The sequence below is a fragment of the Triturus cristatus genome, chromosome 10 (assembly GCF_964204655.1).
Source record: "Triturus cristatus chromosome 10, aTriCri1.1, whole genome shotgun sequence".
Lineage (NCBI taxonomy): Eukaryota > Metazoa > Chordata > Amphibia > Caudata > Salamandridae > Triturus > Triturus cristatus.
In genome coordinates, this window is record NC_140593.1 from 941,329,392 (window position 1) to 941,401,480 (window position 72,089).

A 72,089-nucleotide genomic window follows, 5' to 3' on the forward strand; every position below is an offset into this window, starting at 1 on the left:
TGCACTACGTAATACCCCCCACTGAACCATACAGACACTCAGACACTCATACTGATACTCAAAAAACCAACTAATAACCTATATAGACACTCATGTTGCTGCTCACCAACCCATGCAGCCACTTATACACAAAGTGAAAGACTGATACAGGTATTTACACATTTAAACATTACTCACTTAGCCATGTATTCAATAAGATACACTTAATCAGTCAGTAATACAATCAATTTTTCAAAAACAAATCATCCATTTAGACACTTATATACTCATTTATTCTTCCATCGACCTTTAGATATATAAAACATATTTAATTTTCAGAAAAACACACATTCACTTGATGATGTCATCAGTGATGTCATCAGTGATGTCATTTGAGATGTCATCAGTGATGTCATGAGTGATGTCACTGACCATGTCATGAGTGATGTAATATGTGACGTCATCAGCAGTGCATTGCGGGGGCGTGCGAGTTATAGTTAGCTTAACTAACTATAACGGGGAAATTTCATTGGTTTTTTACGAGTGAAATGTCCAGCTAACTATAACGTGTGTGAAACCTATGGTTTTTTCACTGAATTTGCAAGGTTTTTTAAATGCTAATTCCTAACTATAACGTGTGTGAAACCTATGGTTTTTTCAGTGAATATATATATACATACACATATAAACATAGATAATCTGCATATCTATATAAATACAAATATAAATGTATGCATACATATACATATACATATATGCATACATATGCATGTTATGTATATGAAAGTTTGAAAAACACTAATACAAGCAAAGCTAAAAAGCCACCTAATTACAAACATAAATGCTTTATATTAAACGAGGGTGAGACCTATTGCATTTTCAATGCTTGTTTACTTTGGTTCCACCAAGAAGGCATTCAGCTGTGTCACACATTTGCCATAAATTCTGAATGTTAGCACTCTAGTTGCTCATTAGATCACTGTGGTAAAGCTACTGCTCACCAGGGAAGTCTGCTGCTGGTATTCAAAGTGCATGTTTCAGTCTGCATGTCAGAATTTTTTTATGAAATAGAAGAGGATTTGAGAAGTCAAAATGTGCCCTAATTTTTCTTTCAGCAGCACTAATCATAATTTCTATGGCAAAATGAACCCCCTCAATTTGCTCCTTTGCAAATTAAATGTTTTAAGTGTTACCACTTTATTCCAATCAAGATGGCTTCAGGTGTGCCATACTTTTGTCATAAGTAAGACTGTTAGCGCTCTAGTTGTTCTTTAGAACACTCTGGGACATTCTGTCATTGGGCTATACTTGGGCTACATCTGGGTGATATGTGTGCTACATTTGGGCTCTTTTGTCTCTGGTGGCCATCTTGGGAGACTTATTTGTGATGAAGTTTCCTGATTTCCACATTTACTACAGTCTCCTCAGTAGGAAATACTTTCAGTTTTTTACTTTGATTCCATCATGAAGGCATTCAGATATGTCACACATTTGCCATAAATTCGGAATGTTAGCACTCTAGTTGCTTATTAGATCACTGTAGTAAAGCTACTGCTCACCAGGGAAGTCTGCTGCTGGTATTGAAAGTGCATGTTTCAGTCTGCATGTCAGAATTTTTTATTGAAATAGAAGAGGATTTGAAAAGTCACTCAAACTGTGCCCTAATTTTTCTTTTTTCAGCACTAATCATAATTTCTATGGCAAAATGAACCCCCTCATTGTGTTCCTTTTAAATTAAACTACTCACTCTCTACTACTCACTCTCTACTACTCTCTACTACTCACTCTCTACTACTCACTCTCTACTAGTCTCTCAACTACTTCCTCTCTACTACTCACTCTCTACTACTCACTCTCTACTACTCACTCTCTACTACTCACTCTCTACTACTCGCTCTCTACTACTCACTCTCTACTAGTCCCTCTCTACTACTCACTCTACTACCCTCTACTACTCTCTACCATTCACTCCCTACTACTCTACTACTCACTCTCTACTACCCTCTACTACACTCTCTCTACTACTCACTCTCTACTACTCACTCTACTACTCACTCTCTAGTACTCTCTCTACCACTCACTCTCCACTCTCTACTACTCACTCTCTACTACTCACTCTCTACTACTCTCTACTACTCACTCTACAACTCACTCACTACTACTCTACTACTCTCTACTACTCTCTCTACTACTCACTCTCTACTACTCTCTCTACTACTCACTCTCTACTACTCTCTAATGCTCACTTTACTACTCACTCTCTACTACTCTACTACTCTCTACTACTCTCTCTACTACTCACACTCTACTACTCTCTACTACTCACTCTCTACTACTTGCTCTCTACTACTCACTCTCTACAACTCTCTACTACTCACTCTCTACTACTCCCTACTACTCTCTCTCTACTACTCCCTACTACTCTCTCTCTACTACTCACTCTCTACTACTCACGCTCTACTACTCTCTAATACTCACTCTCTAATGCTCTCTACTACTCACTTTCTACTACTCTCTCTCTACTACTCACTCTCTACTACTCTCTCTCTACTACTCTCTCTACTACTCTCTACTGCTCTCTACTACTCACTCTACTACTCACTCTACTACTCACTACTACTCATTCTCTACTACTCTCTCTGCTACTCTCTACTACTCACTCTCTAGTACTCTCTACTACTCTCTCTCTGCTACTCACGCTCTACTACTCACTCTCTACTACTCTCTACTACTCACTCTCTAGTACTCACTCTACTCACTCTACTACTCTCTACAACTCACTCTCTGCTACTCTCTCTACTACTCACTACTACTCACTACTACTCACTCTCTACTCTCTACTCTATTACTCATCCTCTACTCTCTACCTCTCTCTCTACTACTGTCTACTACTCTGTATCTCTCTACCTCTACCTCTCTACCTCTCTACCTCTACACCTCTACACCTCTATCTCTCTCTACACGCACACATATGCACATATATATATGCATATCCATTTATATACATGTATGTGTATATATATTTACATACATATATAAACATATATATAATCTGCATATCTATATAAATACAAATATAAATGCATGCATACATATACATATACATATATGCATGTTATGTATATGGAAGTTTGAAAAACACTAATACAAGCAAAGCTAAAAAGCCACCTAATTACAAACAGAATTGCTTTAACTTAAACGAGGGCGAGACCTATTGCATTTTCAATGCTTGTTTACTTTGGTTCCATCAAGAAGGCATTCAGATGTGTCACACATTTGCCATAAATTCTGAATGTTAGCACTCTAGTTGCTCATTAGATCACTGTAGTAAAGCTACTGCTCACCAGGGAAGTCTGCTGTTGGTATTCAAAGTGCATGTCATAATTTTTCTTTCTGCAGCACTAATCATAATGTCTATGGCAAAATGAACCCCCTCATTTTGTTCCTTTGCAAATTAAATGTTTCACGTATTACCACTTTATTCCAATCAAGATGGCTTCAGGTGTGCCATACTTTTGTCATAAGTAAGACTGTTAGTGCTCTAGTTGCTCTTGAGAACACTCTGGGACATTCTGTCATTGGGCTATACTTGGGCTACATCTGGGTGATATTTGTGCTACATTTGGGCTACTTTGTCTCTGGTGGCCATCTTGGGAAACTTATTTGTTATATGAAGTTTCCTAATTTCCTCATTTACTACAGTCTCCTCAGTAGGAAATACTTTCTGTTTTTTACTTTGATTCCATCAAGAAGGCATTCAGATGTGTCACACATTTGCTATAAATTCGGAATGTTAGCACTCTAGTTGCTCATTACATCACTGTCGTAAAGCTACTGCTAACCAGGGAAGTCTGCTGCTGGTATTGAAAGTGCATGTTTCAGTCTGCATGTCAGAATTTTTTAATGACATAGAAGAGGATTTGAGAAGTCACTCAAAATGTGCCCTAATTTTTCTTTCTGCAGCACTAATCATACTTTCTATGGCAAAATGAACCCCCTCATTTTTTTCCTTTTTAAATTAAATGTTTTAAGAGTTACCACTTTATTCCAATCAAGATGGCTTCAGGTGTGCCATACGTTTGTCATAAGTTGGACTGTTAGCGCTCTAGTTGTTGTTTAGAACACTCTGGGAAGCTGCAGTAGAACATAAAGAAATCAACTGACAGTCTCTGCCCTTGTTGGATGTACATGTTTTACTGAGAATGTCACCCCAACAATGCCTCATTGTGGGATAATGTGGAGCTATGGTATAAATTGGTGAAACAAACTTAGGACTTATGTTACTACCGTGATCAGGAACTGTGAAAGTTCGAAACGCATAGGTTGGGAAAAGGAAAAGGTAATTAAAACTGAGTTGAGAAATCGAAGAGGAGTGTGGCGTATTTTTCTTCAGGTATTTGATAAAATTGCGAGGTTGTCCTTACCTCGCCGTCGGCACCAGCTACTAAGAGCTCCTCCCGCAGGGACGATTTGCTGTATTTATATATATATATATATATATATATATATATATATATGATTCCTACTCCTCAGAAACCAAGGATAGACGACGCCGTGTTGTGACAAAATTAGACTTTATTTGTCAGTTGCTTGGACGCGTTTCACCTGTACCAGCAGGCTTGTTCACCAGTAAAGTTTTTTGACAAATCTTTCACCATTTTAAATAACCGTGCATGTGACCTAGTCATGTGTTAAACTACACAAATAGTACTCTAGAAAACAGACTTGTAGTTATATATCTGCTTATAGATTCTAAATGCTGTTCCTTTTGGATTTCTCTAAGCACAGCATATCATTATTTTAAACCGGTTTAATATAAATCTTGTCATTTCAAGAGGAAATTTATACATTTTACTTTGTCGTTGTAATTATACATAAAAATATTTTTTTCCATATATAAATACGTTACAAATTTATTTTTTTTTCAATAATCTCGCATTTGTTTATGGTAGGGCATGATCATAATAGCATCTCCTACCTTAATACTTCATATACTTAGACAGATATTCTTTGATATTAGCTGCCCAAGTGGGCTTTCAAATTCTTTCTTGACACAATTGATTTATAACACAACTGATTTAAATTTATAATATTATGCCCAAGTGGGCACCACCTGTTACAATCAGTTTTATTGCGTAGTTGACAAGAAAAGTGCTAAAAAAAAAAGTGCTCTGAAAAAAAAATCGTACTTTAAAAACTAGAGAGAAGGAGATGTTATCAGCAGTAAATTTCGACACTTATATATACCACACAACAATTTCATAAATGAGTATACAGGTCTACATATTGAGACCTGAAGGACTTCTTGTATCTAGTTCCAATATATAACAAGATTCAAGTTTCCTCAATTTTTTCTCTCTATCGCTCCCTCTGATATTGGGCGCAATGGCATCTATGACATAGTAGGTTAGACTCTGCGCATTTTTGTTATGGAATGTTTCGAAATGGCGTGCTACTGGATACGATCTATCACTGTTCTTTATCGCTCTTAGGTGCTGAAGAATAAGTTTGTGTACAGGTAGAATAGTGCTGCCCACGTATTGCAAGTTACATGCACGTTTCAACACGTACACAGCATATTCCGTCTTGCAGGTATACTGCCCTTTGATTTTTTTTTCTCTTTTAGATAACCCTGGTGTATAGGTCATCATGTTCTTCCCATGAGTACAGGCCTTACATTTCATACATCTAATGAAACCATCTTTGCGTTTCAACCATGTTAAATTCGTCCCTGATCGATCTGCTTTGGGAATCGTATTGCTGACCAACATTTGTTTAAAAGATCTTGCCCTGCGAAATGTTATTAGTGGTCTTCTGGGTACTAATTTCCCAAGTATGGGATCATTTTGTATCAAATGCCAGTGTTTAGAGAGTATATTTCTAACTGGCCCATACTATCAATTGTAAGATGTTATTAATCTACATGTGTTCCCATTCAAATCTTCAATTGTTTGTTTTGCATCATTCACTGTAAACAAGACTTCTTCCCTTGTTTTTTTCTTTACTCTTTATATTGATGTTTGTACACAGTTCTCAGCGTAACCTCTTGCCCTAAAGTGTGTTTTCAGTTGTCTTAACTCATTATCGAAAACTTCGGGTTCACTACAGTTTCTGAAGGTTCTAAGGCATTCGCCATAGGGAATGCTTCTAACAAGGTTATCTGGATGAAAACTAGCTGTATGAAGCAGTGTATTCCCCGCTGTAGGTTTTCTAAATAGTTTTGTTTGTAATTTTGAATTATTTACATAGATAGTTAAATCAAGAAAATTTACTGTTGTGTCACTAATAGTACTTGTAAATTTTAAGTTTAAACTGGTGACTTGAAGCTTGCTGATAAACTCTTTTGCTGATGTTGCCGAGCCTTTCCATACGATGAATAAATCATCTATGAATCGGCTCCAGTGTAAGATGTTATTCTGCCATTCATTATGGTACTGCTTCTGGACCACCTGCTCCTCCCACCTGCCCATATGTAGATTTGCATAGGTGGGGGCAAAGCAGGTGCCCATCACGTTACCGCAGACCTGGTGAAACAATTCATCATTAATAATAAAGTAGTTCTTTTTTAGATAGGTTAATGTCATAGATAACAGCATCTGGGTATGAGACCACGGGGCTTATTTACAAGCCTCTTGCGCCGCCAGTGCGTCACTTTTTCCCATATTAAAAGTGACGCAGCAGTGGCGCAAGAGGCTTGTAAATAAGGCCCCACATTTTTATCGATCTATTTCCTAAAAAATGTTTTATTGCATTAAGACCATCTTCATGTCTTATGTTTGTGTATAACGTTGTGACGTCTATTGTGACCAGAAAAAGATCTTGCTCCCAAGGTAAGTCATAGATTGTTTTCAAAAAAGCCCCCACATCCTGAATATATGATGGCAGCCTTTGTACTAAAGGATTCAAGAAAGAATCAATACATTTGGAGGTATTTTCTAGCCCGCTGCCTATTGCCGATATTATTGGGCGGCCAGGTGGATTTACAATGTCTTTATGCACCTTAGGTATTAGATAAAAAACAGGTGTTACTGGATTATTAATCTTTAAGAACATTAGTTCGTCATGTGTGATCAGGCATTGGTTGTACCACTCCTGTAATTGATCATTATACAGGTAGTGACTTTTAAACATAGTTTCCATGGGTATTCTGACATAACTTGTCCTATTATTTAGTTGTTTGTAGGCTTCATCTAAGTATTTTTGTTTATCCCACAATACTACGTTCCCGCCTTTGTCTGCACTGCGTACTATACAGTTTTTATTCGCTTTCAATTTTGCAATGAGAGCTGCATGTTCTTTTTGCTGCTTTCACACGATTTTATTTTTCACACTTGTGCATTTTTCAAGGTTCTTCAAATCATTCATAACAAGATCATTAAATACATCAATAGAGTCTCTCGTGGTCATCGGAACAAATCTTGAACTAGGTCTAAAGTTTATTGATTCACTTCCCCCAATGTCAAGTCCTTCTTCTGTGGCTATCTCCATTGCTTGAATGGTTGTATGTTCTGTGTTTGTCTCATCAGTTACATTTATTGCAGTTGCCATTTGTCTCATTTCTACTAAAAGCTCCATGTCATTAACTTGAAGATTGTTCAGTAGATTTTCCTCTATCATTGGACTGATAATTCCTGATGCGACACGTCGTCTTATATATTTGTAGATGTCCACTCTGGTTTGAACATAATTGAACTCTTCTGTAGGACAATACGACAAACCTAAGTTCAAGATACTTTCTTCCTTGTCAGATAATGGGACATTGGTTAAGTTGATAATTGAAGTCTTATTTTCCTCTTACATCCTTCAATTGTTTGGTCTTGGCTTTTCCTTCTTAATTCCCGTTGTTTTGCGCCTTTGCGCCTCTGCTGCCTCTGCCTTTTCCTCTTGGTGGTTTTGCGTAGCTTGTTGGAATTCTGGGCCGAATCTCCGTTCCTCCTGTAAAAAAAAAAAACTCATCGATTACTGAGGGCACTCTGTTTGCTGCTATTCCACTTGGCCCTTCATCCGCTGATGTTTCTATTTCAGAACTCTGTACACTGCTTAGGCCTGACTGAATTTCAGTTGCCAATTTTTCACTGGTGTTCATTTTTTGTCTTCTCATGTTCTCAAACTTTTTCGCGAATGTATAAATTTGTCCGCGTTCATAGTCTCCTTTATCGCGGAGACATTTTGTGCTTTGCGTTCTTAGATCGATACTACTAGTTTTTTCGGTCGATCCATCATCTCTTTCTTACATTTTTCATTGGGGCCTTGATCAAGTTCTTTGTCAAGCATCTCAATGTTAGAAATGGGGGTCTCTGGTTGGCAGTGGATGGCCACTGTCCAAGCAGGGACCCTTCTTTCTAAGTCAGAGTGAAGGGCTGCACCCCCTTGACATCCCCAGCTCCACGCTATGGTAACGTAGCACGAGCAGTTAGGCTAATCTCAGAGGCAGTGTGTAAAGCGTTGATGATCATGCACAGTAAATACAGTGAGGAACACTACAAAGGGACACAACACAGGTAGTTATCAAAGAAAATAGTTATATTTATAGCAACTTATCACAAGACCAAATAACGAGGAAATCACAATACTGTACAAAAATAGTTCTCTCTGGATGCTGCAAAAATTGTTCCAATGGGTAAGGTAAAGTTCAGTTCAGGACAGTGGTCTCTGCGACCCCTCTACTCTGAGATGTTGGCAAATAATCCACAAGAAAGGTCACTCCGGCGGGTTAGCAATGTGTTTCCTCACGCTCTGGTCACGGCTGCTTGCTAACATGGGTTAGCGACGATTTTCCGGACGATTTTCCGGATTTTCCGGACGCTCAGCAGCTGTAGCGATGATTTTTGGGCCGCAAATGTGCGGGGCAATGATCAGGCCAGCGGGCCCTCAGCGGCAGTGATGCGATGATTTTCTTTATGCTCTGTAGTTGTAGCGATGATTTTCGGGCTGCAAACGTGCGGGGCGATGATCAGGCCAGCGAGCCTTCAGCAGCAGCGATGCGATTATTTTTTTTATGCTCTGTAGGTGTAGCAATGATTTTCTTCACGCTCCTCGGCTGCGGTGGCTCGCTAACAGGCCTTAGCAACGAAAATGAAGTCTACTGGTCCTGAGACTTCAGTCAGGACGCTAGTTCTCTCCCTAGCCCTTGGGTGATTGCAGGGTCAAGATTAAAAAGTTCTCTTACAGCTCCTTTTCCCTCCTTTTTCCAGTCCAATGAAAAATACTGCAGGCCAATCCAGGGAACAGCACACAACACCAGGACAGTCCTCTCCTGCAGCTTTCTTCAGTTCCACGGACAGAGGTTGGTCTTGAAATCCAGGGGCAATACAAATTGTAGGGGTTTCAGCCCAGATATTTATACCCCAAAAGTCTTTGTTCTCAGAAGCTACAAGTCACTGAACCCATCCAGAACCAGTTCTGCCCAGCCCTGGAGCACTTTGTTTACCAGGCTGCATCCTTCCTTTCAGGAAGAGGGGGTCTGCCCTCAGACGCACAGTGGGAGGTGGAGCCAGCATTCACCTTGCCAGGCACAGCCCTATTTAAGTGCAGGAGCTACCCTACCCCTCACTCCAAGGCAGATGTCGCTATTCAACCTAGGTCTGACTCAGCCTGCCCTGTCCCTCCAAAACCAGACAGCCAATACACATAACAGCAGAGCACACTGGAAGGCTTAGGCAAGAAAGTACCTACATTCTAAAAGTGGTATTTTCAAACACAGAATATAAAAATAACCTTCACTAAAAGATGCATTTTAATATTCTGAGCTCAGGCATACTAAATTCATTTTTCTACCATGTTCTATGGGTCAGTTAGGACTATAGAATGTAATAGCCAAAACCTCCCATTCTGGCCTATGGAGAACAGGTAGCCTTACAGTAGTGAAAAACAAAATTGGGTGTAATTCACTACCAGGACATGCTACACACATCAGAGCATGTCCTACCTTACACATACAATGCACCCTACCATAGGGGTGGCTTACATGATGCCAAGGGAAGGTTCAGGGGCTGGGAAGTGGGCGCACTTCACAGCCAAGATGGCAGTTCTAGACACACTTTACAAGCTGCTTCTGTGGGTGGCGGAAATCAGCGCTGCAGGCCCACCAGCAGCATTTGGGTTACCAGCCCTGGGCACACACAGGTCACATTACTAGGGACTAACAGGTAGACCAAATAAGCCAATCAGGGATACACCAATTCATATGTCATCTTTATACAGGGAGCATCCGCGCTGCGGCACTGAATGGCAGTGGCGCAGCGCCCAGAGCATCTATCACCAGAAAAACAGAGGAGGCACAGTGAATAAATGGAAGGGAGACTCACGCCAATGGTGCCAGGTCTAACACGCGTCCCCCCCAGCTGAAATGTGGGGAGAACTACCCATCCCCTGGGAAGTTCTCGTCACTAAGGCAGAAAAGCCTGGACAGACCGTCAGCATTGGCGTGCTCGGTCCCAGGGCGGTGTTCCACCGTAAACTCCATCCCCTGTAGGGAAATGGACCACCTTAACAACTTGGGATTCTCACCCCTCATTTGCATTAACCATCTGAGGGGTCTGTGGTCTGTCTGAACCCAGAAGTGAGTCCCAAACAAGTATGGTCTTTGCTTCTTCAATGCCCAGAATCTTGGGCTGTAGGGGTGCCACCTGGCCACTCCCCACTTGGTGTCCTAGGTACACCACCGAACCCTGCCCAATCTGGCACTTACTGGCCTTGATTGTGAGGCCTGCTTTGCGCAGCGCCATCAACACTTCCCAGAGGTGGCGCAAGTGGTCCTCCCAGGAGGAACTGAATACTGCAATGTCGTCCAGGTAGGTGGCACTGAAATCCTCCAGTCCAGCCAACACCTGGTTGACCAACCTCTGAAAGGTGGCATCACACGGAACTGGTAGTGCCCATCAGGGGTGGAGAATGCTGACCTCTCCTTTGCCCCATCAGTTAGGGCGATCTGCCAGTACCCAGACATTAGATCAAATGTGCTGAGGGACCGGGCAGCCCCTAGCCGATCAATGAGCTCATCTGCTCTGGGGATGGGGTGCGCGTCGGTCCTCGTGACTGAATTGAGACCTCGGTAGTCCACACAGAACCTTAGTTCAAGGGCCTCACCAGGCGCGTCAGCCTTCGGTACCAAGACCACTGGGCTGGACCAAGGGCTGCTAGAGGATTCAATCACCCCTAGGGCAAACATTTTGGAGACCTCCTCCTTAATGCAGGCCCTTTCCCTGTCAGATACCCGGTAAGCCTTATGCTTAACAGGGGGGCTGTCCCCGGTGTCTACGTCATGGACACACCAGTCAGTGACACCAGGCACTAGGGAAAACACATCTGAGAATTGCCCCAACAGCTGGTGACAATCTCTTTGCTGCTCAGGGGCCAGTGTGGTGGAGAGGACCACACCCTCCACTGACCCGTCCTTCTCTTCTGTGCACAGGAGGTAAGGAAGGGGCTCACTCTCCTCCTCCATTCCAGCATCTGTGGCAAGCAACATGCCCACTTCAGACCTCGCAAAGTGGGGCGTCAGGCGGTTCACATGCAGGACCCGCTGGGGGTTCCTGGGTGACTGAAAGTCCACCAAGTAGGTAACTTGACTTTTGCGCTCCACCACCTCAAAAGGATCGGTCCACTTATCTTGGAGCACGCAGGGCTCTACTGGGGCTAGTACCCAAACCTTCTGGCCAGGTTGAAACTCGACCAGAGTGGCGTTCTGGTCATGCCAACGTTTCATCTCCTCCTGGCTGGCTTCCAGATTTGCCTCAGCAATCTTTCTGAAACACCGAGTCTGGTTGCTTAAGGCCAAGATGTAGCTAAATACATCTTGGGGAGGTTTCCTGGGAGATTGCTCCCAGCCTTCCCTGACCAGACTCAGAGGCCCTCTGACCGGGTGACCGTAGAGCAGTTCAAAGGGGCTGAACCCTAAGGACTTCTGGGGCACCTCACGGTAGGCGAACAACAGGCATGGCAAGAGGACATCCCACTTACACCTCAGGGGCTCCTCTAGGCCCATAATCATACCTTTCAAGGTCCGGTTGAACCTTTCAACCAGACCACTTCCTTGGGGGTGATAAGGAGTGGTGAAATTATAAGTTACCCCACACTCATCCCACAGAGACTTCATGTACTGGGAGATGAAGTTGGTACCCCTGTCAGACACCACCTCTCTGGGGAACCCCATACGGGAGAAGATCCCCATCAGTGGACGTCCCACCACGGGGGCCGTCACTGTCCTGAGCGGGATGGCTTCAGGGTACCGGGTGGCATGGTCCACCAAGACCAGGATGTACCTGTTGCCCATGTCTGTCTTGGAGTCCAGAGGCCCCACAATGTCAATTCCCACTTGCTCGAATGGTGTACTCACAACCGGAAAGGGCTGGAGTGGGGCCTTGATCTTCCCCGCACTCTTCCCACTTGCCTGGCAAGTCTCACAGGTCCTGCAATAAGTATCTGTACTTTTGCGCATCTGGGGCCAATAACAGTGGGTGACCATCCTCTCAAAGGTCTTGGTCTGCCCCAGATGTCCTGCCAACGGAATGTCATGAGCCAACCCCAGTAGGAAGGCTCTGAAGCACTCGGGTACCACCGGCACATGGGCCAACCCTGGCACAGCAGCCTTAGGCTCACTATACAGGAGACTGTTCTCCCAATAGATCAGATGCGAACCAGACATATCACATGCTGCCTGGGCTGCAGCCTGACACCACATACCCTCAAGAGAAGGGCAAACTTTCTGCTGCTCACAAAAGTCCTCCATGGTGGGCCCCCCTTCCTGCTGCCAATGGGTCAGCTCATGCAGGTCCCCCAGATCGGTGCTTTGCTCCCCGATAGGCTCCAGGGCATCCCCCTGAAGGGCTGCTCCTTCCTGGGCCATGGGAACTAAGGGGGCTGGTTTCCCACGCCCCCTGCTCCTTCTCTCTAAGGCAGGGATTTGGGCCATACTCCCAGGCTCCAGACCTCTCTCAACACCCTCTTTGGCTGCCATGGACCGAGTGGTGGCACACGCCCATTCAGGCAGACCCAGCATTTCCAAGTGAGAACTCCTCTCCACCATAACCCATGGGGAGTTCTCCAAATCGTTTCCCAACAGACAGTCTACAGGCATGGCGGGCCTCACAGCTACTTGAAGAGTTCCTGAGACCCCCCCCACTCAAAGGGAACCTGAGCGACCTCACATTGGCTCTCTGAGTTGTCAGCTGACACTACTGGGCAGAATGCATGGGGAATGATCTGCTCTTGGGACACCAACCGGGAGCTGACAGCAGTTATACTGGCTGCTGTGTCCCTGAGAGCCTCCACTTTATGGCCATTGATGGTCACCCACTGCCTGTATTTTTGTGTGTTGTCAGGCAGTGCAGTTTTAGAGACCATTTTACAGTCTCCTAGGGAGACAAGGGTTAACTGTACAGGGTCCCACCCCTCTTGGGCATCCATCTCCTCTCCTTCCAATGCTACACTAGCCATCTGGCGGGGGGGCGCCTATGGGGGTGCGGCAGTAGCCCTCTGAGGGCACTGGGGATCAAAAGACTGATGGCCCACTTGGCCACAGTGATAACAGGTAGGGAGCCCCTCAGACCAGGCCTACCTGACTGGGGCATTGGCTTCCTTTCTTGGGGAGGCTGGGACACCACTGTTTGGTTCCCTTGGGGATTACTTGGGGGCCCTCGGTGAAACTCCCTTGGTTGACCCCGGTCCCCCCCACTTCTCTGCTGGGGACCCTGCCTACCCCTGGCAATGTCTCCCATCAGACCCTTGTGGACCCTGGTGCTGACCCAGCGGTCCGCCTCCTCAGCAAGCTTCCTAGGTTTAGTCAGCCTGCAATCAATGAGGTGTTGGCGTAGCTCAGGAAAACAGTTTTCAGACAGATGGTCCCATGCAATCAAATCATACAGTTGCTCAAAAGTTTCTACTTTGCTACTTTTTACCCAGTGTTCCATTGCACTGAAAAAAAAGACACATATTCCACCCATGTGGTACCTTCCAACTTCTTACAGGACCTAAACCTTTGTCTATACATCTCAGGGGTCAACCCATAGCGGACAAAAGCACGTTCTAAACAAGAGCGTGTCACTTGAATTGCACTCCAATTAAGAAATTAATCATGCGATTTTTAAGGACATATTCCCAAGAGACCCGGGATCCTACAATTTTATGTTTCCTGATGTTTAACAAATGAATTTTTCACAGATACTGAGATATACCATGATTGTTATTTACCATGTTTGTTACTCACTCTCTTTGGTTTCACCATATATGTGTCCTGTTACCTTTATACATCACATGCATTTACAGATTTTCGTTGCTTTTGTTACACACTTTTTAGCGCTTCAGCACATGGACGCTCCTGGTTATCTTTATTACAGTTCTATTGTACTATGCCTTTACGTTACCAACATTCTGGCATGCTGACACCTTCATACATACTTCTCTTATGTTCTCACGGTCACCTTTTTGACACATATTTTTTTCCCAGGCTACACTCTATCCGTCTGTTCACCAATCCATTTGTTTTTCTTTGAACTACGATTTTACTTACTCTGTAGTTCCCTGAATAAAGTTTTTTTTTTTACTTTATAGACCGTCAAGAGATACACACGTACAATCACCGACACATCGCATCCGACTCGTATTCTCACCCGTGATTGGTTTTTACAGTTCTATGACGTACCTATCCTTTCCCTTTCTCACAAGTATTGACGTTACATTTACTAGCTTAAATCTCATACGACTGGTTGATAGGCTTTGAGCCATTCTCATTCGCCGCGATGTTCACGTGACACTCTTCAAATACTACGCGCGCTAAACATTCGACATACCCGCTGAAACGCCGATACTTTGTAGGTTCACAGCCTTGATTGATTTGAATTCTCTACATCACGTAAGTGTTCTGTACAAGATTAGGTACCTTCATGTACTCGCGGACTTGCAAATTTGTTTGCATGTACACTCCGCATACCTATGCTCTCCTGATTTTCTTTTTAACCCCGTACTTGGCTCTCATCACACACTTCACTCTTCACATCTCACGCATATGTTTACTCGCTATCACTTTCCACGGTCCTTTCTGATTCTTTGATATATTCTTAGAGCGTATACCTTCGACGTTTCTTTACATGCATTTACGTAACCAAACCTTAACAGCCTTTCGGCAGTTTCTTTATATTTCTATTTGCATGTATTCACCCTTCACCGTATCTTATCTACTTTTTAGCATCCTCTCTCATATTGTTTGTTACTTTCTGTTACTGTTAAACACTCATCTAACAGGACCTATTTCTCATTTAACAGTTTCATTTAACAGCACTATGGTTATACTATTTTATTCATTCTTATGACACCCAGATTCACATAGACACTTTTTCAACTCATTGATTTGATGTTTTTCTTGCATTATTTTTTCGATTTATGACATATGAATGTATTGATTAAAGCTGCTTCCTTGTATCCTCCCATTATAGTGCCGCCCCTGACGAAGGGCCACACTGGCCCGAAATGCATTGGGCTACATCGAGTTATGAACTCTAATATACTCGTTTGTGATGCTTGAATTTTGTGAAAATTATTCTTTTCAAAGGATTTACTCAAATTATTCACAGGAATAAACCAAACACTATGGAATTTACCCTCGCATGATTAATTTCTTCATTGGAGTGCAATTCAAGTGACACGCTCTTGGTTAGAACGTGCTTTTGTCTGATTTCCATCCCTACTCAGGGGGATCTACTCGTCTGCACCCATACCCCGTCTTACTGGATTACCTTGTTTGAACCACAGAGTGCGCTTTCTCTCTCTTAACCAAGTCAACCCATAGCGACTCATCAGTGCTTCCTTCATGTGTTCATAAACCATTTTACTTTCTGGGGGCAGATCCAACAAGGTGTCTCTCCCCTCACTCACAAACCGTCCCCACAACCCCGCTCCCCAATCCTTCTCAGGGACCCGGTGGGATACCATAGCTATTTCATAAGCGGCAAACCATTGCCCAATATCCTCACTCTTGTGGAAATCCTTAATAACCTCTTTGGGAATGTATACTCTGTTCTCTGTCTGTACTACCGGTATGCTGCCACCAGAGGGACTGGAGGTCTCTCCACTCTTTGCCTTAATCTCCAGCTCCCTCAATGCTCTTCCATGCTCAAGCTTCATTCTCATCATTTCAAATTCTAGCTTCTTGATCTCAAGGTCTCTCTCCTTCTGACCGTCTAGTTGTATTTTAGCCATTTCCCTATTATGGCGTCTCTCTCTTTCCCTGTCCTGCATCTCCTCTGGGGACAGACCCCTCACCGACACACTTGTGCCCGGGCTGGAAAGCGCTTTACTACCTACTGCATCAATCACTTCATCCACATTTTCCCCCTCCACCACAGGCTCTCCCACATTCCTAGGGGCATGCCTGGTTGCTAGCCAGGCCTTCAGTGCCTTGCAGAATTCTTCTATCCTGGTGAACCCTGGGGTAGGGACTGTAAATTTCTCACAAAAATGTTTTAGCTCCTTGGATGTGTAGGTATCTATCTTCTCCTCTTCCCAGGAAAACTCTTCTGGGTCAACAACTCTGGGCTTGGCCATTGTGACAACAACTAACACTCTTAATCAAAAACTAGACTTTAAAAAAAAAATCAAAAAAATCCTCAAATACGTATGTGGCACGTTATGGTCTGCACTCACTAGTAGTGTACACTATAATTACTGTATGCGGTCACCAACGCAAGTCCAGATCCCCACCACTGACCACCAATGTTAGAAATGGGGGTCTCTGGTTGGCAGTGGATGGCCACTGTCCATGCAGGGACCCTTCTTTCTAAGTCAGAGTGAAGGGCTGCACCCCTTGACAACCCCTGCTCCACCCTTTGGTAACGTAGCACGAGCAGTTAGGCTAATCTCAGAGGCAGTGTGTAAAGCGTTGATGATCATACACAGTAAATACAGTGAAGAACACTACAAAGGGACACAACACAGGTAGTTATCAAAGAAAATAGTTATATTTATAGAGACTTATCACAAGACCAAATAACGAGGAAATCACAATACTGTACAAAAATAGTTCTCTCTGGATACTGCAAAAATAGTTCCAATGGGTTAGGTAAAGTTCAGTTCAGGACAGTGATCTCTGCTACCCCTTTACTCACAGTTCTGAGATGTTGGCAAATAATCCACAAGAAAGGTCGCTCCGGCGTGTTAGCGATGTTTTTCCTCACGCTCTGGTCACGGCCGCTCGCTAACGGGGCTTAGCGATGATTTTCCGTATGCTCAGCAGCTGTAGCGATGATTTTCGGGCCGCAAACATGCGTGGCGATGATCAGGCCAGCGGGCCCTCAGCGGCAGTGATGCAACGATTTGCTTTACGCTCAGCAGCTGTAGCGATGATTTTCTGGCCGCAAATGTGTGGGGCGATGATCAGGCCAGCGGGCCCTCAGCGGCAGCGATGCAACAATTTTCTTCACGCTCAGCAGCTGTAGAGATGATTTTCTGGCCGCAAACGTGCGGGCGATGATGTTCTGCTTGGGTTTTCGGATCAGATAGAACTCGCTCATCAGAGCCTCACTAACCCAGCCAGAACATTACCCCCTCCCTAGAACCTATTTACAATCCTACAACCACATATATCTATCACCTAAGGACAGGGGATTCCTACTATGCATACCAAGATCTCACAATCGGCGGCCTCGCGATCCCATACGGATCCAGACCTTTCTGTCCATACGACAGTATCACAAGTGGCGGCCTCGCGGTCCCATACGAACCCAGACCTCTCTGCCCATACGACAGTATCACAAGTGGCGGCCTCGCGGTCCCATACGAACCCAGACCTCTCTACCCAGACGGCAGTCTCAGCACAATTGGCGGCCTCGCGATCCCCTACGAATCCAGACCTCTCTACCTAGACGGCAGTCTTATACGACAGTTCATCCTATGATCACCATAACATACAAAAAGGGAATCAGTCTCACTATTCATCAGATCACACAAGGATTGCCAGTTCGGGCATAGCCTGTTCTCAGGTTTGAGGGGCTCCTCTTTCCCTTATTCAGTTATCACTTACCTGATCAGGGTTAACATCTGTTCATGTAGCCGCAGCTGACTAGAAGAATAGGCTACCCTCTTATACAAGAACACACAGCATATGTTGGTTCACTACAAACTGGATACTTTATTACTCATTGCACATACAATCACATAACATTACGATATAACACATAACCTGCAAAGAAAAGTGAAAGATTAAGTTGTACACTCTAATAAGAAAGGGTCGACATCACCTTAGTAGTATGTAGCCTGCACTCAGTGGTCATCTAGGCTCCCTTCTCGTCTGTGCCTCGGCTCGCCTGGAATCACCCTTCTCCGAGTCACTGGGACCTCTTCCTTATCGGCTACTCTCTCCTCTCTGGTTATTCTGTTAGAAAAGCATCTATCTCTCAGTTCTTCTCCGCCCTCAAGATGGCGTCTGTCTTCCCTGGAATAAGTAGTAGCTTTACTGCTAACGGCTAGATGCCGCCTACGGACTGAACATGTAACTGCCTCAGACTTTCACTAATATAGAGGTGCATTTCCTCATGGAAAATTCCGGCCCGTAACCTGCCGCCCACCAAATTCTTGTACCGCCCCGTACCAAGGACACGTTCCCAGCCGGCCGGCCTGATGTAGTGTCTTCGGCATGAAGAAAAATACAATCCTTCGATAAGGGCCGGCCTGAACCGGTTCTCTCCAAGCGAATAACACCTCATAACTAAAACACCACATTTGACCTAGAAGAATCTCAAGCTGCCGGAGCAGAAAGAAAGATGGAGTCTCTCCCGTTTGAGGCCTACCAGGCCTGCATTCAGCACGGCTCTATGAAATACCCTCACTACAGGACAGGTTATCCCTAATACTAACGAATCTATCCCCTAGGCTATATGTGCAAGCCCTGATCTATGGGGAAGAGCACAGAATCATGTCGAAGTGCCTAGTAAATAGGCTCCATCCACTACTCTAACCCTTAGGCTTGAATGGTAAGAGACTGAAGTCACATTCAATCACCTGTTAATACAAGAAGACCGGGAAAATCGAGCAGAACAGATGATCAGGCCAGCGGGCCCTCAGTGGCAGTGATGCGATGATTTTCTTTACGCTCTGTAGTTGTAGCAATGATTTTCGGGCCGCAAACGTGCAGGGCGATGATCAGGCCAGCGAGCCTTCAGCGGCAGCGATGCGATTATTTTCTTTACGCTCTGTAGGTGTAGCGATGATTTTCTTCATGCTCCTCGGCTGTGGCAGCTCGCTAACAGGCCTTAGTGACGAAAATGAAGTCTACTGGTCCTGAGACTTCAGTCAGGAGGCTAGTTCTCTCTCTAGCCCTTGGGTGATTGCAGGGTCAAGATTAAAAAGTTCTCTTTCAGCTCCTTTTCCCTCCTTTTTCCAGTCCAATGAAAACTACTGCAGGCCAATCCAGGGAACAGCACACAACACCAGGACAGTCCTCTCCTGCAGCTTTCTTCAGTTCCACGGATAGAGGTTGGTCTTGAAATCCAGGGGCATACAAAATGTAGGGGTTTCAGCCCAGATATTTATACCCCAAAAGTCTTTGTTCTCAGAAGCTACAAGTCACTGAACCCAGCCAGAACCAGCTCTGCCCAGCCCTGGAGCACTTTGTTTACCAGGCTGCATCCTTCCTTTCAGAAAGAGGGGGTCTGCATTCACCTTGCCAGGCACAGCCCTATTTAAGTGCAGGAGCTACCCCTCCCCTCACTCCAAGGCAGATCTCTCTATTCAACCTAGGTCTGACTCAGCCTGCCCTGTCCCTCCAAAACCAGACAGCCAATACACATAACAGCAGAGCACACTGGAAGGCTTAGGCAAGAAAGTACCTACATTCTAAAAGTGGTATTTTCAAACACAGAATATAAAAATAACCTTCACTAAAAGATGTATTTTAATATTCTGAGCTCGGGCATACTAAATTTGTGTTTGTACCATGTTCTATGGGTCAGTTAGGACTATAGAATGTAATAGGCAAAACCTCCCATTCTGGCCTATGTAAGTAAATTTTATTTGCAAAGTTAATAAAAACCATTGCAATTTCCACATTTAAAAAGGGAGCATGTGCATACTGTACAATTTCCAACATAGACTTGATTATCAATCTAAAATGATCAAATTCCCCTTTTTTTTTTTTTAAAAGAAAAAACTTCCAAGTTAAATATTTCAATAACCTATTTCCATCACTGTGATAATTATGATAATAATAAGCAGTGTGTTGGATATAGTTCATACTAAACAAGTAGCTACAGGCTAAGTTAAAAGTCAAATTCCTGCATCCTTTTCTCCACCACCTTCATAAACTTCACCAAGTTGCAGTTTAGCTGCAGGTCGTCGGGGGAGAAGCAGGCAAGCACGGCATTCCTTCGCGTGCGTATTCCTCGTTGATTAAACAGTAATTTCAACAAGCGTTTTCTTTCTTCTAACAATTTGTCACAGGAGCACAAAAGGTGTGGCATGTCCAAAGTTGCCTTGCCACATAAACGACATAGGGAGCCCCCTTTGTCCCTCTGACAGTGAGGAAAATGGGATCTGCAAGGTATCAAGCCCATTCTGAGTCTTAAAAACTTCAGTTTTATGAATCTTGAGTAACCCAGATTGAGGTAACTCTGTTGGCCTTGATTTGAGTAAGAGTTTAAGACAAACCACCCATGTGACCTCCTGGCAACTGACTCCTTATCTTCTAACCATGAAAGGTATTTTGTTGTTTTCTTTACCAGTCTTTTGACTATAGTATGGTTGGTGGGAGTGTTCCACAGCTCCTTTAGGCCTAGATTCATCAGGCTTTTGGCCAAGTAGTTGGCAGCTTGCGATGCTGGGTTCCATTGTAGTTCTGACCATTCTGGCCTATGGAGAACAGGTAGCCTTACAGTAGTGAAAAACGAAATTGGGTGTAATTCACTACCAGGACATGCTACACACATCAGAGCATGTCCTACGGATGTATGACGTTACAACGCATGCTATTACAACGCCTACCTTTACAACGCATTTTTTACAACGCAAACACTATTACAACGCAATATTTTACAACGAATACTGTTACAACGCCAAACTAAGTAAAATACTTAAAAGTGCTTTTACAACAAAAACCATTACAACGCATACCATTACAACGCCAAAAAAAATATATTTTTTCTTAAAAAGTTAAATAAAATCTGGCACGGGATGCAGGGAAATTAGGGGTTTTAGGGTGGGGAAGTGTATTAAAATGTGGAGCAAAACTGAACGTAAATCTACTGAAATGCATTACCAAATTAATGCGTGAGTATTAAAATTAATACTCGTGTATTAAAATTAATACTAGCGTATTAAAATTAATACTCCTATTTTCCAAAAAAATCCGTTTTAACATATTTAAAAGTTTTACACAAATAACGAATAATTAAACAACAGTTCATATACATTTAAAACATGATTATATCAGAAAAAAAGTAAACGGATTAAAACAGAAGACACATACACATAGTCGCCATTTTATCCATCTCACTTCTAAAACTTGTCCTACAACACTTTCTATGAAAACAATAGCAAAGACATGTTCCAAAATGGATGCTAAAACGGAGCAAATAAATGAAAACAATACATCTTTTAATGATTTTTTAAATTATCATTTACCACAGCAAAATAAAATATACTAAAAAACACAACGAACGCTCTTTATAAAAAAATTAATAGTGACACTGACTAAAACTTATAAATACCAGCAAGACACCATTTTGCAATCAGTTGATTATCAACTACCAGAGAGACCACACGCAAAAACCTGACCCTCTGACACCTAGGTGCCGATCACGATCCGGTAAAAAATTCCCCCATGCGACTCGTATCGGGTCTTTTTACCGTACGAATCGTCCAAGTGCCGTACGAACTGGCAATCACGATTCGCATGGTAAAAAGTCCATACGAACCGCACTGGGAATCATTCCCCACACGTCCTCGGGTCGGAAAATGTGTCCGACACGTCCTCGGACGATTTACCTTACAAACGTGAAAAACCAAGTCCGACCGAGGAATCACGATCCATCCCGTGCGTCCGAGGTTACAACCGTATGGAAAAAACACCGTCCGCACCGAACTCCTACAGCAACCATGGAGACATGTGCCCGCATACGCGCCCAACACTCCCCCCAGCCCCCGTACGTCCGACACGTACCCCCCGTATATGTATACCCCCACCCGTCTAGGTACACCCCAGTACGTTCCAGTCGAACCCCCACCCCAGTACGTGTCATAGCCCCGTCTACCTACACCCCAGTACGTTCCAGTCGTACCCCCACCCCAGTACGTGTCGTACCCCCCGTGTACCTACACCCCAGTACGTGCGAGCCACACCCCCACCCCAGTACGTGTCATAGCCCGTCTACCCACACCCCAGTACGTTCCAGTCGTACCCCCACCCCAGTACGTGTCGTACCACCGTCAATGTACACCCCCCCACCCCAGTACATGTCGTACCACCGTCCATGTACACCCCCCCACCCCTGTACGTGTCGTACCACCGTCCATGTACACCCCAGTACGTTCCAGTCGTACCCCCACCCCAGTACGTGTCGTACCCCCCGTGTACCTACACCCCAGTACGTGCGAGCCACACCCCCACCCCAGTACGTGTCATAGCCCCGTCTACCCACACCCCAGTACGTTCCAGTCGTACCCCCACCCCAGTACGTGTCATAGCCCCGTCTACCTACACCCCAGTACGTTCCAGTCGTACCCCCACCCCAGTACGTGTCGTACCACCGTCCATGTACACCCCAGTACGTTCCAGTCGTACCACCACCCCAGTACGTGTCATACCCCCCGTGTACCTACACCCCAGTACGTTCCAGTCGTACCCCCACCCCAGTACGTGTCGTACCACCGTCAATGTACACCCCCCCACCCCAGTACGTGTCGTACCACCGTCCATGTACACCCCCCCACCCCTGTACGTGTCGTACCACCGTCCATGTACACCCCAGTACGTTCCAGTCGTACCACCACCCCAGTACGTGTCATAGCCCCGTCTACCTACACCCCAGTACGTTCCAGTCGTACCCCCACCCCAGTACGTGTCGTACCACCGTCAATGTACACCCCCCCACCCCTGTACGTGTCGTACCACCGTCCATGTACACCCCAGTACGTTCCAGTCGTACCACCACCCCAGTACGTGTCATAGCCCCGTCTACCTACACCCCAGTACGTTCCAGTCGTACCCCCACCCCAGTACGTGTCGTACCCCCCGTGTACCTACACCCCAGTACGTGTGAGCCACACCCCCACCCCAGTACGTGTCATAGCCCCGTCTACCCACACCCCAGTACGTTCCAGTCGTACCCCCACCCCAGTACGTGTCGTACCACCGTCAATGTACACCCCCCCCACCCCAGTACGTGTCGTACCACCGTCCATGTACACCCCCCCACCCCTGTACGTGTCGTACCACCGTCCATGTACACCCCAGTACGTTCCAGTCATACCCCCACCCCAGTACGTGTCGTACCCCCCGTGTACCTACACCCCAGTACGTGCGAGCCACACCCCCACCCCAGTACGTGTCATAGCCCCGTCTACCCACACCCCAGTACGTTCCAGTCGTACCCCCACCCCAGTACGTGTCGTACCACCGTCAATGTACACCCCCCCACCCCAGTACGTGTCGTACCACCGTCCATGTACACCCCCCCACCCCTGTACGTGTCGTACCACCGTCCATGTACACCCCAGTACGTTCCAGTCATACCCCCACCCCAGTACGTGTCGTACCCCCCGTGTACCTACACCCCAGTACGTTCCAGTCATACCCCCACCCCAGTACGTGTCGTACCCCCCGTGTACCTACACCCCAGTACGTGCGAGCCACACCCCCACCCCAGTACGTGTCATAGCCCCGTCTACCCACACCCCAGTACGTTCCAGTCGTACCCCCACCCCAGTACGTGTCGTACCACCGTCAATGTACACCCCCCCACCCCAGTACGTGTCGTACCACCGTCCATGTACACCCCCCCACCCCTGTACGTGTCGTACCACCGTCCATGTACACCCCAGTACGTTCCAGTCGTACCCCCACCCCAGTACGTGTCATAGCCCCGTCTACCCACACCCCAGTACGTTCCAGTCGTACCCCCACCCCAGTACGTGTCATAGCCCCGTCTACCTACACCCCAGTACGTTCCAGTCGTACCCCCACCCCAGTACGTGTCGTACCACCGTCCATGTACACCCCAGTACGTTCCAGTCGTACCACCACCCCAGTACGTGTCATACCCCCCCGTGTACCTACACCCCAGTACGTTCCAGTCGTACCCCCACCCCAGTACGTGTCGTACCACCGTCAATGTACACCCCCCCACCCCTGTACGTGTCGTACCACCGTCCATGTACACCCCAGTACGTTCCAGTCGTACCACCACCCCAGTACGTGTCATAGCCCCGTCTACCTACACCCCAGTACGTTCCAGTCGTACCCCCACCCCAGTACGTGTCGTACCCCCCGTCTACCTACACCCCAGTACGTGCGAGCCACACCCCCACCCCAGTACGTGTCATAGCCCCGTCTACCCACACCCCAGTACGTTCCAGTCGTACCCCCACCCCAGTACGTGTCGTACCACCGTCAATGTACACCCCCCCACCCCAGTACGTGTCGTACCACCGTCCATGTACACCCCAGTACGTTCCAGTCGTACCCCCACCCCAGTACGTTCCTGGCGCACCCCCAACACAACCTCCTAAGTACGGAGCGCACCCCATGCCCCACCATCACAACCGCATGTACGAGTCGTACAAAGCCACACACAAGGACATAATCGTACAACCAAATGGCCCATGTACACACCGTACACACGCTCAAAACGCACGTACACAACAAGGACAAAACAAAACAACACAAGAATACACCATTCGAAAGGCACACAGCCACTAAACATGGCCAACAACCACTAAAATAACACAATCACTGACCTGCAACTGTCAAAAACAAACAGAGGCCCAATACACCACCACTCCTTATAACACACCCACCCAAAATTCAAACACTGCCACACCCACCCATGGACCAATGAAAAGGGCCCACACACACAAACCATGAGCCTTTGCAACAGACTCACTGCTGCCAGACACCACAGAACCAGACTACAAGCTACACCACATCTTACACTTGCACACCTTCACACGACCACCCTCACAAACACCCTCTCATCACATTCACACACACACACAACCATCCACACCCCCCCAACATCCACACCCCCCCACACCCACACCATCCCCACCCACACCCCTCACCATGCCCACTACCAAGAATCCAAAGTTCAGTCACCGAGAGTTGGAGGTCCTTGTTGATCAAATCCTCAGAGTCGAGCCACAGATCTTTGGAACATTGGTCAGAAGCACCAGCCAGGCAGCCAAAACAGCCATGTGGCAGACCATCGTCGATGCTGTGAATGCTGTTGCGGACACCAGGAGGACCAAGCAGGATTGCCACAACAGGTGGTACGATCTGCGGAGGAGGGTCAGAGCCAAGAGCCAGGAGGAACACGACCAGGCCAACGCCACCGGAGGAGGGCCCTCCCGCAGAGCCGTACAGTACCATCCCTGGGAGGAGAGGGTGATGGCCATACTGCCGGTGGAGGCAGTTGAAGGAGTAGAAGGACTCCGAGACCCGGGTGAGTACACAAACAACGCACCTCACATGGGGGGAACTGCAACCACAACCAAAATTAATAACAGGCACGCAACCACCACAAGCCATCGCATTACTCAACCACACTCCATGAGCAGGCACATGCCACTGCTGCCACCATGCCCCATGCACCCAGCTGGACAATGTCAAGTCACAGGCCACAGAAGACAACAACACATGACACGGTAATCCGGATGGCGGGAGGGTGGGCACCAAGAATCACATAGTGCGACTCCAAAGCAGACAGCAATGCCCTCTGCCCATATGGCCTAGGTCACAGCCAGACAAACACTGTGTCCCAACACAGGAATGACTTGCCAGCAAATGGCGGACGCCTTGCATCAACACATGGGGGTGAAGGCACTGTTTTGCACATGCCAGCAGCTAATGAACAGCCAACATTGTGAAAGAGTGGCAGCACACACCACCACAGCAGCAGCGCACAGACACACAGCAGACAAAATGGGTGCCTGGAGATCAGAAACAAACTCACATCAACAGGCCAAGGGCCACTCAAAGATCTGCTAACAGTGTGTGCCCAGGAAGCTGGGCCAAGGTGACAGAGGGTGACGCACGGAGGGAGGGAGAGGGGGACACAGAGGGAGGGAGAGGGGGACTGAGAGGGAGGGAGACGGACAGAGGGAAGAGGCTGACACACAGAGGGAGGGAGAGGGGGACAGAGAGGGAGGGAGAGGGGGACAGAGAGGGAGGGAGACACAGGAAGATGGACACAGGGAGGAGGCTGACACACAGAGGGAGGGAGAGGGGGACACAGAGGGAGGGAGAGGGGGACAGAGAGGGAGGGAGACACAGGAAGATGGACACAGGGAGGAGGCTGACACACAGAGGGAGGGAGAGGGGGACAGAGAGGGAGGGAGAGGGGGACAGAGAAGGAGGGAGACACAGGAAGATGGACACAGGGAGGAGGCTGACACACAGAGGGAGGGAGAGGGGGACACAGAGGGAGGGAGAGGGGGACAGAGAGGGAGGGAGACACAGGAAGATGGACACAGGGAGGAGGCTGACACACAGAGGGAGGGAGTGGGGGACAGAGAGGGAGGGAGAGGGGGACAGAGAAGGAGGGAGACACAGGAAGATGGACACAGAGAGGAGGCTGACACACAGAGGGAGGGAGAGGGGGACACAGAGGGAGGGAGAGGGGGACAGAGAGGGAGGGAGACACAGGAAGATGGACACAGGGAGGAGGCTGACACACAGAGGGAGGGAGAGGGGGACAGAGAGGGAGGGAGAGGGGGACAGAGAAGGAGGGAGACACAGGAAGATGGACACAGGGAGGAGGCTGACACACAGAGGGAGGGAGAGGGGGACACAGAGGGAGGGAGAGGGGGACAGAGAGGGAGGGAGACACAGGAAGATGGACACAGGGAGGAGGCTGACACACAGAGGGAGGGAGAGGGGGACAGAGAGGGAGGGAGAGGGGGACAGAGAAGGAGGGAGACACAGGAAGATGGACACAGGGAGGAGGCTGACACACAGAGGGAGGGAGAGGGGGACACAGAGGGAGGGAGAGGGGGACAGAGAGGGAGGGAGACACAGGAAGATGGACACAGGGAGGAGGCTGACACACAGAGGGAGGGAGAGGGGGACAGAGAGGGAGGGAGAGGGGGACAGAGAAGGAGGGAGACACAGGGAGAGCAAATCAGTCCTTTGGTGTGTGGGAATGTCTGCTCGTCAGCAGGTGGACTGCGTGCATGTAGACAAGGGTGGCCAGTGCCAGAACCCCCCCTCTTCATCATGGCAAAACGCAGGGCCATGTCACAACCTGTACACGAGCACCAGGACAGCCACCTGCATCATATAAGTGTGTGGATCCACTCCATGTGCACATGTACAGTGCTACAAGGAAGGTGCAAATGCATGGCTCGCCACACATGCACACTCCACTGCTGACTGCAGCCACACTTGACGCAGCAAGTAAGACTGTGCCACACATAGTTAAAGGGGCCAAATTGGTGCCCAAGGGACACACACATGCACAAGTGCACTGTGAGTGGAATGCAAGACAGATCCTAATTCCAAGAGGAAATGTGCCAACTTTGTAACGGATGAAACATGGATGTTGCATGGATCAAAATTAACATTTTCTCTCTCACACACAGGTCAACGTCGTGCTGCACCCCCCAACACTGGGGGGGAACACTCACAGGACCCGGATCTGCAGGAGACCGATCCCACCGGCAGCGACCACTCTCACCACTCTGCGGACGACCCCGACCGACCTGGCCCCTCTGGTGTCCAACCACCTGCAGCACCTGCGTCAGGTACAACCGTGCCAACCACCACCCCCACTCCTGCCACATCCCAGGAGACACCCAGGATCCCTGCCCCAACACCACAATGCAGCCAGGCTCGCCAGGAGGGACACGGTGTCCCGGGCACCCAGGAGGAGGCAGGCGACAACGCCAATGCCACCCCTCAGGGGTCCCGGAGACCCGATGTGCCCACAAGTGCAGGCCAGACGCAAGTGGGCAGGGGTGGTGGGAGTGGAGGACGGCGGAGGCGCGAGCCTGACCAGTTGGCTGGGGATCCGGTATTTTCCCATGTCCGTAACATCCTGGACTCATACCGGCAGGACACCACGGGCATGGCCCAGGTTGTGTCCGTCCTCGAGGGGATCAAGGTCCAGCAGGCCCAGCAACATGCGGAGCTAATAGCCTGTCTACAGGTACACCAACGGAGGATGGAGGACAGACAGGCTGAGCAAGTGACGGCGTCCCAGGGGATTCACGCTGAACTCCGTCGGATGGCCGACACCATGGCCGACCCTCCCTGTGCCAGAAGGCGGAGAACATCACCACCCACAGGGAGGGATCATGAGGAGGAGGAGGAAACATCCGACGGAGCATCCCAGACGTCGTCACGGCCTGCTGCTGAGGTTCCCCGCAGGAAGCCGGGTCGTCCACGGAAAGGACCGTGAGGGTGGCTGCTACATCACCATCTCCCAGGACACCTGGCCTGGCACCTGGCCCACTGGAGCAACAGCATCACAGCATCAAGAGACATTCTCTGCCACATGGCCCTGCTGGTCACTGGCTGACCAATGTTGACAAAGACTGTGGCATGGACTCTGAGGATTTCAAATGGCAAGGACACCAACTCCCCTACTGAACTTTGGATTCCCTAATCCCGGAAAGCCCCTCACTTTGTCCCCCCCCCCCCCCAATAATAAATCACACTATTAAGAGTAGATGCCTGCTGGTAGCATTATTGCCTAACATGTGTCTTGTACAGTCTAAACATGCCTGAGTCATCTGTTCACTTCAACCATCCACACCCTGGGGCCTGAGTCTGGCACAGGACACATGGGTCACAGTTAATTAGGCAAGACAGACATGGAGCACCATACACACCCGTGATGGTCAGAACCAGCTGAGGGGGTGGCCGAACAACCGTGCTGACAGACACATTGAGTACAGCAACAGTCATGCGCAGAGGTCAGGGATCCTGGCCCGTGTCCTGGGGGGCACCCAGGTATGTGTAGACAGGTGGCAGAACCATGTCCTGCAAGCTTGAGTCCGGTGGATGCAGAGAATGGGGTCATGGACAACGTTGGATGCATGGGGATGGCACATGTCACAATACCCACACAGTCATGGACATCATGCACAATACACAGTCTCAGCACACACACACAGCTTGCATCTTGCCACTCGACACATTGACACATAGCCACAATCAGGGAATACCATGCCAGACATGCAGGATGCACCGTGCCAACACACCAGCATTGACTGAGAAGAGGCACCTTGGAGGCATAGGGACACCTTTAATAGTCATGTTTTTGGGATTGCAGAGGCAACTTGAAGTACACATGAACACATCATGTGGAGTAACATGTGGCTCCAACACTGGCACCCCCCTTCTGCAGCACAAATGCGTGATAGCCATGGAACTGGCACACAAGTGTCGGCTAACAGCTAAATACCCACAGCTGCTCACGGAGAGCCTGCCATACACCATACATCCGCTGATGTGGAAGTCCCACGCCATGTCAAGACAATGTTAACCGTATGTGTCCGAGGGCAGTGTCACACACATTGATGCCATCATCACAATCCACTATCCCATCACTGATGACTGACAACCAGGCAGCCCATCTATTCAGGTGTACCCAGCTGCATGTCGTGTCCCATGGGGATGCCACATGTCTGCAGAGGAACCAAACCCCGACCGGGGCAGTGTGCACACATCGTGAACAACTGCCACACCCAATACACCCCAGATGCATCCCTTACCCCATGGAGACTTCCAAACGTGTCCGTGCCTGTAACGCTGAGTCAGCCCACGATGTCATGTCCATGAGGAATAGCAGTGCCACAACAATGCAACCAGCAAACGGCATGCGCAGGTACCTGGGGAAGAGAGACACACAAGAAGTCAGCCACAAAAAGCACAGCCACTTGCATGTGCAGTTACTCGACACATGTATGGATGACAACATGCTAGGTCACAATTATGACTGGGGAAATACTACCATCACTGCCACCATCACTCCAGTGACACACCCACACACACCTCTGACCCACGTGCCATACATGCAGGTGGAGACACACATCACAACGCATGCCACACGGGGACCAATGCGTGCACACTCAGACCCTGGTACTCACCACTAAGCAAAGAAGTCGCGTATGAGCCGAGTCCGGATGTCCTCTTGCGGCTCCACATCCTCCACATCACTAGCCCCATTGCCAAGCCCTTCGTCCTCCATGGGTGGATGGTCCTCGTCATGTTGATTCAGGATGAGTTGCACAGCTCTTTCAACTGCCATGTTGTGCAGCATGCAGCAGACCATGAAGATCTTGCAGACCTTCGCCGGGGCATAAGGGAGTGCACCGCCGGTCTTGTGGAGGCACCGGAATCGGCTCTTCAGCATGCCAAACGTCCTCTCTATCACTCGCCTTGTCCGGCCATGGGCAGTGTTATAGCGGAGCTGGGCCGGCGTGATGGGGTTGCGGAGAGGTGTCAGCAGCCAAGGCATGTTGGGATAGCCAGCGTCCCCTACATGGGAAGCACATGGACATCGTTAGAACTGGTGTAGCGGTCGTGCTGGTCGGCTATACAGAATACAGGACAGACAGACTGTACCCACCAACAACACATGCCCGTTCGTTGCGCAGCTGCATGATGTAGGCATCGTGTGCTGATCCTGGGAAACGAGCACAGACATGTGAAATCACCATATTGGACAGACACACCACAAGGGCATTGATGGAGTGGTAGTGCTTCCGATTGCGGTACGCCACCTCCCGTGCGGGTGGTGGTACCAAACCTACATGTGTCCCATCTATGGACCCAATGACATGGGGCATCCCTCCCAGGGCATAGAATCCACGCTTGACCTCAGTCATCTGTTCAGGGGTTGGGAACTTGATGAAGTCATCCAGGTGAATCAACATGGCCTCCAAGAAATCATGCAGCACACCGCTGAACATGCTCTGGGACATGCCACCAACATGAGCTATGGTATTTTGGAAGGTACCCGTGGCAAGAAAATGTAGGGCAGCCATTACCTTCAGCTGGGGTGTCAGTGCCGTAGGATACCTGTGCTGCGGTTGCAGGTGTGGTGCCAGTCTCGCCGTCAGCTCCAGAATCAACGGTTGGGTGAAGCGGTAGAGCCGGATCCCGTCATTCTCCTGCATGGTGGCCAAGTCTGGAATTCTTCGGGCAACAGGAGGCGCTCTGCAGTAATTTGGAAGTGACAAGGAAGAGTGAGTGCACTACGAGAACAACTCATGTCTACTGAGCACATGTAAATCTGGCAATACACACATGCCACATGGGGAGTCAGGCATGTGCTACATGCCCAGGACACGTATGGATGCAAGGTGACACTCCTTCCAAGACCCAGCTACACACGGTGATTGAGAACCTCCCCATGCCACGCCATGGAAATAGCTGTGTCCCAGTGCAAGTGCACTGCCCGACGCAAGACAGGAGTGACATACACCCACACATCAGCAGAAGTGTGATGCCGATTGCAGAGACTGGTAGCGGAACACTTGAGCCACAGGTCACATGACATTACACTAGTCCAGCCCACACACCTTGCCATGAAGGTGCACATGTCATGACTCACCACACATTCCTTGTGAGTTTGCTGACATGGCCTTGTCGCGCTACTCCGTGTCCCATGCATACATGTGCACCTCACATCCGATAACACATGTGGCATGGTGTTGGGAACAGTGTGCAATGACAATCTACACACAGCCACATGTTGGTTGCTGCAACGGCTGCAGCTTTTGAGGGTGCTACAACATCAACCTGATGTAAATCCCGGACACATATATGGCATAGTCACATTGTGCACTGTGGGTAGTGACCAGTCATGTGTCATGACCCCTGTACCGGGCATCATGGGAAACTTCCGTGTGTTGGTGTCCGTGCCATGCCAGTGACGCTCACCCCAAGTGCGCAGTCCCACATGCACACATGTCAAAGGAGTCAAGGGCATGCCTGGCACACATTGCACCCTCACACAGTACACATGTACACATCTCATCATACATCTGGTGCCTTCTCCACTCAGGAGGCATGTTCCACATCACAGCCTGTGACACCTGTGCCCCACACATGTAGTAATGCACAGACGATGCCTTGATGTCCATTCCTGGACAAGTATGTCCATCCATGGACAAGTATGTCCGCCCTATTCCTACATGTGTGTCGCCTATCACCACAGTGATGTGTAAAAACCGCCGTACTGCTGCTGAGAGGGCCTGTGCATGTTCCAAAATCACTGTGGGAGTGCTTGCGTATGTGTACCCATCGTGATGGCGAGCAAACAGGCATTTGTACGGTCCGTAGCACTACGGGTACGCATACGCGTGCAGACCCATAGTGATAGTGAGCGTAGATGCGTGTGTACGTTCCGTACCACTACGGGTACGCATACGCGTGCAGACCCATAGTGATAGTGAGCGTAGATGCGTGTGTACGGCCCTATCACTATGGGTCTGCACGCGTATGCGTACCCGTAGTGGTACGGACCGTACACTCGCATCTACGCTCACTATCACTATGGGTCTGCACGCGTATGCGTACCCGTAGTGTTACGGACCGTACACTCGCATGAACGCTCTCTATCACTATGGGTCTGCACGCGTATGCGTTCCCGTAGTGGTACGGACCGTACACTCGCATCTACGCTCACTATCACTACGAGTACGCATACGCGTGCAGACCCATAGTGATATAGAGCGTACATGCGTGTGTGCGGTCCGTACCACTACGGGTACGCATACGCGTGCAGACCCATAGTGATAGTGAGCGTAGATGCGAGTGTACGGTCCGTACCACTACGGGTACGCATACGCGTGCAGACCCATAGTGATAGAGAGCGTACATGCGTGTGTACGGTCCGTAACACTACGGGTACGCATACGCGTGCAGACCCATAGTGATAGTGAGCGTAGATGCGAGTGTACGGTCCGTACCACTACGGGTACGCATACGCGTGCAGACCCATAGTGATAGAGAGCGTACATGCGTGTGTACGGTCCGTAACACTACGGGTACGCATACGCGTGCAGACCCATAGTGATAGTGAGCGTAGATGCGAGTGTACGGTCCGTAACACTACGGGTACGCATACGCGTGCAGACCCATAGTGATAGTGAGCGTAGATGCGAGTGTACGGTCCGTACCACTACGGGTACGCATACGCGTGCAGACCCATAGTGATAGAGAGCGTACATGCGTGTGTACGGTCCGTAACACTACGGGTACGCATACGCGTGCAGACCCATAGTGATAGTGAGCGTAGATGCGAGTGTACGGTCCGTACCACTACGGGTACGCATACGCGTGCAGACCCATAGTGATAGAGAGCGTACATGCGTGTGTACGGTCCGTAACACTACGGGTACGCATACGCGTGCAGACCCATAGTGATAGTGAGCGTAGATGCGAGTGTACGGTCCGTACCACTACGGGTACGCATACGCGTGCAGACCCATAGTGATAGAGAGCGTACATGCGTGTGTACGGTCCGTAACACTACGGGTACGCATACGCGTGCAGACCCATAGTGATAGTGAGCGTAGATGCGAGTGTACGGTCCGTACCACTACGGGTACGCATACGCGTGCAGACCCATAGTGATAGTGAGCGTAGATGCGTGTGTACGGCCCTTTCACTATGGGTCTGCACGCGTATGCGTACCCGTAGTGGTACGGACCGTACACACGCATGTACGCTCTCTATCACTATGGGTCTGCACGCGTATGCGTACCCGTAGTGGTACGGACCGTACACAAGCATGTACGCTCACTATCACTAGGAGTACGCATACGCGTGCAGACCCATAGTGATAGAGAGCGTACATGCGTGTGTACGGTCCGTAACACTACGGGCACGCATACGCGTGCAGACCCATAGTGATAGAGAGCGTACATGCGTGTGTACGGTCCGTAACACTACGGGTACGCATACGCGTGCAGACCCATAGTGATAGAGAGCGTACATGCGTGTGTACGGTCCGTAACACTACGGGTACGCATACGCGTGCAGACCCATAGTGATGGAGAGCGTACATGCGTGTGTACGGTCCGTAACACTACGGGTACGCATACGCGTGCAGACCCATAGTGATGGAGAGCGTACATGCGTGTGTACGGTCCATAACACTACGAGTACGCATACGCGTGCAGACCCATAGTGATGGAGAGCGTAGGCATGCATGTACGGGCCGTTGCCATGCATTTGGGGTGCCCTAGGGCCCCGAAACGCATCGTACCTGTGTGTGATGCTCCAAATTACATAGGGGACAAGTATTAAGGCCTACATGCATGCTGGTTGTCATGGAGACCAAGTTCAAAATTCGAAATTGTTCTGGAAGGTGCACAGCAGAAGTCAGTTGGAATTCTTCTACTTTGTTGCAATGTGTTTGTGGGGCTGACATCATGCAGGAGAATGAAACCGATAGAGAACCCACAGACTGCTAGGTTTGAAGTGATTGGTGGAAACATAGGATGCAAATGTGAGTGACCAATCACTCTGTACTCCTGTGCATGAGACTGGGCAGAAGGGCACATATAAGGCAGCCAGGTCCCATGAGGGAGCACTTGCCTGCACATCTTTGCATTCGTCGACCCAGCTGCTGCGACTGATTCCCTGGAACCATGTCAAGGGCTGTGGAGAGGACACAGCCATTCACCCTGGAGGAGAACATGGCTCTGCTGGATGTGATCCTCCCACAGTACTCCATGCTGTATGGGCGACCAGGGTATCAGGTGAGTGCATAGGCCACTGCCACAGACTGTCCCTATGTTGTGACTGTGACTTCTGCCATTGCGTCCAGGTGTAACACACATGCCATGTACTGTCGGGGGGGTCCCAGGGGGGGGGTGCCTGATGTCTCCCAGCAGTGCCCTGAGACAGGAGGGGTGGGGGCCTATCACTCCCAGCAGTGCCCTGAGACAGGAGGGGTGGGGGCCTATCACTCCCAGTAGTGCCCTGAGACAGGAGGGGTGGGGGCCTATCACTCACAGCAGTGCCCTGAGACAGGAGGGGTGGGGGCCTATCACTCACAGCAGTGCCCTGAGACAGGAGGGGTGGGGGCCTATCACTCCCAGCAGTGCCCTGAGACAGGAGGGGTGGGGGCCTATCACTCCCAGCAGTGCCCTGAGACAGGAGGGGTGGGGGCCTATCACTCCCAGCAGTGCCCTGAGACAGGAGGGGTGGGGGCCTATCACTCACAGCAGTGCCCTGAGACAGGAGGGGTGGGGGCCTATCACTCACAGCAGTGCCCTGAGACAGGAGGGGTGGGGGCCTATCACTCCCAGCAGTGCCCTGAGACAGGAGGGGTGGGGGCCTATCACTCACAGCAGTGCCCTGAGACAGGAGGGGTGGGTGTGATGCACAGTGTGAGCCTTGATCATTGATTGTGACATTGCCATCATTCCACCTGTGTACCCACTGTGGCACGTACTGCTTTTTCCCTCACCAGGGGATGATGTCCCTATGACAAAGGTGCAATGCGTTGGCTGCATGACATGCCTTGTTGTAACCAGCTAATTTGTACCCATATGTCTCTCTGTGACATGTGGCTGGTGTATTGATGTGGTGTCACTTGTTCCTCCTCACAGGTAGGCGCCACTGCCAAGGAGCAGATCTGGCTGACCGCCGTCAGTGCCGTGAGGGGTGTGGATGGTCGGAGGCGGAGCCTGCCCCAGGTGAGGAAACGCTGGCAGGATATCCGGTGCTGGACGCGGAAGATTGCACGGCTCCTGCTGGGGGACTCACCTGAGAGCCACAAGAACCGCGGCCGCCGCCGTCTGAGCCACCTCCACAGGCGTGTGCTGCCGGTGGTCTTTCCAGACCTGGAGAGGCGCTTACAGGCGATGCAGCAGCCGGAAGGGGGTAGGTACATGTGTGTTTGTTGTGTGTCACCGGCATTTGTAAGGGCACAGTAGCATGAATTCACTGGCAGGGTTTAAGGGTGCTGTGCAGATCCTGTTTGCCCCAGTATAGCGCTGTGCCCCTGCCACCCTTCCCCTCCTTGCAATGTGCTCCCTGGTCTGTGTGTAGTCACTCTTTCACAAGGTAATGTAGGGTGGCGCTTTGTCCACGAGAACAATGACTGTAGCATCATGTGTGGGGGTGGTGTGTAACAGGTTGTGGGACCTTGCCTGTGCACTGTCAAGTTCACTGCATGTGGGTTCCATGTCAGTTGGCACTGATGCTGACTCCAGACATGGGAGTTGGTCTCTCATGTGTCATGCCTTACAGCGCGCATGTCCTATGTAGTGGCCTGTGACATGATGTGCATGAGTGTGCGATACACATAGTGCAGGGATGGTGACGTGTGTTGCAGTCATTACCATTCAGTAGCATGTAGTTGCGTGCCCACTACTGTCCCCTGGGGCACCTTTTCCTCAGTGGTGTATGTGTCATCATAAACGTGGCCAATCTCAGTGTCTACAGCGTAGGTTGTGCTCTGTGCCATTGTCCCCTGTCACCATGTATATAGACGTGCTATTTTGTACAGGTGTCCACTGTGCAGCCTGACCTGATTGTCCTTCTTCATACTCACAGTTGCCAGTGCCTGTGTGTCTTGTTATACTCATCTGAGGATGGGCACTGGTACCTCATTATTTGTACAGGCGCACCTTGGCTGTTTGGCGTCCAATCTTGCTTTTTGCCTGCCCCTGTGTGTATCACCCAGACTATGAGATGTTGGTGCCACCTGTGTCTCAACAATTTGCCTCGTGTAGGGTCTTGTTGGGGCGGGCAATGCCTATGTGTCAAATCCTGATTTCCACTTGCCGGGTCTGGGCAGTGTGTGATGTGTCTGGACACACACGCAATGTGCAGTGACCGAGTCATGTTGGGCATGTTTTCAGCATTACCTATGCAGCATGTGTCTCAAGTTCATGGATATGGTCCCTGGTCATCGGTATTTTCGCCAACGCTGTGTGGTGCAGATGCAGTGCTGGATTGTCCCCAGGGCCTGGGTGCTATGTCAGACTCCGTTTCCTGTCTTTAGCTATTGTCTCATGCTCTCCATGGTATTTCAGTGGCATGGTGGCTCAACCAACTGTGTGTTTCATGCCCTACATCGGTACCCTGTTCAGTAGATGTTAGGGATCTTCCTTTTCAGGCTATGCAATGTTACCTATGTAGATTGGACTCATGTGACAGATGTGTACAGGTGTCTGATTAATTTCTGTCTCTCCACCCTGCCCACAGCATCGTCGGGGGACACAGAGGGAGACATGGACACAGACCAGGCGGAGGGACCGAGCACCAGTGCCAGCCGTGACATCGGGTCTGGCACATCGAGTGGGACAGAGGCGGAGGAGAGTGTGGCCGAGGACCTGTCGACTGGCACATCAGACTACGAAGCTGACAGGTCCGAGGACGATGTCTCCGAGTGGGCGGAGGCTGCACCAGCAGCTGACAGCGGAACAACACCTCGCACCGCCCCCTCAGTTTCCATCAGCCGCCTCCCACTTGCTCGTGTCCCTTCCCAGCGTGCCCGGTCACAGCATGTCTCCTTCCTGCCAGGCACCGCACCCCCTGCCCCTGTCTCCACTGCTGCCGCCAATGCAGAGTCTGTGGACATCCAGCGGCAACTGCAGGTTGGTCAGGCTGCGATCCTTAATGTCCTCCATGCCCACGGCAAAACCCTCACCAACATCGAGGCTTTCTTGGAGGGCATTCATTCATCGCAGGCTGACCAACGCAACTTGCTGAGGTCCATCGACTCCACACTGACTGCAGCAGTGGGTCTCCTGCAGCGCGACCTCCCCCCACCTACCCCTGCCCCATCCACACTTCCCACTCCCATGCCTGTCCCACGTACACCCAGACGTCGGCATGCACCCACATCAACGGACACGGGCACCACACCAGCAGGGAAGGTCCACCGCACTCCTCCTGACACGCACACACAGGGTGAGGTAGGCACACCCACTGGGTCGGGGGGCAAACGTGTGACACGCAGCCATAGTGGGAGTCCGCATTCCACCCAGTCCACTCCCTCCAAATCCCCTCCCCTCAGCTCTCCTGGCCACATCTCCCCCAAGGACTCCTTCATGGCCGCTCTGTCCCTGAGCCCCACGGTTACACCACCACGCAAGCGGTCAAGGAGGTCCCCGGTCAGGGTGGTTGAGTCTCCCCCCCTGTCTCCACCCTCCCCCAGTGGCGCTGCGACCCATCCCTCTGACCCCCCCCCCCCTCCTTGGGGCCTGAGGTCCCTTCGGGTGCAGGGGACTCCCTGGAGGACCTTGCAAAGGTGTGTAGTGCCATCCTGGCCTCCGCCTTTGGCCCTGCCCCACCCCCTGTGGTGGAGTCCTCCATCCCTGCACCCACAACGCCGCCCCTTTGCCCTGATGTCCCTGCGGTGCCTGTTGCTTCCCCCCCCTGATGCCCTCACCAGTGTGGAAGACGATGCCATTTGACTGTGCAGGCAAGGTAGGGGACACGCATCCCACTGTGTCCCCCATCCAGCTGAGAATCATTGACTGCCCTATGGGCTTTGTGAAGATTGAACTGCCTGCGATCCACGGACATTGTGCTCATGCTGAATAAAGCTTAATTTTATTTTCATTATCACACTACTGCTATGCTGGTATTGGTGTTGGTGGGGCTGCTACATGGTTTTGGGTGGTGTGTAAGGGTTTGGGTGTGTGGGATGTGTAGTAGTGTACTGCTCATTGGTGGGACCCTGGGATCTGTGTGCCATCACAAGGTGTTGGCTAACTTTCTTTGTTCATGTAAGCAGTTACTGCATGGTGCACTTGTCCCAGGGTGTATTCCTTCCTCTGTGTACCCAGCTTTCTTCCCTGCAGGGTGTTCCCAATGTTTAGCGCAAAGCTGTGTCTACATGAGCTGTGTGTGTGACGGAGCCCTTCTACTTTGGCCATGCATGCAGGGCCATGTGTCCACCTGCAACAATCGTGGCATCCTTGGTGATCACTGTACTTGTGTGTGGAGTCTGTTGACATGAGTTCATGGGGACATGTTCCCTTGTAGCCAGTATGCATGTGGATAATTCTGGCCTCACACACATGTGTTACACCCCTCCTGTCTCAGGGCACTGCTGGGAGGACTCCACACCCACCCCTCCTGTCTCAGGGCACTGCTGGGAGTGATAGGCACCCACCCCTCCTGTCTCAGGGCACTGCTGGGAGGACTCTGCACACACCCCTCCTGTCTCAGGGCACTGCTGGGAGTGATAGGCACCCACCCCTCCTGTCTCAGGGCACTGCTGGGAGGACTCTGCACACACCCCTCCTGTCTCAGGGCACTGCTGGGAGGACTCCACACCCACCCCTCCTGTCTCAGGGCACTGCTGGGAGTGATAGGCACCCACCCCTCCTGTCTCAGGGCACTGCTGGGTGGACTCTGCACACACACCTCCGATTTCAGGATATGTACGCTTGGAACATACACGGTGGGGGTACGCTCAATGCATTCGAGGTGAGGGTACGAGTCTACTTACACTGGTGTGGTGGGGGTACGCTCCATGCATACGCGGGTGGGGGTACGGGTCGTACTTACACTGTTGGGCTGGGGGGTACGCTCCTTGCATACGCGGGTGAGGGTTCGAGTCGTACTTACACTGTTGGCATGGGGGGTACGCTCCATGCATACGCGGGTGGGGGTACGGGTCGTACTTACACTGTTGGGCTGGGGGGTACGCTCCTTGCATACGCGGGTGGGGGTACGGGTCGTACTTACACTGTTGGGCTGGGGGGTACGCTCCTTGCATACGCGGGTGAGGGTTCGAGTCGTACTTACACTGTTGGCATGGGGGGTACGCTCCATGCATACGCGGGTGGGGGTACGGGTCGTACTTACACTGTTGGGCTGGGGGGTACGCTCCTTGCATACGCGGGTGGGGGTACGGGTCGTACTTACACTGTTGGGCTGGGGGGTACGCTCCTTGCATACGCGGGTGAGGGTTCGAGTCGTACTTACACTGTTGGCATGGGGGGTACGCTCCATGCATACGCGGGTGGGGGTACGGGTCGTACTTACACTGTTGGCATGGGGGGTACGCTCCATGCATACGCGGGTGGGGGTACGGGTCGTACTTACACTGTTGGGCTGGGGGGTACGCTCCATGCATACGCGGGTGGGGGTACGGGTCGTACTTACACTGTTGGGCTGGGGGGTACGCTCCTTGCATACGCGGGTGGGGGTACGGGTCGTACTTACACTTTTGGCATGGGGGGTACGCTCCTTGCATACGCGGGTGGGGGTACGGGTCGTACTTACACTGTTGGGCTGGGGGGTACGCTCCTTGCATACGCGGGTGGGGGTACGGGTCGTACTTACACTGTTGGCATGGGGGGTACGCTCCATGCATACGCGGGTGGGGGTACGGGTCGTACTAACACTGTTGGGCTGGGGGGTACGCTCCTTGCATACGCGGGTGAGGGTACGGGTCGTACTTACACTGTTGGGCTGGGGGGTACGCTCCTTGCATACGCGGGTGGGGGTACGGGTCGTACTTACACTGTTGGGATGGGGGGTACGCTCCTTGCATACGCGGGTGGGGGTACGGGTCGTACTTACACTGTTGGCATGGGGGGTACGCTCCATGCATACGCGGGTGGGGGTACGGGTCGTACTTACACTGTTGGGCTGGGGGGTACGCTCCTTGCATACGCGGGTGGGGGTACGGGTCGTACTTACACTGTTGGCATGGGGGGTACGCTCCATGCATACGCGGGTGGGGGTACGGGTCGTACTTACACTGTTGGGCTGGGGGGTACGCTCCATGCATACGCGGGTGGGGGTACGGGTCGTACTTACACTGTTGGGCTGGGGGGTACGCTCCTTGCATACGCGGGTGAGGGTTCGAGTCGTACTTACACTGTTGGGCTGGGGGGTACGCTCCATGCATACGCGGGTGGGGGTACGGGTCGTACTTACACTGTTGGGCTGGGGGGTACGCTCCTTGCATACGGGTTGGGGGTAGGGTCCGTACATATCCGTCCCCACGCTATGTGATGTTTGTGCGGCCCGTACCCAGGCCTTTGCCACGTGGGTGCGATCCGTCCCGCCATTGTTGGGGTGACGTGTGTGGGCGTGGTCCGACTCGTACCCACGCTCTTCAGGCGTGGGTACGGGACGTACCTGTCTGGTTGTGTTGCCGGTTCGCGTGGTGACGGACTTCCGTTGTGGCGGTCGCTGGCTTATCAGGACACGCCCCCACCCCCTCGTGGTGACCAGGGCATGGGAGTCAGGTATGTCCAGGCCATGTGTGGTGTGTGACTTATGTGGTTGTTTTGTGGCCTGCCCTGGTCGTGCCACCCCCACCCCACCCCACTTTCCCCCCTCCCTTAGTTATTCTGACCTTCTGCGGCATCTGCGTCGTAACCTGTAGAGGAGGTGTACTGCTATGAGGGCAGGGATGACTCGTAGGTTCGGGTCCATGTCTGTCCGTCGCGTACTGGTACTCCTTGCTCGCGTCGTCCTGTCGCGTACGGGTCCTCCTTGATCGCGTCGTCCTGTCGCGTACGGGTCCTCCTTGGTGGCGTCGTCCTGTGTGTCCGTCACGTACTGGTCCTCCTTGTTCGCGTCGTCCTGTCTGTCCGTCGCGTACTGGTGGTCCTTGTTCGCGTCGTCCTGATTTCCCGGCAGTTTTTGGCTGCCGCAAAATATTCACCGTGCAGGGTGACGTCGGTGCGAATCGTGATTCCTGGGTCGTGAATGGCTGGCTGCGAGCGTCCCGACGTCAGGTCGGCGCTTTCCCGGATCGCATTGGTAGGTGTTTTTTGGTTCGGTCGGGCTTTTTTACGATTCGTACGGTGATGGTGTACCCGTGCGAATCGTAATTCCTTGTTTGTGAAAATTGACGACCGGGTACGCGTCGGGCGGAGATTGTGCTCCGTCCGACGGTTCGTACCCGGTTTTTGCAGGATCGTGATCGGCACCATACAGTGCACATCTACCACAGGGGTGGCTTACATGATGCCAAGGGAAGGTTCTGGGGCTGGGAAGTGGGTGCACTTCACAGCCAAGATGGCAGTTCTAGACTGCACACAGACACTACAGTGGCAGGTCTGAGACACACTTTACAAGCTGGTTCTGTGGGTGGCGCAAATCAGCGCTGCAGGCCCACCAGCAGCATTTGGGTTACCAGCCCTGGGCACACACAGGCCACATTACTAGGGACTAACAGGTAGACCAAATAAGCCAATCAGGGATACACCAATTCATATGTCATCTTTATACAGGGAGCATCCGCGCTGCGGCACTGAATGGCAGTGGCGCAGCGCCCAGAGCATCTATCACCAGAAAAACAGAGGAGGCACAGTGAAAAAAATGGAAGGGAGACCTACGCCAATGGTGCCAGGTCTAACACTCAGTAATTTGTTTTATTTCTTCCAACATTTTTAGGCGATCAATATCTGCATATTTAATTAATATGGCCAACATTCTTTGGGAAGATTCTTGATTATTCTCCGCCCATTCGCGGAGCTTATTAGGATTTGTCTCGTCGTATGTAGGTGCTACAAAAATTCTAAGGCGTCTAGGGATTCGCTTCACGTCTAGATACCTTTGAAGTGATTTTGATTCCCACCATTTCGATAATTCTCCGCGCTTTAGCTTCTCTAAGCGCCTTAATCGTACCATTACGTCAGACGCCTTCTCACTACTCGCCAAGGTGCCAACTTTCTTTTTCTGTGTGCTTGTTTTAGTGTCATCAAAAATAGCAAGGGCTGCCTCCTCCCTTTCTTTCATTTCTTCAACCGACATAATGTAAAATTCTTCGGAAATTACACTTTCCGTGTCACAAACCGTCAGCATCCGTGTGTTTCCATACACTTGGATTACGTATCCTCGCTGACTTTCCCTCTTCCCTTATTGCTGATCAGGTGCTTCTTACCTGGAACTGTCGCGGCGTTTACCTCGGGGCCTCCGATTTCAGTTTCAGGTTAGCTTCCTTTGATTCTCCAGGCGCCGTTGCTTTCTCTGTTCTTGCGATGCGGGTGGGAGGGGCGGCGGCAAACAGACTTCTCCTCCTTTACTTGCGTTGCAGCCACTGCACTCCAAACCAGAGGGCGCATCGTCACTCCGAATCACACAAGCTCGATCCGGTATTTACGATCCTACTCCTCAGAAACCAAGGATAGACGACGCAGTGTTGTGACAAAATTAGACTTTATTTGTCAGTTGCTTGGATGCGTTTCGCCTGTACCAGCAGGCTTGTTCACCAATAAAGTTTTTTGACAAATCTTTCACCATTTTAAATAACCGTGCATGTGACCTATTCACGTGTTAAACTACACAAATAGTACTCTAGAAAACAGACTTGTAGTTTTACATCTGCTTATAGATTCTAAATGCTGTTCCTTTTGGATTTCTCTAAGCACAGCTTATCATTATTGTAAACAGGTTTAATATAAATCTCTGAACTGGGATGGCGGAGTGAGATAAAGAATGATGATGGATTAGACCCAGATCAGTTGACTGGGGGTGATTGCTGGCATTGTTCAACACTCCGTCCATCATCACCTTGGTTTTAATATAAATCTTGTCATTTCAAGAGGAAATATATACTTTTTACTTCGTCATTGTAATTATACATAAAATAATTTTTTCCATATATAAATGCGTTTCAAATGTAAAAAATGTTTTCAATAATCTCGCATTTGTTTATGGTAGGGCATGATCATAGGAGCATCTCCTACAATAATACTTCATATACTTAGACGGATATTCTTTGATATATTTATATTTATTGGCTTACTTATCTTCTTAATAACCGTTGACAGTAGAGTGTGCCTGTCCCCTAGGGAAACTGATATTGTGATATTAATTTTGAATTTCTTGCTTTCCATTAAGAACACAGTATTTATCATGTTTCTGGCCTCTAAGGTCCTGAGTATGAGTTAGGCGTAGTTAGGTGTGAAATCCGGGAGGCCAGAATTAACTATTCTGGATGATACCCCCATATCTAACTATGACTATGTCAAGTTAATATCCACTAAATGGAGAATAACCGTGCAGATTTAGGTTTTCCATATGGAATTCCATATGATTTTTGAATTCTCTGAGGCTTAACGCTTCAGTTGACCACCTGCCCAGCCATATTCCACCGTCACATCTGCCTTAGGAGCTGAGAATGACTGAGCCAGTGTCTCATTTACCAAGGTAAGACTACCTTCAGGACACTTTGGTTCAGCAGAAACATAATGACACATTGGGTAAGAGCTGCAGGGCTCTGTCAGATAATGGTAGGTGAGTCTTCTATCTCTTCCCACCCACCAGTACATGTTTTCCTTAGTGACGGTATGATCAGGACTAGAGAGTCAGTGGAGTCATTCTTCAGCAGTAGGTGCAACGGTTAAGTGAAAGGATGATCGTTCTTTTGTATGCAGTAAAAGTAGTTGTCCGGCAGCCTCAGTCTGTAGAATAAAGCACTTTTCAATAAAGTTTTAGCAAACAAACAGATTATTTAAATTATCGATAATGGGGTTGGATTACATGCATTGCTCTGTAACTGGCTAATTTGGCATTGGTGAATGCTAATTATTATTACACAGATTGACCAGTTTAAAGTTAAAATTGACCGATCAGTGCAAGACCAACAATTGCATATGCTGATTATGCCATTAGCACTGTTAATTCCATGTTCCCGCAGTCAGTTGTACCTCCAGTATCATTAACTCTGAAGGAGCAAAATTACCACGCTTAGCTCACTCATAATGAGGGCTTTTTATTTTGGTTATTAAAGACTTGAGTGGAGAGCTACTGTATGTCTATAACAACCGGTATCGTAGACAGAATTAAAATAATGTGGAATACTTTTAATGGGACAGCCAGTTTACATAATGTGCCCATTTATTAAATTATGCAGTCCCATTTTGTGTGATGTGGCCCTGCATTGGAGCCTTGCAAGAAACAATGGGGCATAGTTACTAAGGAGTTGTGTTTTTCTTGCATGACGACGCTAGTCGTTGCAAAGCAATGCAAGTTATAAACTGGGATTTACTAAGGCACGCAAAACCACTTGGTATGGCTTAGTAAATACAAAGTAACGTAATGCAGTGCATAGCGCTGCCTTGCGTTACTTTGTGTCATGTAGGCATTACATGGGTAAAGCATTGGCATTCCCATGCATTTACCCATGAATTTTACCGCAAACTCAGATTTACAAAGAGTTTTAAATCTAGGTTTGCACCAAAATGGTGCATCTATCCAAGGTTGATGTCACAAGGAGAAATCTCTTTATTTCCCCTTGTTACTTCCCCTTTTCATGAGTGCTGCACTCTGCAGCGCACACATTGAAAGAGGAATATGTCTCTAAGAATTTTTTTTGTGCAGGAAGGTGTCCCTTCTTGCACAAAAACAATCCTGACCGCAATGCAGAAATCCTGGTACTATGGTGCAAGCGTGCCTGCGTTGTGCTAGGTAGAACGCAATGCGGCAACAGAAATGACACATATTTTTGAAAATATGGAGCATTTCTTCCCTTTCACGCAGCGCACCAAGGGCCAAATTTACAACTTCTTCATGCAGCGTAGTGCAGCAGCCACAAATGCTGCGCTGTGCAGCCTGAAAAAAAGAGAGGAGGAGAGCGCCATATTTACAGTAATATGGCACTCTCCTCCCCTCTCCTTAGTGCTGGTGCAGAGATATGCTGCAGTGTGCCACAGAGACACCTTTCTGCCATAGTGCAAGGGTGTCTCCGTGAGTCTAGCATAGGTTTTGTTCTGGAAGGCTACAATGCATAGACTGACTTTAACCCTTTTCCCTCTTTTTATGTGTGCTGTAAAGTGCAGCACACGTACAAAGTCGGAAAAGGAAAGAAAAATGAAAGCATTTCTCCTTCGTTGCGCCTACTTCAAAAGGGCTCATTTTTAACGCTAAACCCTGTCTACTTTATTTAGTAAATAGGGTTTCGCGTCAGAAGCCTTGGGTGGTTGCATAGGAACACTCATGCTTGACCCATGATACGCCCCCTTGGCGCCAAATAATGCAGTGTTCCTTTCACGTTAATTGCAGCGCTAAACAAGTTTAGTGCTGGAAAGAAAATCTGAAAAAAAGATTTTGGGCTGATTTGTGTCACTTTTGTGATGCAAACACAGCGTAAAATCTTAGTTAATGTCCCCTCAAGTTGCCTCGCTGCATTGTGTTGCCTGAAAGAGTGGTAAATCTGCCCTATAGCTCACAACAATAAAAAGAAGCTCAGAAAAACACTAATGCCACTACACAGGCCCCTCAAGTGGGTGTAAAATATCAGTGTTCTCAGTATGTACCACACCCAAATAGATTACAATGGAAAATATGGAATCCGTTAGTGTTTGCCATCTGAGAAGACTTCTGCAGTACAGCAAGGTGTTACGTATGGTTATTGGTCGCAATCATTATTTGCCACTACCGACTTGCAAAGCATAACTAATCATTATTGACATAATATTCCTGGCTGTAACAAATTACATGTGATCTACTACTCCCCATAGTGCAAATCAACCATGAAGACTTTATTTGAAAAATGTAGCTCAAAATAACTTATTTTTTTTAAACCAAGTCACGTCCCCACCAGAGCCAAGGAGGAAAGCAATGAATGACTCGAACACTCAGTAAAAGACATAGCGTTTGAAAGTGTTTTTGTCTTATCTTTTTGACGCATGCTACGTTATGGCTGGACTGACGGCTGCTGTGGATTACAGCGAAACAAAGATGATTTTTTGAAAATGACTCAATTTTTCGTAATCAATGTCTGCCCCTGTCAAAGGCATACAATCTTACCCTTCTATGTCGAAGAACGGCGTCGGAACTGACATTCAGTCCCTATTTCATTTCACCACACAGAAGCCCGCCTAAAATCGATTCTAGTTACTTCAGCAACTGAGGCACTGCGGCCATTAAGACCTCGTGGTATCTGTATTCTCTGCGCGCGACTAAGCTTGCTGAAATATGTGGTGTGCCAAGGCGAGCAAGGCTTAACAGTACCTCAGAGATACGTGTGTACTATTTTCTTCAACGCTTTTGCATTTAAATCGATCGTAGGTTAATTTTCTATATTGTTCGATACCAAAGGGCATGGGAACAGCACACTGCACGAAGAGAGCGCATTACAAAGCACAGTTTTGCACAATTCGTCATCCAAGCAGTGCGATTAGATGGGCTGTTTTAGAAACACGGAGTATGCCACTAAATGTCAATAGGTGGAGATTGATGAAACCTTCATTACATATAATAATCTCGAAAGGCGGGGCCGGGATCCGGTACTGTCACCAGCAGGAGATGGGCAGGTCCCGTCGGAATTAGCCAATCAAATAGCGGCAGTACTCCCATGGTTAGGAAAGGGGGGGGTGTTGCAGTTGGCGGCGGGCACTGACCCTTTGGTAGAGGCGCAAGGAATGGTGGCAAAGATCATGGCGGCCCAGGGCGGGGAACCGAGCCTGGGTGCGGAGAAGGTCCAGCAAGCACAGCCAGGGCTTCAGGAAAGCGACAGTGGAATGGCCAAGACGGCAGACCCAGCGGGTAAGGAGCTGGCGTTACCTTTGTTGGGCGCCGGGGTGTTACCTTCCAGGAAGGAATATTTAGCGCGTCATGTTGCAAAAGATGTGAAAGAATTGATTTGGGCTGGGGCGTATGTAAACATGTTTTCCTTGTTGGTGGATAACAGGGAAATGGAGTATGCAAAGAGACAGAAGGATTGGATGCTTCCCAGTGAATGGCGGGCGGAAATGTCTAGATTCAGAGTAGAGGAGACATTGACTAATTGGATAAGGGCATTTTCTGTGTATATGGCCATAGTGGCAGAACGTACACCTAATATGCAAGCGGAAATGGCTTGTTATCAGAGCAGGGTGGCAATGACGCATGATAAATACGGGGGTGTTGGTTGGAAGGAATATGATATGAACTTTAGGAAGGCGAAGGAGTTTTACCCTTCACTCACTTGGGACAGGGTGGATTCTATTTCCTGGTTTGATCAGTTTGGCCAAGGGCAGCCGGGCAATACAGGGCAGAATTGGGGCAAGGCGCACATTTCACCGGCACATCAGCCCTTTCGGGCAGGGCACCCCGGGGTGGCTGCGCCGGCCACTGAGAAAGGGGGAAAGCGAAAGGGAGTGTGCTGGGACTTTAATAGGAAGTCTTGTACCAGAGCCCAAGGCACCTGTAAATTCAGGAACGCATGTGCCATATGTAATCACCCCTCTCACCCGGAGTCAAAGTGCCTTAAGAAAGGGAACACCTTTTCAGGGTCAAGAGGGGGAAAAAAGCAGGAATGAGGAGGGAAGAGAAAAGGTAACGCATTCACCCATTGATGTCTTTGCTATGAATCCCTGGTTAAATCGGTATGCAGATCATGCTACAGCCAGAATGCTACAGGAAGGGTTTTTGTATGGTTTCAGGATACCAGTGGGGGATTACAAGGGGACTTCAGAGTGCAAAAATCAATTGTCTGTCAGATTAAACACAAAGGTTGTAGTGCAAAAGATTAAGAATGAATTGGGCTTAGGTAGAATTGTGGATCCGTTCGATGTCCCCCCGGTGCCTAATTTTGTCTGTTCTCCCCTGGGGGTGGTACCAAAAAAGGAAGAAGGGGAGTTTAGGTTGATTCATAATCTATCAGCGCCCAGAGGCAAGTCATTGAATGATGCCATCAATGAAGAACTTTGCAGTGTAAAATATGCGTCCTTTGATCAGGCAGTAGAGATGTTGAGGGTTGTGGGTCCGGGGGCCTTGTTGGCTAAATCGGATATCGAATCTGCATTCAGACTGTTGCCAGTGCATCCTTTAGATCATCATTTGCTGGGTTTTTCATTTCAAGGACAGTTTTACATGGATAGGTGCATGCCTATGGGTTGTTCAGTTTCTTGAGCCCATTTTGAAAAATGTAGTTCCTTTTTGAAGTGGGTTTTCAGACAAATTACAGGCCATCATTTTGTGATGCATTATCGTGATGATTTTCTCTTTTTGGGATCGGCTGGCTCTCAGGAATGTGTGGTGGCCTTGGAGGAATTCTGTGGACTCATGCGTACATTTGGGGTCCCCCTGGCTCAGGGAAAGACAGTGGGGCCAACAACCACGATTGAGTTCCTAGGCATTGAAATTGATTCGGTACAGGGATGTTTTAGGTTACCTGAACAAAAGATAATGAAGTTCCGTGCTGCTTTACAGCAGTGCTTGTTAAAAGACAAAGTGACGTTACATCAGTTGCAACAGGTGGTAGGACAGTTGAATTTCGCACTGAGAGTGATACCTATGGCTCGACCATTCTCTCGTTCCATTTCTCAGGCTATGACAGGATTACACGAGAAGCACCATCACACGCGACTGTCATCTGAGGTTCGCCAGGACATGCGTCTTTGGATCGCATTTCTGGAGGGTTTCAATGGCAGAATAGTGTGGCCCGGTCCCCCCACTACTTCGGCTGCCTTGGGATTATGGACCGACGCGGCGGGTAGTGTGGGTTTTGGTGTCATACTTGGGAACAAGTGGGTGGCTCAGCAGTGGCCGGGTTGGTGGTTTGAGTGTGGACTAACAGCTAACATAGGTTTTTTGGAATTGTTTCCCATTTGGGTTGCTTTAACGGTATGGCCCCAGAACCTGCAGAATCAGTCTGTAATCTTTTGGTCTGATAACATGACAGTGGTAGAATCCATCAATCAACAGGCGGCAAGGTGTAAAATGATTCTTCGCCTGTTGAAAGAAATAGTGCTGTTATGTATGAAGCTAAATGTACAGTTTGAGGCGAAGCATGTCCCGGGAGTGCAGAATAATGCTGCTGACGCACTCTCTCGCTTCAAGATGCAGGTTTTCAGGGAACATCTACCATCCGCAGAAGCATCATCAACACACTTTCCAGAAGTTCTTTGACAGATTGGTGCCCCCAACTTCAGAACCTCGTGGCTGCTAGCCTAGCTCCTGGGACCAGGAAAGCTTATGAAGGGGCGTTTTGGTCTTACTGTAATTTTCTGGGTCAGGACTGGGAGGAGAGATGGGATGCTTCAGGCGCTTTCCTCTTGTTTTTAGACAGCTTACATAGGGGGGGGGCGAACAGTGGCGGCAGCCAGGCGTCATGTAGCGGCAGTTTCCTTCTTTGCGCAGATCAGAGGCACTAAGGATCCCACAAATGGTTTCATTGTAAGAAAGGCATTGAAGGGTTGGCGACGAATTCAAGGTACGATTCCGGACACCAGGCAGCCAATAGGGTTGGAGCGGCTGAGTGCGCTGCTGACGGTGCTGGGCGCCGTATGCAGTTCAGTGGGGGAGACTCTATTATTCAGAGCTGCCTTTGCATTGGCCTTCTATGGGGCATTCAGAGTTTCTGAATTGGAAGCACGCAATAAGCGAGATGGTCAGGGCGGCCTTTTAATGGAATACGTGAAGGTACAAGGTGACATTTTGCTGTTGACCATCAAAAAATCCAAAACCGATCAGGAGGCTTGGGGAGAAGGGGTGGTACTGCATAGGGCACGTAATAACCCGTGTTGCCCGATAATGCATCTGGAAAATTACCTCAGTTTGAGGAACAGCTCGTTGGGAGGAGCATTGTTATTACATGCGGACGGTACCCCACTTACCGTGTATCAGTTCAAAAAGGTATTGAATATGGCAATCAGCAAGGCAGGCATGGATCCAAGAGTTTTCGGAACGCATTCTTTCAGGATAGGGGTTGCCACTGAGGCAACGGCTAGGGGGTTGCACTTCAGTAAGGTACAGAGGATTGGACGATGGGTGTCCAATAGTTATAAGCGTTATGTGCGGCTGCACATGTTGTGATTGCACATTATGATTGTGTACTGATGCTCCTTTGTCTGTCATTTTCTTCACAGTTTCTCGAACCTGTCACGCAGGAGGGGAACTGCCATCATCAAAGCAGCAACAGTCTTCGCAGCAATCGGCAAAGCTACAGGTCATAGGGACACGTAATGTGTGGATTGTGGGGCATTCATATGTACGGCGTATGAAATCTGTTTTTTTTGCAGGTAACTATAGGCAAAGGGCAGAGCAGAGGGGTTTCACAGTGTCTTTCCATGGGAAGGGGGGCCTTCGCCTTAGTCAATTTAGGGGATTTATGATGGATCTGCTGAAGAGGCACAGTTCTCCCTCTATCGTTATTCTACATCTGGGGGGCAATGACTTGGTGACGTTGGGCAGGAGGGTTTTGTTGGAGAACATAATCTCAGAGATTAGTTGGTTAGCCAAGGCCTGCCAGGGTTGCTACATAGTTTGGTCTCACATGATACCTAGATTTAAATGGAGAGGGGGGGACTCTGTGAGGGCCTTGAACCACTCGGTAAAGAGGGTCAACAATAATTTAGGGAAACTTTTCAGATCTTCCAAATTGCAATGCATTGCGCATGGATGTGTCAGGGGGGAACAGTGCTTCTTAAAAGACGGGGCCCACCTGACTAGGTTAGGTAATGTCATAATGTTGGAGAATTTCATGGCCTGGCTAGAGGGTCTGAGGGAAGGGGCATGACCTTTCTGAGGGTTAGTTTGGGGGGGGGCAGATAGTCGGGCAACTATGCTGGCCTGTGGCGGTAAGGTCATGACTAGTGAGCAGTAAATTTAAGGTCCTTAGAGGGTGGCCTCATTCTCGGATGGGGTCGCCCAGGGGGAGGGACAAGGGGTCTCTCCTATAACTCCAGGGGCGGTACATCCGGTTGGCTGGATGGGTGCGGGGAAGGGGGGGAGTCACGCTTTCTTTTAGGCTGGTTGGCCACCCCGCACTGGCATGGACGTCATTAAATGGCGCAGAGTGCAAGACCCCCCAAATTGGCGTGGAGTTCAGGGAACGTATGGGGGTAACCGGGGGGGGGAAGTACCCTCTCGGTAAGCGGGCCCCCTGCGCATGCGCAACCCTACGGGGGGGCGCGGTCAAATTGATAAGGATCTGACACCAGTTAATGACCTTGCCGTAGGCCCAAATAGGATACGCAGAAAGTAATTCATGTATGATTATGATCTTTATGTTAGATTCGGATAGGAAAACTATGTATTAGCGATATGTTAAGGTTAGCCATCTGAAATCTGTGCATATTAATTGTAATCAAATGTCGTGTTATGTTTCTACGTATATAATGTAAATAATGTTAAATCTTTTGATTTGTTTTCATATCTTAATAAATACGGCCGGGGGTTGTTCGACCCCCGCCTCCAAAAGTCATTACCTTTTTCATGTGCCTCATTACAAATGTGTTTATGACCAGGGGGGGGGAGGGGGAAATTCGGTAGTCCCTGCCCATATCCATAGTAAATACTACTCTTCTTCCTCACTATTTACACGCTTGGACACTGGAATTATGAGGTTAAGAAATACCAGATTATGTATCATTTCACAAGACGTAATGCAGCAAATTTCGTTGGATATTATTACAGTATTTTATCATTTTAAGGCACTTTTTACTGTTTGGGCCAAGGTTAAACGTCACAAATACTGGGGTGGGCGAAATTTTCTGTGCCGCCTGTGGAATTGGCGACTCCTCGTTATTCTGGTAGCACAGAGTTACAGCCAGATTCAAACAAGCCTAATTCCAACAATCGCTGTGTGGCAGAATTTTTCTCTAGAACAGTTGGCAGTTGAGATTTGGCATCCCCTAGTGTGATTTCCGGTCACTAGGAGGACACCCGGTGAGATTTTTATAATGCGGGCTGTCGCAACCATTCGCGGTCAGGAGGCTGCTGCTCTACTTGATTAGAGGCAAAGTCAAATCACGCTGACTTTACAGGACAAAACGTGCTACCAGCACTAATTCACAGTGCAAGCAGCGCAAAATGCCAATTTCTGCCTATTGGTAGAACTTTGAGGAATCTTTCTGAGTTTTTATGTAACTCCGTCGAATTCCACTGAGTCAACTTGTGTGAGTTCAGCGCACCCCTACATAAGTGCCAGTGTGAAACCTGAATACATCAATCAACATCGAAACATGATCAGCTACCCTTTGCAATGGGGTTGCCACTGCGCAGCACCACGTGTGGCACTTTTTCTGTAATTTTGATCAGTTTGAGTAGAAACTGAGGACTTATTTATGAGAGGCTTATGCCGCCGGAGTGTCACTTTTTTTGATGTTCTGGTGGCACAACCCTCTTAATATCAAGCTGCGTGGCTTTGCATGGCCTCATAGATATGGGGTCAGATAAAGCAGCGCAAGTCGCTGCCTGCCTTACTCTGCATCAAGGAGGCGGTCCATGGGCTTTGGTGTGTGTTTTCCCATGTAACACCCATGGATTTTGACGCTGCCCTAAATTGACTTAATCACATAAACCTGTGACAGCACCACAACCTTACACCTTCCCAGAGTAGGCATAATGAGGAGAAATGTTATTTCTCCTTGTTTTTTCCTCTTTCCATGAGTGTTGCATTCTGCAGCACTCATAGAAAGAACAAATCATCGCTCAAGATTGTTTTTTGAGCAGGAAGATGCCCCTTCCTGCAAAAAGCAATCCTGATTGCAATGTAGGCACCCTTGCACCATGGTCAAGGGTGCCCATGCTGGTGCTAGTCTGCAAATTGAGCGCCAGCACATGGGGAAAGGACAGGAATGCACCGCATCCATAAATACGATGCATTGCAGCGCTGCCCTATGCCAATTCCTCGTAAATGAAGCCCTATATTTTTTGTTGAAATCTTCATCTTTTAGTGGATTGTGTGCCTCCTGTGGTAAATCCACCATTGTGGAAACCAACACTCCGCAGAATCACATAAGGCACCGCTTATGAGATACACTGCAAACAGCTATCCTAGAGATTACCATATAGGATTAAGACATTCCCACCCTGTGCCTCTTCCTTCCCTCAGTATACAGTATTAAGCTTTCAAAAGCAGCAATCAGTGGCAGCTGGTGAACTTCCAAAGTTGGAGGCGATAAATAGCTGAATGCACAACGCGATCAAACAAAGCAAGTGAGGGCAGGTCAACTCCCCTCCACCTCCAAACATTTAAAAAGCAAGGGGCATATTAACAATAGCCAGCGATAATTATATTATCACAGGCTATCTCTGGTATTTATCGCCCTGGTAGCGTGTTATTAACAACGCGTTACTCCAGGGCGATAAAAATTCCAGAGAGAGCGAGGTTATCGCCCTTTTGCAGGGAACATCACTGGTTTTCCAGCGATGTTCCCTGCAAAAGGGCGATGACCTTGCAGATACGACCTACAGGGTCGTATCAGCATAATCCACCCCCTATGTTAAGGATGGCTAAGTCAGGATTTTAGCAGACGTTAGGTTTTGGCGAAAAACGGCCATTTGCGCCAAAATCTAATGTGTGCTAAAATCATGTGGGCTGCCTTGAAAATATCACGATGTAAACAACAGCGATATTTGTAAGGTAGTCCATCTTGGGTACGCCCAGTAACGCCCACTTTGCATCTCATTGGAAATGCAAAGTGAGGCGTTGGGAAAAAGAGTGCTAACATGCGATTACGCATGTTAGGTGCTAACAAGCGATTACGCATGTTAGCACCCTCTTGTAAATAGGGTGCTGGTTTTATCTCCGCTTTTTTGGCTTTGTAAGCCAAAAAAGCGGAGATAAAGCCCTTGTAAATATGCCCCCAAGACCTTTACATTTATGATTTGCAGGCAATTTTGAAGGCCACTCCTAAAATGTTCCCTTAACTTTTTGGTGTTCCAAATGCAACTGATTCTCCCCGTGTATGTAAGGTGTGGGTCATTCCCTAGGTACGGTTGGTAAAAATGATGGCAAAGCAGAGACATTTTCTGTATTTTACCCCAGAAATGTATAGTTTTACTGCCAGATCAAGCAGTCTGGAAATGAAACTTGACATTACAAGAATTTTTGAGGTCCACCATAATTCCTCGTGTACCAAGGAAGATAAATAAAGAGGACGTTACCAGCATCTACTCTGACATTTTAATGCAGCACATAAATGCTGGGCTTGTCGATCAATTACACAAACAAATGAGATTACCCTGGTTCACAAATCAATTCGAATTGCTAGTTCCAAGCATTAAAAGCTGCTAATAGCGACAATGGTTCTTTCCTGGATTTGGAAATGATTGCCCTCCAACTGCCATCAAGTGTACATGCCACATAACGAGTCTGTGTGGAAAATTCACACATTTGTATGACGCATAGGTCCAAAGCGACGAGGCTTTGCTACATGAGGCGCTGTGCAAACAGTTCTGGATCTTGTGGTCTGTATATCAGCCTTAAGGAGCTCTATAAAATAGAAAACGGTACATGTCGACACGAATGGAGGAATAAAAACGCATAATTAGAGTTGTAAATTAGGTATATATATGACAAACAGACGAAGAGCATGTCATTCCCTGTACTGAAATCATCCTCCTCCTGCATTTGATACTGGAAATAAATATGTTTGGGGAACAACCTTTACAACGCAACTTTTACAACGCACTACCTTTACAACGCATTTTTTACAACGCATAATCCATTACAACGCATGACATTACAACGCATGACACTACAACGCATTTTTAAAAACTACCTTTACAACGCATTCCATTACAACGCATACTACCATTACAACGCATACCATTACAACGCATAATATTACACTACACTATCCAACACTTACCCTACTGTTGCACCCCCTGGAGTTAGAATAGTAATTTTTACCCCTATACTATCCAACACTTACCCTACTGTTGCACCCCCTGGAGTTAGAATAGTAATTTTTACCCCTATTCTATCCAACACTTACCCTACTGTTGCACCCCCTGGAGTTAGAATAGTAATTTTTACCCCTATACTATCCAACACTTACCCTACTGTTGCACCCCCTGGAGTTAGAATAGTAATTTTTACCCCTATACTATCCAACACTTACCCTACTGTTGCACCCCCTGGAGTTAGAATAGTAATTTTTACCCCTATACTATCCAACACTTACCCCACTGTTGCACCCCCTGGAGTTAGAATAGTAATTTTTACCCCTATACTATCCAACACTTACCCTACTGTTGCACCCCCTGGAGTTAGAATAGTAATTTTTACCCCTATACTATCCAACACTTACCCTACTGTTGCACCCCCTGGAGTTAGAAAAGTAACTTTTACCCCTATACTATCTAATACTTACCTTAAATGCAATTTAATATTATGCGTTGTAATGGTATGCGTTGTAAAGGTAGTATGCGTTGTAATGGAAATGCGTTGTAAAGGTAGTTTTTAAAAATGCGTTGTAGTGTCATGCGTTGTAATGTCATGCGTTGTAATGGATTATGCGTTGTAAAAAATGCGTTGTAAGTGCATGCGTTGTAAAAGTGTGCGTTGTAACGTCATACATCCATATGTTTTGTTCTTTTAAAATATCAGTAGGGACTCTGTCTAGTGCACTACAACACAATTGTGTTCGAGAATTGCAACATATCTTTTCAAGAGGGAATTTATACTAAAATAAAGATTCATCTAACTGATAATTTCTGTACTTGTTCTTGGCAAGAAGAGAGACGGTCAAGAGGATATATTTTAAAGAACAAAATAAAAAATGAAATAAAAAGGCACAGTAAAGTTTCAGTCATTGGCTCTGAGTCCCAAAACGTTTTGCGATTGATCCAATGAGGGAATTATTTTACCCAGTGTTTAATTCTAATTCTCCATTTCCTTTGGGTTTGGATGCACACGTCATGTACGCAGGCACACACGCACACAAACTCACACAGTCCCTTTTTCTCTCAGGGCACACACACACACACACACACACATGGTGGTGCATGAGCACACAGAAAGTTTGTGTAGTTCCCACTAATCCGTAGGACCTGCACATTTGTTGGAAAACATAAACTTTGGACAAGGTGCCTAGACTGATTCCAGGCACCCCTTGCAGGATATGTTGGCCTAGAGACCAGCTAGCTCACAGAGCCACCATAAGCCCCCCTAACCTTACCAGAGAGCAAATAGTTTCTGGCAACCACTGAACATAACAACCCTGCCCTCAAGGATCATGGAAACAGATCAGAACCTTTTACTCAGTCACTCACGCTTAATCGTGCTCAGAGAAATATACAGAATACACAGTGGGATGTTTTCAGTATATTTATTGAACCAATGTTATTCTTGTATAGAATACTTGTGCTGCGATAATCAGTAGACAGAAGCAGACAAAAGTGATTACAAGCACCAAAAGCGTAAATAGCAGATACAGTTCTACTATGGTGCTAAGACAGTGTATGTATGCAGGCATATAAACAAGACAATAGTCTGATGTACTCATTTTATGCAAAACCCTACTCTAAGTGTGCCTAGAGTGTGTGTAGGTGTGAAGCCAAGAATGCACGGCTTGCAACTGACTTCTGTTGAGTCTCCTTGTGCTCTGTTGTGTTTCTGCTGCTGTTATTAGAGGTATGTTCTTTGGTTCTGTTTCCATTATTCACTGAAATTGTTTTCCTTTTTTTGGCACTTTGTAATATCTGTATCTGTCCCTTGTTTTCCTGCAAACCTGTTCCTGTGTTAGCAAATCAATCAAAATACTTTGGGGGTCATTATGATGGAGGACGGACCACCTCAGCTGGGCTGGCGGTCCTTCCGCCATCACCAAGCGTATTACTCACCGCTAAATTAGGATGGCTGTGGGTACTGCGGCGGACGCAAAGTCCGTCCGCCACTTCTCCGCCAAAGGCAATCGCACCGATTGCCTGGTGGACAGTGCAGGGCCACTAAAATGGTGGCGGTGCCTAACAGGCACCAACCGCCAAATTAGGATGTGGCTATGGAAAGGCCTTTCCATGGCGGTGATGCCGCCACGGAAAGGCTGGCGGGGATTGGGTTTGTGGGCCCGTTGCGGGCCCTTCTTTTTTTGGGGGTTGTCGCTGCACTTGGCCACGTGGCAGGCACAGTGTGGTGCCTGCCACGTAGTGCACGGAAATGCAGTGCACGCACTTCTGACATTACGTACGGTGCTGCAGCCAGCAGCACTGCCCGTAATGTTAAAAGCCCTGGATGCGCCTGCCAGTATGGCAGGCTATTCCTAATCGCAGTGGTGGGACCGCCGCATGACTGGCGGGCGGTCCCAAACACCACTACGATGCCATCCTAATGATCCCCTTTATTTGGCTCTTCTGAGCCATAAAAGTCACAGCAGAAAAACAGATGCAGTATGATACACAATAAAAGGAAGAAGAGCTTTGTTGAAATCACCAAAATCAAGTATGAAAAAGACAAAGCATGGAAAGCATTCAATAATTCAACTGGATCTTTAAATCAATTAAAATGTAATTTAAAACAGCATGAATAAAAATGTAATTTCCCAGACTGTGCAAATAAGCAAAAACAGCTACATGAGACCTATGGGCTGATTAGGATCTCGTCGGAAAGCCTCCAACCTTAGAACAGAGGCTTTCCTGCCAAGATCATCGGTTTTACTTCCGACTGCCTAATTAAAATTTAGGCGGTCGGAAGTAAAAGCTCCCAGTCATTCTGGCTGGATTCCATCGATGGGCCTGTCGGGCAGTTGGAGACCATCCCGTAATCCATATGGACAGAGTTTTATGCCATCCAGGTTACGATGCTCGGTTTCCGACAGGATTTCCATGCCGGGATTTGTGGCATGGAAATCATGTTGGAGAGAGAGTTTGGGGGCCCCTGGCATGGTCCTTTTCAGTTTGCGTCTGCCGGTTGGGGGCCCCTGTTGATCACTGCACCATGTGGCAGGGACCATGAGGTGCCTGCCATGCAGTGCAGGGATGAACACAACCTCCCATTTCCCTCTAGGAGCTTGTGCTACAGCCGGTTTCCGGCCATAGCACATGCTCCCATGGGGAAATGTGATCATGTGACTGCACCATGGGCGGTCGCATCATAATTAGGTGGTCGGGACCGGAGGTCGGACAGTGCACCCGCCCGATATTGCAATAAGCCCCCTCGTATCGAATGCTGGTAATACTGGGCAAAGGAATTGCCTTCATTGTGCAATATAAAATGTGCAAAAAGTGCATGGTGATTTGCTCTGCTGGGGCTTCACAGTGAAAAGGGGTAGAGATGAAAACCATGTACCTTTTACAGGGAAGGCTAACAAAATATGTATGATTTGCAGACAAAACCTAGCGGCATATTATCAAGACTCGGCATTAAAATTATCGCCACTTTAGAGGCAGAAAACTGCAGCTAAAGCGGCGATAATGGGCTTGATAATATGCCCTTGAGAATTCCCATAGAAGCCCATGTTCTGGTGTCAACATGGGCTTCTATTGGAATTCTCTGCGGCATATTATCAAGCCCATTATCGCCGGTTTAGCTGCAGTTTTCTGCCGCTAAAGCGCGATAATTTTAACACGGTGCTTGATAATATGCCCTCTTGTAAGTAGAAACTTCTGTCTTTCCTTTGCAATTACCTGCAAATAAAGGGGCGGGCATGCAGGAAATTCCGCTGGAATGTTTTTCATCCCATCACCGCTGGTCTCTAACGTGCCCTTTGTGTATACTGATTTATAAGTGCTTTAGTTTGGGTTAAAGGAATACCCATTAAGTATCTGTATTGATGTATTTAAGCCAAGGAATGTTTAGGCAATTGTCCAAATTCATATAATCCATTAAAATTGTTCTGCATAACTGGGTTTCTGAATTTTTCCAGAATCTGTGCCATAATAAAAGGGGTTGTAGTCTAACATGATCTTCTATATTGTCAAGTCCAACCACTTCATGCCAGAAAATCGTCGTAGTTGAGTCTGGGACAGTTAGCAGCCTTCTCATAAACTTGTTTTCCACAATTAGTAAGGGTTTTCAGTTAGCGCGCCCCCATATGCCCACACCAAAAGTAGCAAAAGACACACATTTATTAAAAAAAATACAGAGTGTTGCTCTAGTTGGCTTGTGTCCCAGCCGGTCTGGAACTGCCTAACTCTTACATTTAATAAAAATTTCCAAAAGAAGTTTACATCAATCAGGATTCCAAAATATGTGAAATGAGAGGTTTTCATAACTATTCAACGCAAAGTTTAATAGTCTATGGGCTTTAGAACAGGCATTGGGGCTGTTCCTACTGAATTTTGCCACACCTTTGGTTAGTTGGTCTGCCATGTAATTACTAAGCCTGGTGGATGCGGTTATCATTTCTGCAGGGTTTGCATCCTTTTGCAATACCTTATCAAATTTCTCCCATTTAATGCTATGACTTTTATTTCTATTATATTCTATCTGGGGCTGGCAAACTCTCTGTGTGGCCCTAATTGAGTCTAGTGTAAGCTCCAGTATGAGCGGATTATGGTCACTTATACATGAGGTCACAACTTTGCATTTTACAAGCACTTATAGTAAATCCTTGGAAATTAGCACATGGTCAGTAGTGGAATTCAAACTCAGACCCATATATGACAGGATCTTTGACTGACTCGATATACAAATATCGTGTGAAAATATCGGAATATTTTCATAAGTCAGTCTATTTAGCTAATCACCATAGAGGTTATGTTTAAAGTGTGTGAGAGGTTGACTACATTTATCATAGATTCCACATATTGAGGACTCTCCATAAGTGCACATTTCGATTTTAAAATCTCCTTCCCAGATGATTGACACCTCCTTTCTGTGTTCACTTAAAATCTTATACAAAGCTTCCTCTATGCCATCCACAATTTTAGTTTCCGCAGAATCAAATATAGTGTAATAAAAATTGACTAGTACCAGATCAAAAGGTTTCTGCAAAGTAATCAAGAGTATATGGTAAAAAGGTGTGATAGCCTTTTCAGATGCTGTACAATTGACCAGGGAAACAGATATAAAGGTGCCAAACTCCCTTTGGCCTGAGCTGACTTTTAGGTGATGGCTGCAACATGATGGGTGACAACCCCTTTTATATGCAGCGGGTTCAATAACCATGTCTCTTGGCAACAAATTATTTTATAGTGACCCACGATATTCAACCACACTGGGGGGCCCATGCTTGGTGTGTAGACCTGCCACATTCAATAAAATTAAGCCCAGGGACCCAACCTCCACACTGGAATCATCGATGGCCCATTGATTGGATACTATTGATGTTGGGCAATTAAGCGTTTCCTCAGTTGGAAATACCATATGGATTAGTCAGTCCAATTGCTCTAATGAGGACAAAACGTAAAACCTATTAAAGAGAGGTAGGGAAGAGTTGGAGTGGGGGGCGGTAGAGTGTCAAGTTACTCCTCATTATATCAGGCTGGCGATTATTATCCAATGATTAAAACCATTGACCAGAAGCCTTTGGGCCTTGGGAGGGTAAAAGATGCCCTGTGTTACCCATTGATCTTAGTCTCCTGTCTGCACTCTTCTTGATCTGCCTTGTTATATGCAGACTCCTTGCCTTATGCTTTGTGTTCTGAGGCGTCTGCATATTTCTGTCTTGCCTTGATTGAGTGAAGATCTTTCCCAGACCTGCTTACAGTATTTCAGCTCTGTGTATTACAGATATGTGCCTGCCCCTGATACCAATCCTACTATTCCCTGATTCCAGTTTCTGTTTTGGTTTTCCTTGTTCTGTTCCCTTTTGTTCTGTCTTGTGGTTATATTGTAATTTTGATTGTCTTAGCTTTGCAGGGGTGTGTTAGTTTCCAAGGCGCTTGCCTTTGGCACAGTGGATCACCCTGCACTCCTTCTCCATAGGAGCTGCTGGATATCTCCCAGAGTTCTGTGAGATTAATCTGCTCCTTGCTTTCATACAAGATCTTTTTACCTCACAGAGAGATCATTTCTGTGGAGCAGACAAACTATAATTTATGAAAGTTTGTCTAGCAGTTCCCTGCTTTACCTTCCTGTTGTTAGTACTTGTGTTTCCCTGCAAAGTTCTAGTTCCCTGTTCACTGTCTGTTGCAACCTGCTTCATTCCTCACCTTCTTTCCTACGTCCTTTCCAGCATTCATGTACTCTCTTGTTTACATTTCACACTGCTTATCCAGGCTTGCCCTTGTCTCACCTAGTTAGATCCCTGACAGAGCACCCTGCTAGTTCCCTGACAAATTCTGGGATTGTACAAGACTCAATTACACTTGAAAAAGAGGCTTTAAGTTCTACTCTCACTCCTAACTACAACTTGCCTGCCCACAACAAGGGCCCAGCTTGACTAGCCAGTGCTTAGGCATCACCATGCATCCACATACAGCATAGTGCATTGAGAGAATAAATCAACTCCCTGTGTCGAACGGGGAATACACCGGAAGACAGCAGAAGATGACCCCATCCATGACATTCCCCAACTACAGCATAAGTGCTATGAGAGTAGGACACACACTGCATCGATTGAAACAGATCTCCATCATACAATATAACAAGCGTAGCAACTAACTTGAAGGTAAACAATCACTATGGCGATGATACAAAGGGTAAACCCATGCTGCAATTTAGATATACTGTTTATTGCTCCAGGTGTAAATAATGGGATCCATTTTGGAATGGGAGCATACTAGTATGTAGAAAGAGGACTATCAGTTTTTCACTTCTAAACAAACTCTTGACACATCCAAAACTACCCATTGAGTGAACTTCAATAAATCACAAATCTGTTCCTTGAAGATACATATGTACATGCACACTAAGGCTGTGGGAAATAACACAATTAGAAGGTCTTTACTTCAGACAGCACTTAGACTTTTAGGTCCCTATCAGATAAAGTGAGCACTGCAAATGCCTATTTAATCTTGTCTGTGCCACAGTTTTGGACTGATTGCTGACTTCAGCAGTCAAGGAGCTGAAACAGTGCTATTTTACTACCTTAAAAAGTAATACATTGTTGCTTGCCAAAGGAGTGTTGAAGGCATGAACTGCATCTGATTACAACTGTAACATCATTTGCTGACATCTCTAAAGTAAACAATATAAAATAACCCAATACAATAGACAAAGCAACATAACACCATAATTAAAACATAACAGGTACAAAACAACGAAACAGAACACAATACAGCCACTGTAGTTGAACACAATAAAATTACATTGCAATCATGCAGCACAAAAGCAGAACAGTATAAAAAACCAACACTACACATCGCCACCACAAAAACATGCCACACCACAAATATGCACTAGTGTTTGTGGTGAATGACACAATTATTGATTCAAAAATATTGTGTTACTTAAATATTGTGCCAAAATATTGTCCCTTTAACAATACCTTCGAAGTAAGAATACAGGTGCTGAGTATGCTGTCGGGCAGACCGCAACCGACAGACCTTCGGTTGCGGTCCGCCCACCGCATTTTACGATGCAGCGGGCAGAGGAATCGCCCGCTGCTGTTCCAACGGGCTACTTGAGCCAGTCGGAGCATCGGAAATGCTCGCAATCCCTTAACCTTTTCGGTGCTCATGACGGAACGGTTCCGTCATGAGCGTCGGTTGAGCTGTGCTCATGACGGAACCGTTCCGTCATGACCACGCCCGCGCAAGAAACGGTCAGCGCTGAGCGGGAATCGGCGCCGCATGGAAGAGGTTAATGATAGCGGAGCCAGCCTCGGCTCTGCTTTCAGGAATATGATGTCATTTTCCAACAGCCTTTCCATGTTGGTATTTCCAAAGGCAGTGCAAAAATGACTTTGGGGTCCCCTAACACGGCCCCATTTCCCCCCTGGACCTCTGTTGGGGCCTGGGGGGTACATCATCCCTGCACCGTGTGGCAGGCACCTTAAAAACATCCATTTTGCAAGGGCAGCTTGTGCGACAGGCCTTTTCTGCCCGCTGCACAAGCTTCCATTATAAAATGGATCTTTCAGACCACCAATATGGTAGTCACATCCTAATATTGAGCTCAGAACCACCGACCTAAGGTTGGGCGGGTCCAGACCACTACCGCCTAACATCATAATGAGCCCCATTGTTTTTTATGCATATAATATCATTTTTTTAAATATTGTTGTAAATAATATTGTTTACTCTAACATAGTTTTAACAAATATTGTTTTTTGCAAACTTTAATATATTAATAGCTATTGTATCTTTAGATATCAGTATTATTAGTATAATTGGTTTAAATTTGCTTAAATGTAGTTTGCAATTTTTAGTGTGTAATTTAAAGGCAATTAGTAAAAATGTAAACAAATACTAATTTCATGTAGTGGTGGGGTGTTGGGTTTGTAGGAAAATAGGATGGGGAGTTATTTAAATCATGAATTAATATTTTCTAATTGCAATTTATTTTTCATGTCAATCCAATATTTAATAGGTCATTTATTATGTAAATTAGTTGGTTGATTAATTATTAATTAAATTATTTAACTGTGATATTGTGGTTCTTTATGTAATTATTTATCTATATTGCTTAATTACCCATTTATAATTTCGTAATGGGCTTTCAGGTTTGTAGGAGAAAAGGGTTGGAAGTTATTTACATTATTTATTTTTACATTAGGTGTGTTGGAAAGTGTTGAAAAGTCTTGTACAGTGGAGTACAGTGTTGCACAGTGGGATAGTGTGGAATGCAAAGTTGTAAAGTAGAGCGGAGAGAGTTAAGTATAGTGTCCTAGAGAGGCATAGAAATAGTAGAGTTTTGTAGAGTGGAGCTGCAAAGAGTGTAGGAGAGTGTGGCAGAGAGGAGCAGTGTATAGTGAAGTGTCGAACAGTGGCATAGATAGGGATAAAATATTGTATAGTAGAGTAGATTGAAGTGTATTCAATTGGAGTCGCATAGGATAGAGTGGATTAAAGTGTCATACAGAGTAGTGTTAATGAGTAGATTTAAGGTGTGTGCACTAGAGAGGCCTGGAATAATATTCAATGTAGTAATGTCGAGTGGAGTTGTGTGGCATACAGAGGAGTGGACTGGCGTGTCATAGAGTGTTGGAAAGTGTTGTACCATAGAGTAGAGTGGAGTGCCACAGAGTAGATTAGAGTGTTATAGAATGACATGCCATGGAATAGAGTGAAGTACAGAGTGGTAGAGGGTAGTGGCATAGATTGTCATAGAGCTGATTGTTATAGAGTTTGGTAGAGTGGAGTGGTGCAGAGTGGAGTCAAGGGGTCCAGTAGAGTAGAGTGAAGTAGTGTGTGATAGAGTTGAATGCAGTAAAGTGGGTGTAGTGGCAAAGAGGGAGTTGTGTAGAGTGTCCTATAGTGTAGTAGAGTGTCGTACAATGACATATCAATCAATCAATCAACCAGGGGTTTGTAAAGTGTAAAGATGGCCACCAAGAGTCGTCCCATGCTGAAGGGTTGTGGATTCGTTGGTGAGGAAGAGGATCAGCTGGGTGTCGTTGGTGTAGGAGACGATGTTGAGTCTGTGGCTTCTGACGATGGCTGCTTGGGGGTCATGTAGATGTTGAAGAGGGTGGGGCTCAGGGAGAAGCCCTGGGGCACCCCGCAGCTGATCTCTATAGGTTCTGAATGGAACGGGGTTTGTTGGACTAGCTGAGTTCAGACTGTAAGGAAGGAGTGGATCCATTCGAGTGCCTTGTCGCAGAGGCCAGGTCGTGGAGTCTCTTGATTAGGTTGCGGTGGGAGGCGGTGTCGAAGGAGGCCGATAGGTCAAGTAGGATGAGGGCTGCAGTCTCACCCCAGTCTAGGAGGAAGCGGATGTCATCAGTGACAGCGATGAGTGAGTTCTCCGTGCTGTGCTTACTTCAGAAACCAGATTTGAAGAGGTTTAGAACGTGGCTCACTTCTATGAATGCCGAGAGTTGGGGGGTTGATGGCATTCTCGATGACCTTGTCTGGGAATGGGAGGAGGCAGATGGGTCTGGGGTTCTTGAGGTCCATCGAGTCTGTGGACGGCTTCTTCAGCAGGGGGTTGATCTCAGCGTGTTTCCAGTCACCAGAGAATGTGGCAGTTTTGATGGAGCAGCTGCTTTTGGGAAGATGTGGTAAGGGCAAGTATCCGACGGGGCTCCTGAGTGGGTGCTCTTCATGGTCTTGAGTGTATCCTCTGTTGTGAGCAGGGTCCAGCAGAGCACAGTCTGTTGGGGTACGGCGTGGTTGCGATCGGTGGTGGCAGGCATAGTGGCAGGGTCTAGGGTGTCAATGCTGTTGTAGATCTGTCTGATCTTGTAGTGGAAGAAGGTGCCAAGTTTGTTGCAGAGGTTTTGGGAGGGAGGAACATCTATGGTCTTGCTGTTGGGCCTGGCGAATTCCTTGTCGAGGGCAAAGAGTTATTTGCTGTTGTGTGCGTTGGCACTGATTCTGTCTTGAAAGGCTGTTTTCTTTGTGGTTTTGAGGAGGAGGTGCTGTGTGTTGATGGCGGATTTGAAGGTAGCCTGGGTTTCCAGGGTTTTCTTGTTCCTCCATCTCTTCTTGAGTCGTCTGCAGGCGCGTTTGGACTCATGAAGGGCAGAAGTGAACCATCGGACTTTCTTGGAGTGTTGCTTGGCTGGTCTTTCCTTGAGGGGTGCCAGAGTGTCAGCGCAGTTGGAGATCCATCAGTGGAGGTTGCGTACTGCAGTGTTGCAGTCTGTTGGTGTTGGCAGAGTGGTTGCGCTGAGGGAGTTGACAAGCAGTTCTTTGGTGGTCTTGATCCAGCTTCGATGGGGGGCGGTGAGGGTGGTAGTATACGCTGGGAGTGGCAAAGGCAAAATGCACATAGTGGTTGGTCCAGGTGATTTTGGTGGTGTGACTGTAGCTGATGTTCCCACTCGTGGAGAATACAGGGTTGAGCATGTGTCCGGCTGTGTGGGTCAGGTGCGGTGACTAGCTGCTTGAGTCCGATGTTGGCGAGGTTCTTCAATGTTCTGGTTGCAAGGGTTGTCGATGTGGAAGTTGAGGTCTCCGAGTTGGAAGTAGTCAGTGGAGCCGTGAGCTTTGGGTGAGATGAGGTTAATGATGGCGTCGGTGAATGGTGGTTGGGTCTAGGGGCCTGTAAATGAGGGTGCCGTGGAGGGTGGTGTTGGGGTTGGACTGGAACTGGAAGTGGAGGTGTTCCATGGTTGTCATTGGGTTGTTAGAGTGTGTGGTTAGTTAGTTCTTGGGGACTATAACGATGCCCCCTCCTGGGAGGTCAGGGCGGTCCTTGTGTGTGATTTTGAATCCATCGGGGATGGCGATGTCCAGTATGGAGCAGGTGTTGGTCCAGGTTTCAGTGAGGAAAGTGATGTCAGGGTGGTGGCATAGAGGAGATTCTAGATTTCTGTGGCATGTTTGTGGAGGGATCGCACGTTGAAGAGGATGCAGTTAAGCCGGTCGAGTGCACTGTTTGTTGGCTGGGTGGCGAGAGGAGCGTTGGCGTGAGTGAAGGCACACTTGCAGTTCCAGCAGTTGAAGGTTCCATTGGTCTTCTTCAGTGAAGCTAGATGGCAGGCGGTGTGGTATTCAGGGTTGAAAGCAAGGAGGGCGAGGATATCATAGTGGTAGAATGTCAGAGAACTAGGGTCCCAGGCACTAGGCGTGCCTTTGGTGTGAAAGCGGCGTGTCTGCTGCATACCGCGCAGCGGCCGCCATTAAGTAGTGCTGCGGGGGGGCTGAACAGCTGAGAGGTGGGACAACACGGCAAGGGACACTGGAGATTGGCGGGCCATGGGGGATCGCAGCAGCAGCGGCGACGAACGGGGAAAACGTCAGTAAGTGGAAAATGGACGGTTCAAGGCAGAGGCTGGAAAATGTAAAAGGGAAGAGAAAAGCAGAAGGAGAGACCAAAAAAGCAGAAAGAGATACAGCATAAAAGCAGAAATAGAGGCAGCAAAAAAGCAGAAAGAGCTTTGTCAGGGTCGTTTTTCATTTTGTGGCCAGAATGGGAATGAGAACCAGACCATTTCCCTTGTGAGTTGTTTTGGAGATGTGACAGAACAAGAGACGTACGCCCACTAAGTCTGATATAATTTTACTTCAATTTCTCAAGTTTACAGTCTCCACATATAATGAAAACAAAGTCTTTCTTCATGAAGGCCTGGCTCTGTCTTCTGAATCCTCCTCACAGATCAGTCCTTCAGCATCTCTTCCAGCACCCTCAGGAAACATAAATATAAGGCCATTAATCCTGCGGTCTAAATAGCATTAACGACTTTCACCAAATACATATCTGTGCCTGTGACTCGTTTCCAGTTTTGTTTATCCCTCTCCTCAGGTTCAGACCTGTGTACCTGACGTCACCAGTTTGTGCCCATAACCGAATCCTATGGTCTGTTTTCCATTTTAGGCCTCCAAAAGAGAGTAACTAATCTCCAGTAGGCCCCCACAGGCAAAAAGCAGTAAAGCCCGATAGACTCTCCCAAAGTTAATGGCTTCCCAGAGCAGAAAATAAACCTTCGCCACACTCCCAAGAACCACACGCTTTTCGTGCACACTTGCCCTAGGCCGTGACTCCGGACTGGAGTCATGGCAGCCTCATCCAGCACACCGCCCCTCAGGTGCTCGTGGGCTCAGATGGATGCAGTAATCCTGTGATCCTCGTCCTCTGGTCTTCGCTGAGTTTCCACCCGCTATTCACCTCCCGTCTTCCGGTCAATTTTCTTCTCTCCTGACCGACTCGCCCACCGAAGTGAACTCCCGTCCTCTTCTGGTCGTGAGACATGACCCCGATCCAGCACACAACCAATCAGTAAGCAGATAGACAGGAACATCCGGGTCACACACAAGCAAAACACTAGAGCATATACCCTCAGTGCACCTGGGGCGTCCTTCCAACCCAGCTCATTTTCTCTGTCAAAGAGGGCCTTTAGACAACTCTGTCTTTTTATCTCCCCCCTCCTTCTTCTGGTGGGAACCCTGAATACCCTTTTGGGAGTGCCCCGCAGATGCCTTCTTTGACACTCTGGTGCTGACCCAGACGTCTGTCTCCTCATCAGGTTATCTAGGGTCAGTTAATTTGCTATCAATTAATAGGTTTGGTGCAGCTCTGGAAAACAAATATCAGGCATGTGCTCTTTCAAAATCAAGTTGTACAACCCTTAATAATCATCAACCTTGCTGCTCCTCACCCAGCTCTTCCCCGCCTTGCTGGCATAATCCAAGAAATCCACCCATGTTTGTGTTGAGATCTTTCAGCCAACCCTGAACCTTAGCCTGTACCTCTCAGTTGTCAGCCCAAACTTTCTGACTAGGAGAGCCTTCATTGCAGTGCAGCATGTCTGGTCCTCTACCTCGAGTGTAAGGAGTGTAATCCTCCTCACCGTGGGCATATACCTCCACAAAATACTATCGCTGAACTCCTCTGGGAACGTATGCACTCTCAGAGCCACTTCATAGGTTGCAAACCATTTGTCTACGTCATGCCCACCACATAACTGACCACAAATCCTTTAGGATCCTGACTATGGACTCACCAGTGGACACTGCAGGTATGCTGCCACCATTGCTGTTGCTGGACCTTATTTGTAGGGCTCTCATGTCCAACTCCTTGAGGTTGAGCTCATGGGTAAGATTCCTCTCTTCTATGGCCAGCCTCCTGACTTTATGAGCCTGCTCCAAATTGGCAAGCTCTAGCTGTAATTGTCTTTTCTCCCACCTGTCTGGCAGCTCCTCTGGGGATAGGTTCCTGGAGGAGACACTGCTCCCTCATCTGGGACCCACTACTGCTCCTGGCAAGTTGGTGGCCTTCTTAACAGGCAGTTCCAGAGACATTTCAGACTCAAAAATCAGGTCACCCCCCTCCTCAGGGATCTCCTGCTCCTCCTCTGGGATGTCATCCTCTGCAACCTGGGTCTCCACCCAAGCCCTGAAAGCCTTTTGTACCTCCACCTTCCTAGTAAATCCCCTTGTAAACACTTGAAAGCGCAGGTAGAATTCTTTCAGTTGCTGCACAGTGTAGGATTCTAACATGGCCAGCTCAAACTCAATTCCTGCACTTGGAGGTGTGGCTTCTCCAGAGTGAGACAAAATTTAGCAGAAACACCAAAAAGAAATTGAGAATTGAAAATGCTCGATTTGGTCATAAGTATAGAGTTGTTCTGAACACTGAATTACTATATGGTATTGCACAAACATAAGTCTTATACTCACTGCTGATCACCAATGTTAGAACTGGGGTTTCTGGTTGGCAGAGATACCTGTCCAAGAAGGAACCACCACTCTAGTCAGGGTAAGCTAGATACACACTAAAAGATAACTTGTGCTCACCCTCTGGTAGCTTGAAACAGACCAGTCAGGCTTATCTAAAGAGGCAAAGTGTAAAGTATTTGTGCAACACACACTCACACACACAGTAACACAATGAAATCATTACAAAAAGACTCCACATAGGTTTAGAAAAAATAGAGAATATTTTTATGAGAAAGCCAAGATCAAAACAACATCCAATAAGTACCACCGGAGTTATGAATTTTCAAAGAATAAACCAGAATTAGTGCTTAGAACTCAAAAGCGCTAAAAGGTTACTTTAGGTTAAGATAGACTGGGGTGAATCTAGAGTTTAGGCCAACCGCGTTGGAGGGCAGGCCAGCTGCATGACTTAAACAGGTCCTGCTGAGAAAGTACCTTGGATGGAGCACTATTGTTGAGAGTACGATGCGCCGTTTTCGATTCACGCAGTCGGTGTAATGCGCCGGGACCTTGGATTGGTGCTGTGTCGAAGTCGCACATCGCAGTAGGGACCTCAGATTGGTGCTGTGTCTTCATCAAGCTGTGCAAGGATGTCTTCGGATCGGTACTGTGTTGAAGGGCACTGCATCGGTTCCGATCGGTGCAAATGTGACAATTCATCCGCTGTGTAGCAAAACTGTTGCAGAACCCACTTCTGAGGCCCAGGGCTGCAGGGGAAACGTCGAGCATGGGTAGGACTCACAGATGGCAGAGTCCAGCAGCACCAGCAGAGTTGCAAGAAGTCTTTTATGACTCTGAGACTTCAGAAAATAGGAGGAAAGCCAGTAACCATTGGAGTCACTCTGGGTTCAATTGAGATGGCTCCAGTCCTTGAACTCAGCAGGGCAGAAACCAGCAGACAGCAGGGCAGCTCAGCACAGCCGTGAAGAACTTCCTTAGAACAGTCAGTCAAGCAGAGTGGCAATCCTTGTAGCAGAGCAGTCCTTCACAGTTCCAGTAGTGTACTGTCTTGGTAGGGTCAGACCCCAAGTACTATACCCAAATGTGCCTTTGAAGTGGGGGGTGACTTCAAAGCATCTCCTTGAAGTGCACAGGTCCCTTTTCCCCCAGCCCTGTCTGTCAGGCTATCTGTGGGGGTAATCAGAACACTGCCTTCTCAGATGTGTCAGCTCCCACTCCCCCTTCCTGCCCAGGATGGCTACCAAATGAATGCAGGTGAGTCATCTGTCACACACACCCTCCTTCGGATTGTGACTCTCTAGAAAGAATGCACAAAGTGTAGCTGTCACCCTGCCCAGACGTGTCTTGGAGACAGGGTACAATGCACATAGAGTAGTAAGAGCAGAGAAATGTCCACTTTCTAAAAGTAAAGCAAGAAACATTCCTAGCTGACCATTTAAATATGCTGTCAACAGTTCAACAGACTCTGACCAAAATCCTCAATAAGATGATACAATCATTTGATCATTATGTTTTTTCTTTTTTTCCCTTAATTCACGTCATTGATATTTAGCACAAGAGAAAGACAACACTTCACAATTTACACAAAGTCACATTAAACACAGAAAAGAGAAAACAAATAATGTGATGAAAACATAGTTCACACAAAAGAAAAATTTGATGAATTGAAAACAACCAGATTTAAGCATATATGAAAAAATACAAGTAGTTGCCTGTCAACAACAGAACATTGCTATGGGACAAACTCAGGGTACCATCCAACGGGGGTATTTTAATTTGAGCAATAGAAAATAAACAGAATTGAAACAAATTTCTCCAATTGCTATTTAATTTATAAAGTTAATCCCATGTTGGTCAAATTGGTGCAAACGCGTTTCGAAACCCTTTTCAATTAAAGGGGTTCTCTTCAGAGCTGTGACTGGGTTCTGCGGAACCAAAAAGAAAACTTTGTTTAGAGGGATATTTAGCAAATTGATTAACCAAAGCCCCTCTTTTTCGGAGTGTTTACCACCTGCGATTGATTTAAAGAAATGCTCATCAACTTTGTTGGAGGCCCAATTGATTCACGTTATGGGCTTATTCCTGAAATTGGTGGGAACGTCCTAGGTGCAATTGAATGTGGCAGAGGTTGCTGTATTTAAAGAACAACAAACCGTAACCATTTATGTGGTTCAGTTTCAAACTATTACATCCATGT